This window comes from Marmota marmota, unplaced genomic scaffold (assembly GCF_001458135.2).
Source record: "Marmota marmota marmota unplaced genomic scaffold, marMar, whole genome shotgun sequence".
Classification (NCBI taxonomy): Eukaryota; Metazoa; Chordata; class Mammalia; order Rodentia; family Sciuridae; genus Marmota; species Marmota marmota.
Window position 1 is genome coordinate 4050727 of NW_025999943.1, and position 72089 is coordinate 4122815.

The following is a 72089-nucleotide window of genomic DNA, read 5'->3' on the forward strand; positions in this document are numbered from 1 at the left end:
TCTCACTGAGTTGCTTAGTGCCTCACTTTTGCTGAAGCTGGTTTGAACTTGTTATTCTCCTGCTTCAGCCTCCAGAGCCACTGGGACTACAGAGGCCCAGCCGAAATAAATTTTTAATGACTATCTAATTTTTATATTCACATTAAGGTTATAATTTGACTTATTTTGTAGTAAAATAAAGATAATAAATATCATGCATGTATTTTATAAATAAAATATTTTTTAAAATGTAAGTTTTTAAATGTATTTTAATTAGGTATATATGACAGCAGAATGCAATTTGATTAGTGTACACAATTGCAGCACAACTTTAGATTTCTATGGTCCTACACAATGTAGCATCGCACCATTCTTGCAGTCATAGGTGTACCTAGGGTAATGATGTCCATCTCATTCCATCATATTTCCTATCCCTATACCCCCTCTTCACTCCTCCCTCCACTTTGACCCCATCAAAGTTCCTGAATATTTTTCATGCCCCCCCCCATTGGCTTACTTCACTTAGCATTATTTTCTCCAACTCCATCCATTTACTTGAAAATGCCATAATTTTATTCTCTTTTAATGCTGAGTAATATTCCATTGTGTATATACACCACAGTTTCTTTATCCATTCATCTATTGAAGGGCATCTAGTTTGCTTCTTATCAAGAATATAGACAATGATAAGTGTTAGCAAGGATGTGGGGGAAAAGGCACACTCATGCATTGCTGGTGGGACTGCAAATTGGTGCAACCAATCTGGAAAGCATGATGGATATTCCTTAGAAAACTAGGAATAGAACCACCATTTGACCCAGCTATCCCATTCCTCAGTCTATGCCCAAAGGACTTAAAATCAGCATACTATAGTAACACAGCCACATCAATGTTTATCACAGCTCAATTCACAATAAAAATATCAGTTTTATCTAGCATTAACTAATCAATTTTTATTTTAGCATTGGAATTTTATAAATATTTTTAAGATGCTATGACTGCTAAAAAGCACTTTCAGTGTAAATGGTGTTAATGATTATTAGGTCATTTTTTTATTATAAAATTTTGTATCCCTTTCAGTGGTGCTGTTTCTGTTTAGCACAGCTATGTGTATATAGTTTTAGAGGTTACAAATCAAGCGCACATAAATTTTCCTATCCTCAATGCTAAATATCATCCATGTTGGTTTTCATGTCTTATGAAAGTAATATAAAAATAAAAATAAAATTCTTGGCTTTTAATATTTCAAATTTAAGAGGTTAAAAGTCTATTATATATATATATATATATATATATATATATAGAGAGAGAGAGAGAGAGAGAGAGAGATAGATAGATATACACACATACGTGTATGTGTGTATATCTATCTATCTATCTATCTATCTATCTATCTATCTATATGCCCAGCATCTCAGAAAGATTTTTCTTCTATCTCCCTAAGTTATGAGGAAAAAAGCCTCAGATCTTAAGGGGTCAATTTAGTCAGCTCAGACATTAAAACAGGTGTCTTGGGAGTCAGGCATGGTAGAGAAAGCCTGTAATCTCAACAACTGAGGAAGCTGAAGCAAGAGAATCACTTGTCCCAAAATTTGAGACCAGACTGTACAATTTTATGTGACCCTCACTCAAAAATTAAAAAAAAAAACAGTAGGGGTGGCTATAAGTGTACTTCAGTGGTAGAGCACCACTGGTTTTAGCCTCAGAAAGAGGTCTCTATCTTGAAACAGCTTCTTCATGTGGGCTGGAGGTAGAGTAAATAAAAAGCCAGAAGATTGGGATATATGATTAAAGGGGTTATAATAGACTAATTGCCTGAGCAATATATAAGAAAACAGGTGAGTTTCACTGAGAAGAAGCAGTATTTGTTCAGGCTAATGGAGAAACAACATGGTTATGTACAGTGTATAAGCTGATGGGAAGGAAGCAGACACTGTTTCTGTTCATCACAACAGTGTAAAGGAATAAGATGACCTTTACTATTCATAAAGAGAATATGGCACTGGAAGTCTGGAAATAGAGGGAGTGTTACTTTCAGAACAAGCAGGGTATGATGGAATAAGTAAAATGTTGAGACTTGTGGAATGCAAACATTTAAATCAATGTCAGCATAAAGGACCAGATAGAAAGTTGGACCAATCAGAAGATGCGAGTTTTTATGGATAGCAAATAAAGACCAGTGATCACATGACTTTCCCCCCACTTTCCTATAGTATCTCATAACACTCATATAGATGCATGTAACATGATAAATTAAAGAAGACAAAAAAAAACATTATTCTGAATTTTGTGTTTGACTTTCTTCTACAATCAGCTATTTGAAAGTATAGTTTGTAATTATAATTAAGGTTCTCCTACAAATCTAAATCAATTACAGAGAGAATGACCCCTTCTGACTTATGCATTCAACTGAGGAAGAGAGAGGCTAAAGTGGCTTACATTAGTTAGAAATCTAGGTATTAATATAAAAGGTGTTTCAACCTAGGTCTTCTTTTGACCCTAAATCTAGAGTATGGTTCACTAATGCAATGTGTTCTTTTCTTTTTCTTTTTTGGTGGTGCTGGGCATTGAACCCAGGGCCTTGTGCATGCAAGGCAAGCACTCTACCAATGTCAGCATATCCCCAACATTCAGTGCATTCCTTTAATGAGGAAGATAAACAATGACCAAGAATGCTCTAATAAAACATATTCAACATGTTTATGTCTCTAAAATGTGAAGATTTCAAGTACTCAAGGAAGTTTCTAACCGGATTTGCCTGAATCTGATTTCATTGACAATAATACATATGTAGTCATTTTTATACCTTCTCATTCATTAGAATTTGCCAGATCCAATGAACTGACACCTATTTTATGTACTATGAAAGCGAATTTCTTATTTCTATGGTAAGCATAGAAAATGAAATATAGCATTATGGAAAGGTTACCAGACTTATTGAATTTATGTCTATTCTGACTTATGTAGAATAATTAAGGCAATTTGCAAAGCAAGGTAGATGTAACTTCTTGTTACTTTTCCTACATTATTGAAGATCACTTTTTCCAATCACTATATGTTTAAGGAAGAATCAGAATCCTTAAAATATCACTTCTTTTTTGCTTGACTATATCAATATAAATGTTTTACTTAGATTATATTTATTAAAACGTGAAGAAAAAGGATTTATCATTGTGTAGGTTCACTTACTTATATTTAAGTAAATCTGGACTATAAAATTCAAATATTAAAAATAAAAAAGCAAAATAAAATGTTCAAATATCTATATATTCTTTAAATTTCAAATTCCTAAATTACATAACTTTATTCAAGAGCAGTGGATTTACCCAAAGGTCATTTCCAAATGGTAGGGAGAACAGAGCACTGGCTTATGGCTTCTCTTACATAGAGGACATATTACTCTTTTGCCAACCAGCATGGTTCAGCCATCTCTGAGGGATTCTTTGTAGAGATTTCATTAATTTAGATGAAAAAATACATTTTTATTTTACTACCTCTGATTGAAAATTCCATTTCTTTCAATTATGAATCTTGGTTTCAAACTACATTAGAAAGCCCTACAACATTTTTACAAATAGGTGTCACAGATAATTACATATCACATTACACTTGTTTCCTATTTTCCTAAAAGTCATTTGTGCTTATGCTCAGCGCTACCTTTGAAATTAGGGTTTTGTTAACCTAAGGCTATATCATGTTAATAAATGAAGAAACATAGAATCATAGAATTTTCCACATAGTAATTTTAATAACTGCTACTAGAATTGTTTTCTTTGTGACCCATGTGTTGTCAAAAGAACTTAGTCATTTACAAATATTATTCTGAAAATTACTCCATATGCTTCACTATGCTGCAGAAGGTTGATGGCAAATTAAAAGAAAAATCAGAAGTATTATTCAAAGTAAAATGTAGGGGGGGCAAGGGAAGGAAGAGAAAAGAGGAGAGGAAGAAAGGGCTATCAGTTCTTGTGGTCTCACCTTTCCTTTCCTTGCTTGTTACATGCAGAAAGAATATTCATGGATAACATAACACATCTGAACTCCTTAGACTTGTAAATAGGTGACAAGGAAATTCCCTTTCTCTGAAGCAAACTCAAAAGCTTCCCATAGAGCTGCCCCTCAAGAACCTGCCAGTTCTGTTACCAGACATTTTTCTGACATGGTAAGTGGTAACTGTAAATGTGAAATGTTATGTTCTTGTGTTCTATGTTCAAGAAGCAGATGCAAATATACTGATCAGCAGGTAGAAATATAATTCATGCATCCACTCCGTGTGCTGGCTGCTCTACTCTGAGAGTTGTTTGGGTTTATACTTTTCTTGTTTTCCTTCTTCCCTTCCTTCATCCATCCTTCTTCCTGTAATAGTTTTTCTTATTTTCTTTGTTAGTTTAGATTTTATGTTCTGATAAGATCCATGACTCATTATATATCTTTTAATTAATGATTAAATTTATGTGCCAAATTGACTGAGCTATGGGGTGTGTAAGATAATTGTTTGTCCATTATTCTTGATATGACAGTAAGGATATTTTGGGAAGAGATAGTACTTAAACTAGCAGATTGAATAAAGCAGATTTTCCAGGGTGGATTATTCTTCAGTTTACCTACTCTCCCATGCAGATCCTGAGATATGTCTGTTTCCATAATTGTGTGAGCCAGTTACATATATACATGTATGTATGTATTTTTATGGTCACTTCTCCAGTGTTCCTGTCCTCTTCCTATTATTTATAGCTTTAATGCTATCTCTTCCTCTTTTTCCCCTTCCTTCTATCATTCCTCTACCTCTCTTTCTCTCCCTTCTTTTTATTTCCTGAATAGCATGCTCAAATTACTCAACATAATCTGAGCTAGTATGTATCTATGGGGGAATACATTTCTAAATTTCATGCTTTATAAATTTCTCCAGTATTCTTTTTCTTCTTCTTTTTAAATTGAGGAGACTCATTCTGAATAAGTACATATCTTAAAAGCAGCGCTTATAAATATGTATTTTTTGAAACACATCTCTATAACAAATGTTATATTCATACTACTAAATGTGTAAAGTTCAATACCTCAATTGACTATATGGATTCTTCACACATATTATCTGAGCATGATGCTTATAATGAAACGCAGGATTTTTGTTATAATTACACATATGATGAAAATATTGTAGAAGTTAGATTTATTACCCTAAGAATCTGTATACAATTCACAGCAATTCTAGCATAATTATTTTTATCATACATATAATTTATTGATACCAATAAGACTTCTACATTTCTTATAATGAAAATAACTTTTATAAAAATTATGATTAAATTGTTGACATGTTTACTATACACATGATATCACTTTAAAAAAATCACTAAGTTCCTAATTTTCAAAAACAAGCTGTAATAGATGATTATTAAAGCATGAAGTTCTTCCACTATCATGCAGATATTTTTAAGTTTCACCTAAAATATTTTCAATTTTTCTCATATCTTGTGAAAAGTAAAACATACCCACAGATTTTTCTATGTTTTAATAAGAAGTACTTGACCTCTGCCAGATTTGTATTTGATTCTTTATTATACTGGGAATTATTTTTGCTTTTGCATAGAAATATTTAATACAACCAATTTTATTTTAATAAGGATTTTATTTTTCAAAACTGGCTATTTGGGGAACATATTAACTTTGAAATCACACACATTTATGGTGACTGGGTGTGAAATCAGCAAATCCTGTGGCATCTATAAGTAATATATATTGTTCCTCCATTATCAAAACCTGATTTTACCAATAGTTGAAACTTCTTTTATACTTTTGCTATAAACTAGCATTTTCTTCCACTTCCTTCTCATCTTTCCTTTTATTTATTATTTACCATATTCATTTGTGGTTATTTTCCCTGAGGGCTGAGTTAGCATACTACTTTCATATTGACATTCCCTCCTTTATTAAACAAAGAAAGAAAGGAAAAAAAGAACAAAAGAAAGAAATCAAGTGTTAGAATTGACCACTCTGTGAAGACAGAGTTTTTTTTAATTCTTTTTTTAGGTGCAGGTGGACACAATAACTTTATTTTATTTATATGTGGTGCTGAGGATCAAACCCAGAGCCTCATATGTGCTAGGTCAGCGCTACACCACTGAGCCACAACCCAAGCCCCAAGAGAGATTTTCTTAAAATCCATACATTGGAAATTATTTGAATACTATTCAAGTCCCCGTTCTTATATTTGACATGTAATTCTTAAAGTATCTTAACAAGTAATATTGACTTAAACAGTTTATACAAATAGGGCTGAGGCAGGGAGGGAGGAAAACACACAGTACAGAAATACAACCCTATCCAAAGTATACCTTTGTACCATGTAATCCATTGTGCTCCTATATCAAATCTACTGATTTCTCTGAACTAAATGAACTAAAATGAGAAACCATAGTTCACTATCAGTAGTGAAAATATGTATTTTTACCACTTTTTATAAACATTAAAACTAAAAAAAAAAGTATTATAAAGCATAGTATTAGATTTTATCCTTAATTTAACAACAGGTTACTGCACATGTGCTGATTATTATAATGATTTATTTTTTGGTTTTTACAACAGTATGTAAAACCATGTTATCAAGACTTCCATTTCATTTGACTTTTACATAAAAAATGTAAAAGAAACTATTTTTTTTTTTCAAAATTAAACTCTTGTCAATCGATGCATCAATTCTCAAAGGAAACTTTTGTCTTTTTCTTTCAAGGAATATCTGTGTTTATCTTTGTTTTTTTCTTTCTTTTGCTGTGATTTTTTAGCATACACATGATAAAATTCTATTGTGAATTTTACTTAGCAACTGATTTACAATGCATATTTATTTGACATTCTACAATCAGCAAGAAACTGATTCACATACAGGTAAGAAATACAATCTTGATTTGAACAAAAGACTTTTAATGAACTTTATAATGCTTCTCATGATTATTTTTGCTTCAATACACAGTAGGAACTTAAATATTGAATATTTGTATAATGAGGATTCTTGTAGCTAAACAGAATAAGAAGTTAGTAGGGCAAAGTAGGTACTAGACCAGATAGGTGGGGCAACAAAAAAAGTCAAGGAAATATGATAGGATAATGAATTTGTGGAGCAACAAAATTATACTCTTACATATTGTTTATGCATGAAGTAGCCGAATGAGATACTAGAGATATAAGCACAAACAATTCTAACTTTAAAAAGTAATATATTTTATCATATAGGAAATGAGAAACCACTGAAGAGGTTCCAATTTAAATGTGATTGGATTGTATGTAAAATAGGATTGTGCTTACAAAAGATGAAGGGATTTGATAGGAGATAATGGAAGGAAATGAGACAAGTTATCAAGTTATAGTAACCATTAAGGAGTGGTGGTGTGTCAATCAGGGAGCATCAGCACTTAAAATTAACTATTAGGATAGAACAAAAACATAACAAACATGTACTACATAACAAAGTACAACAAGGTTGACTTGTTAACTGTTTATATGTCAAAACTTATCAAAATGAATAATTAAAGGTTAATAGCAATTCTTTGACTTGGGAGATTGAAAGATGATAAGTTCAGGAAATGATAAATGAGTATGGGAAGAGGTAAGCAGGCATATATGGGATCTAGAATGCATGTGGAAAGTATAGAAAAGACTAGTGCAGAAAAATGAGCATATTAATCAGAGGCCCATTTGAGAACTGTGCTGGGGATTTGTATCTGCTAGTCCTGTTACATGTGAATTACTGCAGATGAAGTAAACAATTCTTGAAACATAAAAATGGATGTATAAAGGGAAACAGTGTATATCTACACAAAAATTAATAAAAATAAACTAAAAATAATGTTTTAGAGAAAGATAATGATGTTTCATTTTTAATATAAAGCTTTCAGCTTGAGATACTCTGAAAAGATAATGATAACAAAAAATTGTCTATAAAATATCATTGAGCTTAATCTGAAGATTGATTAGCATTTTAAAAATATAAGTGATAGTTGGAGCAGAGAAAAATAAAGATGTTTCTTAGGAAAATAAGTGAAAGTGAAGAAAAATAGGACTTTAGAGAGAAAAGTTGAAGGAATGACCAATAAAGAGTGTACCAGGGCTGGGGTTGCAGCTCAGTGGTAGAATGTTCGCCTAGCACATGTGAGGCACTGGGTTCCATCCCCAGAACCACATATTAATAAATAAAGGTATTGTGTCCACTTACAACTTAAAAAATGTGTGCATGTCTTAAAAAAAAAATCAAATGTATGAAATATGATATGTCAAGAGCATTGTAATGTTTTGAGCAACCAATAAAAAAAAATAAGTGTACCAAGTAAGTCTCTGATAATAATGGTGTACCTCTCTCAAATAAAGGTATAAGAAGCAGTAATAGGTCTAGTAAAACATGCTGAAAATAATTCAGAACAGCAAATAATTCTTTACAGACACTAGAATGAGCAATCAGTGATGTACCCTAAATTTTAATGTAGGAAAAAGATAGGAAGTTTCTAACAGAATAATAAATCATGAGATCTATAATGAATTTATTCTTAAACTATTATGTGACAGATGGAAGATTTCAGTTTGTACTATGTTAATAGTAGAGGGAAGGGGACATGGTGATTTCCATCTTACAGAAATTTATAGTCAGGAACAGAGATATGAGAAGGTTCCTTGTTCTTGGAAAATAACTGAGCATGTTTGGAAAATGTGCTATATAGCCAAAAACACGACACTAGATTCAGTATATTTGAGAAGGCTTAGGATGCAATATCTGCAGAATGGGTTAGGAAAATAGTGAAGGAACTTGACCAAAAGAGGAAATTTCTCTAGAAGGGTGTGCATTGTGTGTTTATACAATTTTTTTTTAACATAAAATATGGAAACCAATTACAGTTCCTATCCAATGACTTTAATTTTCTTGAAGAGAGTTGGGGATGGTTAGATATAAAAAAGTGCTGATATCAACAGAAAAGTGGAGAAGTATAAAGGTCATGGAAATACATACAAGAGAAAATAAAAAATAGCACCATTTGCTCTGCACAGATAATATATCATATATTCAAAGTCATCTAGCTATATTGGCATTTCTAATATTTATTAAATTATTGAACGTAGAACTGAAAAGCAATCTGTAAAACACAATATATTTTAGAATTTCTCAAGGATATTTTTCCCTCTCTGTAACCAAACATATGTGCCTAACTTTGTAAATAAGTTAATCCTGTAAAGGTTATATCTGTAGAAGGCTGCCGTGAATGGGAAATCAATTCTTAGCTTTGCTTTTCTTGCTTTCAGAGCAAGTGCCGGCACTGAAACCAGCAATGATGACCCCAAAATAGAAGTAAATCTAAGATAATAGGTCAAATTATATTTGCTGTGCTCTTAGGTCCCTATCTTTGCAAAAGGCTGCTTCAAATTTGCTATAAAAATAAATAAATAAAAAAAACTAGTGGAATTGTAGAGTACAGAAATCATCCTGAGGATGAAACTTTCTTCTGATATTTCAGGAAATATAACAAAAACAGAAAATTCCAAGAGCACTTTTTGATAATAGTGCTGCTTTCTGAGGGCTTGGCCTTTACGTGAATGGTGTTTTCTGTACAGAACAGAACAAATAACCGGAGGCCCTCATAACTGATTCCAGGAGTGAAAAGTGAAGGCATGAGAAGACAAAATCAATACTGATAAACACCAGAGCTAAAGGTAACTGAGGCCTCCCCATCCCAATACACAATTACGTGAAGAAGAAATGGGGTGGGACAGATCACTCAGTTTTCAAAATGGTGTAACATTCTACCTATTTTGATCAGGGAGGGAAGATATGCCTCCCCATAAATCATTATTCCTTTTAAATTTTTCTTTTTAAAGCCATGGGATATACCTCCCTGAAAATGTCTGTGTGATTTTGATTAAAATCATTGCCAAATGTGAGTAGCCTTCTGACTAATGCATTTGGCAACTGTTGACAGGAATGATAACAATCTCTGCAACCTTCTGTGGACAGTTAATAGCAAGATCATCACCTCAATCTTTGTGCTCTCTTCTGCAGGACAACATCCATGCCTGACACCTCTTATTTAGAAGAAATTGGCTCAAATCCAAGTTTTTTAATCTATCATTTCGAGAAGATAACAGGTAGCTCTCCTGGTAATTTTCAGTCTGGTCTACTCTGATTGGTACATGCCACCATGTGCACAGAAACATACTTGGTTCTCATTACCTTGAATGTACCTTAAAAATTCTATTTATGATCAGTAGTGTTCCTCTGGATATTAATTCAATCTTTTGTTTTTATTAAAAATATATTGAGGGTATCGGTAGCTATTTTTCTTATAATTAACAGCATTATTTTAATTTCCTCAACATAGAACTCACTATATGGAATGGGATTTGGTATCACTCTCGCTTCCAAACACACTTACTTTTCTGTAATTTAATAAAATATCTGATTCCTCTGATTATCATATTTTGTATGTATTGTATGTTTATCCACTTTTTATAAAGATTATATATTTACTTTTTGATAACTATCATCTGTCAGCAACTTGAGCTCCTGTATTACATTTTTTACTGCATTAAGACTCTTCTAATTAACATTATTTACACATCTGTGTGAAAGGCATATTTATCATAATAAACTTTTGTTGTTTTAAACTCCTAAATCTATGGTAGTTTGGTATAGCAAAAATAAAAATGGTACTAAATATGAGCAAGAATTAAATAAAAATATTGATCTTTCAATATGATGAGGGACTTTCTTATAACATGGATATTACCACCTAACTGGTTTGAATTTTTATAAAGATGCAATTTAGGTAACCTCCTATATTGATGAGATGTACTATTTATGATATTTCTACTTAAACTCCCAATGTTAGAAATGAGGTGTCACCATGTATGGGACAATGCAAGAATGTTCAGAGGTGAAATAAGTAGATTATGAGAATTTTAAGTAGGGTATGGCTGGTGGAAATGGGTCACTGTAGGCACGCTTTTGACATTTATATTCTGTCCCTAGTGATTAGAGTTCTTTCTCTACTTCCTGGTTGCCATATTCTGAATGGCTTTTCTCTGCTACAACCTTGCTCTCTGATGCTTTGACTTTTCAAAGACCCAGAGTTATGGAGTTGGCCAACCATGAACTGGAATTCTGAAATGGTTAGACAAAAATAAACATTTCCTCCTCTGGGTTTTTCTTGTCAGGTCTTTTTATCACAATGACACAAAGCAGATTAAAATAGACATTAGTACCAAGAGCATGGTTGTTGTTCTGACTAACCTGACAATGTGGTTTAGAAGACTTCGGAGTTGATTGTTGGAGGGATTTCAGAAAGTTAAAAGATGTAAGATTAATTAGTTTTAGAATGTTTGAAGTGGAAGTCAGTGGGTGATTCTGGGGGAAGCACAGACCATCACAATGCTGATAAGACTCTTGATAGTAAACATTGGGTTCATGAAATTCCAGAAGAGAAAAATGACTCTATTGGAAATTGGACTAGAGGCCGTTATAGCAAAGAACTTGTCTATGGTTTGCTCATGTCCTGAAACTTTCTTGAGGCTGGACTTATTGGTGATGGACTAATTAATGTGGCAGAAGATATTTCAAGGTAGCACAGCAGTTGTGGGTGACATGGATATTGCTGCAATTATAGCTACATTTACTGTGATAATCAAGAGCAGAAAGTAGAGCACAAAGATGTGGAAATCTTCCAGTTTGACCATTAAAGTGTGAAAAAAGCTGGGGCTAAAGATAATTGTAGTAGTGAAAGAGATGCTAAGCACTTTACTCAGAAACAATAGGAAAGATGGCTTGAAGACATCTCAGAAATCTGCAAAACCTCACCATCTCAGGATCAAGGGTATAAAAGTAAAATTTCTTTTGAGAAGAAATCATGTGAGAATCTTGTTCACATAGGGATTCCCTAGGAAGTTGTTTGCTTCACTTTGCTCAGTCACTCAACTTGCTGCTGCATCCAGGGTTCCAGGAGGCTTACCTACCACTAAAGATGGTGTCAGAGGTTGGTGTGAACCACAGGGTGCTGGTTATGCAGGAATGCAGGATGCTGGAGTCCTAAATTCATCAAGGCTTCCACAAAGATTTCAAAGAAAGGCCTGGGAGGCCAACCAAAGTGAACCAGAGTTGAAAGCCCTGCAGGCTGCCACTGAATTGGATGCATAAAGAAGTGAGAAGGCAGCCAAAGCTGTAGTGGAGACCCTAGAGATTATGAGATGCCAGTACATTAGAATGCTTTTCAAAAAAGCTGCAGAAATTTAGCAGAAACAAATCAAGAGAGAGGTCATGTGGGCAGCAACTAGCACAGATATAGGAATAATCTATACAGACCCTTTGGAGACAGCATTATGATGCCTTGTGCCCCAGAAGCTGGATGCGAAACTACAAAAAAATGTTTGCCCCACTTGATTTCAGTCTTGCTTTGGTCCCATACCTTTATCTGCTCCCCTATTTTTCCCTTGTGGAATGGAAATTTTTATTCTGAGTCCTTATATGTTTTGTGTATTGCTTTTGATCTTACAGGGGAAAACATTGAAGACTTTGCCTTGAGTCTCAGATGAGATTTTGGACTTGGACTTTGGGGCAATGCTGGAATTGTTGTCTCTGTGGGGACTCTGGGAAATGCAGTAAATGCATATTGTAAATGAGATGGGCATGCCATTGAGAGGAACAGGAGGTTTATGTTGTGATTTAGATGCGAGATGTCCCATACAAACTCATGTGTGAGACAATACAAGAATATTCAGAGATTAAATTATTAGATTATAACTGCTGTAACTACATTGGTATATTGATCCATCTGAATGGATTACCTGGGTGATTATTATAGGCAGGTAGGATGTAGCTGGGTTTAAAGCAGATCACTGAGGGAATATATTTGGGCTTCATAGTTTGTCTCTGGTGAGTGGAGCTCTCTCTGTTTTCTAGTTGTCATAACCTGAGTGGCTTTGCTTTGGCATATGCCCTTCCACCATCTTATGCCTCACCTCAAGTCTGAAGCTATGAAGTCGGACAGTTGTGGTCTAAACCTCTGAAATCTCAAGCTAAAATAAACATTTTCCTTTGTAAGTTATTCTTGTCAGGTCCTTTTGTCACAACAATACAAATCTGATGAAGACACCCAATTTGTACAATTGAAACTTCACTGTAATATCTAAATAATGATGCATTGCTTTTATAACCATGTTTCTGTAGAATGTCTTAATCCCTGCTGTAGATATTTACCTAGTTATACTTTGCATATATAGCAGACAGATATTTGTGAATTTTTAGTTTTCCTCATATATTTTTTAAAAAGTTTGCAAGTTTCTACATAAATATCCAGAAGTAGTTTTATTAAAAGATTAAATTTGAAAATAAATTGGAGAAAAACAATGTTTATACTATCATGTGATATTAATTAATATCATGAGATTTACTTTCATTTATCCACTTGTTCTACTTCTTCATTTAAGAATGATTTAAATATTCCAAATGGATGCCTTATACATTTTTAGATTAATTCTAAATTCCCTTTATTTTTGTTGATATAATATATAGTAACTTTTTTTACATAGACTCATGGAATGTGAAACAATGTAACTAATAAAGAATAATAAATTTATTGTACATATGAGTTTTAACTCACAGATGCTATGAAAGCAGTATACCACTGGGTAAAATCAATGATAAATAAATAGAAGGAAGCTCATTAGAGTAGAAGGAGAATGGGGAGAGTGAGGGAGGAAGGAAAGGGGAAGAACAGGGGATTAAAGTGGAGCAAATTATATCCCATGTTTGTATAATTATGTCAAAATGAACCTCAATATTATATATGACTATAAAACAGTAATAAAAATGTTTTATTTTCAATGGACATCTAGTATTTATATTTATGTAGTACACTGCAACATTTCAGTACATATATAATCTTTAATGATTAGATTGGAGTAATTAGCATATCTATCATCTCAGACATTTATCATTTCTTAATGTTAGAAACAAAATCATATATACTAGCTGTTTTGAAATATTCTTTTAATATTTTTTCACCATAGTTATCCTATTGTGCTGTAAAACATTAGAAGTTATTGCTTCTATCCAATTGCTCCCCTGTTACCAGTTCCTATTTTATTATCAGATTGATTGAGCTCTCCCCTCTACCCCTTTTCTCCCTCTTTTGTTTTCTACCAGCATGTACCACAAATCTTATTGCTATTAAACATATGTTCAGTTACCCTTGTAGTCTCTTCTGACATATCTATGTGACTGTGGCATTTAATGTTTCAACAGAGGCTGGATGGTCTAATACAGGTCATCTACATGTGTATTGCTGGCAGCTTGGCCCTGTGCTTCCAGCAAGCTGAGCTCAACTTGATTATAAGATACTATGATAGCAGAAAAGTTCCCAGTATCAAAATAAGGTAAGCTTGTTACACATTTTTTTTAATCTGTCCTCATCACATTTTCTCCATTAGTGAAATAAACCCAACTGGTAAAGTACAGAGTTAATGGAAGAGGGACTTACACAAGAACTTGAAATAAGAAAGGAATGATTCATTGAGGGCATTAGGTAACAATCTGCCACAGAGCCTAAAATAGTTTTGTGGAAATTATTAAGACCACCTTATAACTTATACCCTGTAGTATAGTTTGTAACAAAATTAATTTTTACAATTAGAAGTTGACATATTGAATTATTTTACAATCTATTGTGATCTTGATATGAGTTCTGTAATTACAAATTTGAGATTTTTTAATACATATAATGCCAAGGGGAATTTTCCTCTTGAATTTGCCTGCTGAAATACCCTTTAAATATGAGACATGAATGGCATCCTAGATAAATCAGTGTTATCATAGAAGAAAATGTTGAAACTAGATGATAATAAAATAGTACATTACTCCATGTTTCTAAAGACATTATTTTCAATAATACTAACGGTGTCTATTGTGTATTTCTTAATTTAAATGTGCTTACTTCCTAATTCAAAGGCTGCATAATGACACCAGGGGAAATTAGAATTTCACTAAGATTTTTTTTTAAATGTATTACATTTCTAAAATAATTTAGTAAAACAAAGAAACACTATACCTTGATGTAGACTGTGGTATGTGTCCAATTCTAATTAAATGGTTACATAACATTATGATATAAAAATTATGGTGCCCAACTTGTGAAGAGCAAAAAAATGTACTCTTCCTTATTCTACATTCATTTGTTGTTTTTGAACATGGCAAAATTAACACATTCAAATTATTACTGGAATAGAATCAGAAATTAGTGTTGTAAGTATTAATTTTTTAAATTTTATGTATGTCTTCTAATTTAATTTTAAATACTACTAGGAACAATATGCTAGTGTACATGAATTTAAAACAGAATTAACAGAATTATCTATTTTTTTTTTATCCAAGATAACATATAGTAATTACAACACTTAAATAAATGACATAAGAAGGCAGTCATTTTCATGATCATTACTGTCATTATGCAGAACCCAGAAAAAGAAAAGAGAGAAAACTGAGATGTGGGGTTGTGGCTGAGCAGCAGAGCGTTCGCCTACCCAATGTGAGACCCTGGGCTTGATCCTCAGCACCATATAAAAATGAATAAATAAAGGTACTATGTCCAACTATAACTAAAAGATAAATATTAAAAAAAGAGATGTTTCCTAAACAGAATTGTTTCTCTCAAATAACATTTTTTAATTGCCTACAAAGGTAGTTAACTCTTTAAATTATTAAAATAATTTTTTACAGATATTTTACTGTTTAAATGGACATTATTGAAATAAAAATATAGTGGCCCTTGAATTATATATTTTCATATAAATCTAAATTAATTCTAGTCTGTGTTTAAAAAAATTATAAAATTTTGAACAATAGGATCCAAAAACGAATGGAAAATCATTCTTTTTTTGTTGCGGGGGAGAGGGTTGTTACCAGGGATTGTACTCGGACACTCGACCACTAAGCCACATCCCCAGACCTATTTTTGTGTATTTTTGTTTAGAGACAGAGTCTCACTGAGTTGCTTAGTGACTTGAGGTTGATGAGGCTGGCTTCAAATTCGATATCTTCCTATCTCAGCCTCCTGAACTACTGGGGTTACAGGCCTGTGCCACCGTGACAGGCTGGAAAATAGTCTTATAGGGCATTTATTGTATTTGCAAAATTTATAAATAAAAAAAAAGATTGTTCCTAGTACATATGTTTATTTTTGCTTAGTTTTTCCATTCCATGGTCCTCCACAGATCCTCCTCTTTGCTGTTTATTTTAAAATCTTCTCACAGTTCATTACATACTTTTCTTTATTGTTGTCTACCCACAGATAGTGAGGAGTAGAAGAAAGTGAGTCAAAAGAAGGTAGGCAAAAACCGAAAGACTTTCCAGCAGCCAACATGCTGTAGACAGGCATGGTGCTCTGCAGGACAAGGCATGTCCTTGATTTTCTCAGGAAACACTGTCCACATATCTCATAAAACAAGCAGAAATCTTTGTGGTTGGTAAGAAAGCAGGGTACATATTGCAAAAGTCTATAGAAACAGAGAACATTTTCATGTGATAAAACAATCATCTGAGTAACAGGGAAAAGGCTATATAGTGTTAGACAAGGGGGATGGCAAGACAGAAAAATCAGCAGATTCCATGCAATGTTGGGTTCATGATTTTGTGTATGGGTGTGTACTTTACATTTTTTTTTTTAAATTTTGTTAGATTGGTGCTGGGGATTGAACCCAGGGGTGTTAAATCCCTAGCTTTTTCATGTTCTATTTATAGATTTTTGATATTTATATTTATAGAGTTTATTTATAGAGTTTTGATAAGTTCCTAGGTGTCTCACTAAGTTGGTGAAGCTGACCTAACACTTGGGATCCCCCTGCTTCTAAGTTCCCAAGTTGCTGGCATTAGAGGTGTGCACCACCATGTCTACCTTCTATTTGTAGATAGGAAGTTACTATGTGCACTTGGAGCTCAGCATTGAAAAGTAGACAAGTCATGCTAGGAATTATAAAGTCATGCCTACACAACAATCTTTGTTGTACTATGTTATTTGTATGGAAAAATTCAACAAGGAAAGGAATGTACATTATTCTTGTTTCCTTTGAAATTTGGAGGGGAATAAAGTCTACTAATGTATTTACTATCTCTTCAGTCATGACTTGGGAAATTAATGTGGCCTCTAAATGTAGAATTTCTAATATTTATTTATAAAATATCTTGGAATAGTGCTAGACAGCAAGGAAGTGTACAGAATCAAAAGGGAGAAATACTTTACATCAGTTTCAGTGTAAAAACCAGGAATATAATTCTGAATGGTTAATGTTATCCTAGGAAAAAGACTGTGAGGAGAATTAACCTCTACTCTACAAAAGAGGACATTTATTCTCATTATAATTTTCAAGGAGAACGTATTTAATCATGGCAATTAAAACTTCTCATCTCTACCCTCTGTTTTTTAATGATTTACCTCCTCCCTAACGATGTCTAAGATGTTGTAAGGATGATTCTACTTTTGAAAAGAAATGGCTAGGATGGCAGAAATAAAACAAAACCCATTGCCTTAGTAACAAGTAAATAATCTTCAATATCTGCAAGTGGCTGATAGCTGATCACACTTTTCTTTTGTCAGAGAAGTAGGTCCTTAGGAGTAGAAAAGCACTCAGAAACTAAATAGAAGAGGTATTTTTCTCCTGAAAGAGAAAGTTCTGTCTAAAAAAAAAAAAAAAAAAGGAATCTTGAACACACTAAAACACAGGTTTAAATTCCAACACTGTTGCTCGAACCCATAAAAACTGTCAGAACACTTGGTTTTATCAGCTGGTAGATCTCAGAAATGTAATTCAAAGAGTTCAAAAAATCATTGTTAAGGATGATTGCTTATATAACATCCCATTAAGATAATGGGATTTTGAAGGATATGGACAATAGGCCCCAGGGAGGGAACTTCCCTGTCTGCTCTCCTGCCCCGCCCTAAAAATCGACCCCCATGATGAGGCCCTGCTAAATCCCTATATAAACCAAACCCTTGTGGGAGCCCCCTGCCATTTCCCCCCCCAAAGACATGTTCCTCTGGTGCTTAATAAAGCATTCCTGTTCTACAAGGTCTTCTTCCATTTTCTTTTCTTTTTTGTATTCTCTTTCATGTGCTTTCAGATTTCTATTTGGTTTATTTAAATTCTATGATATAAAAAGTAGAAATAATACATTATCTGAAGTTACATTTTTAAACTTCATTCACTACTTTAATGGCTTATTATAGTATGATCATGTCAGTGTTATAAATGAGACCACTTTAAAAATGTAGGTGAATTTATAAAGTATGGAATTGAGCACAAACTTAAAAAATTCAATAGTAGGTTTGCATTAAGAATGATGTGATTTGTGGGTTAAAATTTAAGATGGACTGGTTCCGCACATTGTAGTTCTAGAGAATAGAAAAATATACTATTAAATAATTGTTTTTAATGATTTGATTTGTAAATATGTGGATAAATTCCAGCATAACTTCAGAAAAGAGTTGAGGAAAGAAATAGAACATCCATACAATAAATTGATCAATTCTCTGAAACCGTGAACCACAGTAAACTTTCACTCCTCTGAGTTATTTTTGTTAGCCATTTTCGTTATAGTCATGAAAATCTTACTAACAGAGAAAACAGAACTGAGAAGTGGGTCATTGCTATGACTAACCCTAGCATGTGGTTCAAAAACATTTGGAGCTGATTTAGAGCAGTGTGGAAAAATTTGGAGATGTAGGATCAAGAAGCTTTTGAATACTATAGAGGGTTAATGGGAGATTCTGGTGGGAGCTCCTAAGACCAGAATGCAGACAGTGGAGACTATATTCATGAGCTTCCAGAGGAGAATGAAGATTCCATTGGGAACTGCACTAGAGGACCTTCATGATATATTCTATCAAAGAGCTTGTGTACATTTTGCCCATTCCATGAAATTGTGTGAGGCTGAAATTTTAAAAGTGATGGAGTAATTAATCTGACAAAGGAAATTTCAAGAAAGCACAATGCTCAGGTAATGGCATGGGTTTTGCTGGCAGCTTTTAGCCAGGCTTACTTTGCTAATTCGGAGCAGAAACTAGAGCTGATCAAACTTAAAGTTTGTCTTTTAAAACTGGGTTCAAGCAAGTTGTAGCTGTTAATGAGAAGTTAGATCCTTTGTGTAGAGACAATAGGAAAGACAACTTTAGGGCATCTCAGGAATTGGCAAGACCACACCTTTTGAAATCTCAGGGGTATAGTGGGGAGAATTTCTTTGAAAAGAGATCACACAGAGTAACCTGGGAAATTGGTTCAGTCTGCTCTGAGACCCCTGTAGCAAGAATCCCAGGGGGCCCAGCTTCATTCTTGGCATCATTCACACAGTGCTGGTTTCGCAGGAATGAAGAATGCTGGAGTCATGGGGGCTTCCACTGAGATTTAAAAGGAAGAACTGAGAGGCCAGGCAAAGTGTAGAAGGATCAGAATCCTTACAGGCTATGGCTGAGAAGGGGCCTGTATGAAGCTGAGAAGGTGAAACCAAAGCTGAAATGGTAAGAAATGCCAGTGGTGTGCATTCTCCACCAAAAAAAAAAAAAAAACATCGCTGACTGCAAAGCTCAATTCAGGCTGAAAGAGAAGCCATATGTGTTATAATAGCAAGACCAAGGAAGCCTGGCTGTGAAGCCCTTTGGAGAGGACATTTCACCATCATGCATCCTAAATGCTGTACATTGAATTAAGGAACCTGTTTGCCCACCTGGGTTTCAGTTTTATTTTGTTTTCTTTCCTTCTTTCTATGTTCCATTCCTCCATTTTGGAATAGAATGTTCAGTCTCTGTCATTAAATACGGGGCACAGATGACTTGTTTTTAATTTTTATGTGGGTTCACAGACCTGAATTTACCTCAGAACTCAGATGAGACTTGGAACTTGGACTTTGGGGCAATACTGGAACAGTTATGACTGCAGGATTCTTGGAAATGAACTAAGTGTATTTTGCATTGTGAGGCAGATATGAGCTTTTGGGATCCAGGGGCAGAATACTATAGTTCACATATGACATGTCCCCTGTATCAATGCAGGAATGTTTAGAGGTAAAATGATTGGAATGTGGTAGCTGTGCTAATTAGTCCATCCTATTTTGGATGAACTAGCTGGGCAACTATAGGCAAGTAGAACATGTTTGGAGAAAGTGAGTCAAATGGGATGTACCCGGGAGGATTCCATTTTCTCTGTAGTACTTTCCCCTCTCTTTTTCATATCCATTCATTCTCATTCTCTCTCATTCCCTCCCCCACTTCCTGGTTGCCAGGAAGTGAGCAGCACTACCCTTCTGCCATGTTTCCTCACCTTGTACCCAGAGCAATGAAGCCAAATAAAACTTTCCTCCTTTGAGTTGTTCTTATCAGGCATTTTGGTCACAGCAATGAAAAGTTGGCTAGCACATACAGGTATTAATTAATTTTAATACTGTAATAAATTTATATTCTAATAGATATTTTCTCAGGTTCAAAATTGTTCTAATTAATAAGAACTTTATCAAGTTCTTCAACATCTTAATCCCTGGCTTTTATCAATAGTCTTTTTGCTTCAGTCTTCTGTTCAGTTTTCCTTATAACACCACATGTATTTTCTCACTTCCTCTCTGGGCTCCTGGTGGAGGCAGCAGGCATACTTCAACATACAGAACCATGGTGCCGAGTTCATGGACCTGTATGTGCTGCAGTAATGCACTTCCAGCAACCATATCACTGGTGCCAAAGACCATGCATCTATCCAGATGAATGTGGCAGAGGTAGAAAAGGTCACTAGCAGGTTTAATGGCCACTTTAAAACCTATGCTATTTGTGGGACTATTTGAAGGATGGGTGAGTCAGATCATTCCATTCCCCACTAAGCATCCTCTCAAAGAATTTTTGACTGGAGAAATTTGTGGATGTGGAATATTTGTCACAAATAAATAGCAAAAGCCAAAAAAGAAACCTATTTTCTCCCCCAAATACATTTTTGCTTTAATGCTCTTTACATGGTGGTAAAACTCTGAGGTGTTTTATAAGTTTTTTTTTTAGGCATTTTTCTGAATAAAAACTTTTGAGATATGCCATCTTCACATTCAACTTAGAAAAATTAATAAAGTTCAAACAAGAAATCACAGGAGAAACAGTATAAAAATTTTGGAGAGAAAATAAATTGATTGTTAATACTACAAATCTAAGGGAAAACAGAATTTGAAACTTTGTTAATGAGAAGGAATAGGTTTTGGGGAGCAAATTTATCTGAAAATCCATAAATCCTGGTAAGGTTTAGATTCAGTATAAACTATTTGGCATAAAAAATACAAGAGAATGCCCCCATGGAATCATGAAATTCATATTGTTGTATTTGAGAGACTTAGCTTTGATCCAAAAATATACACATATCTGAAAGAAAATAATCTTACCCATATTGTCTACAGCTTGTTCATAAGATCCAAAACTCAAATAATTCTCATGAATCAAGGAAGTGATTTTTTTAATTTTTAACAATTTGAAGATAATGCTCATAATGATAAATATTCTTATTCTAGGTGCATTACACATAGTTTCCTTCTGATCACCTATACAAACAAAAATATAACAAAGTGCCCAAATGTTGGAAAATTATGTATATGAATGCAAATATTACTTTTTTGTGAATTTTGTCTAAGTTTTATTTCTGTAATAATCTCTCACCAATTCTACTTCAGACTTTGATAATATTTACTGATCTCCTCCAGTTTTCTTTTTTGTAACAAAAACCTTTTGAAAAACTAGGCAAAACCACTTGGCTTTAAGTTTTCTAAAGCTAAGATCCCAAACAACTTTTAAAAATATATTTAGTATCAAGTAAAATGTAGGAAAATAAAAATCACACAATTCAGACACAGTCACACTTTACTTAATGACAGGAACACATTTTGAAAAGCATATGAAGTGGTTTCTCTTTGTGTGAACATTATTGAGTATGCTCATACAAACCTTGATGCCATAATTCAATCTTTCCACTTGGCCTCTTGAAATAATCAAGATACATGGTAAACTCAAGATGAATAAGGCTGCTGCTAGTCTTATATAACATTCTGTCTTACAGTGAAATTTAAAAAAAAATTTAGAGAAAGAGTACACTCTAAAATAACAATAAAACATACTACCTACATACACCTGTTACTTAATAGTTTGCTATCATTGTCAAGTATTATGTACTATACGTAATTGTCTATGCTGTATGTTTGCATTACTAGCTACATAAACATGAATGACTTTGTGCTAAGATGTTACAAGGCCATGGCATTGCTAAGCAGTTCTCAGTCCCATTATAATCCTATAGGACCGCCATTGTGTATTGCAGTCCATCATTGCCTGAATATCAGATGAGGCACGTGAGTACATATAGTTTCATCAACCCAGTATTATAAAGTAACTATTATAGGTCAAGGAAAAGCTTTTTCAACTAAATCAGAGGATGCCCATCACAGGTCCCTTCATCCTTTGATGAAAGGCATACTTTAATCTTTAAAGTATTTAATTTTTTTCATTTTTTAATGCCAGACAAATGTCCTGTTCTTGACATTAGAGAATAGTACTGTTTAGATTTTAAAATGTAATATAACCTTATATCCCTTTTTTTAATTTATAAGTTTTCCTTTTATTCTTCCTTTTTCTTAAAAATTTATTTTTGCAAAAACCTTACCATTTTGGGTGACGTATACAGTAATCTTTGAGCAAATCTACACATATTTTGTACTTAAGTTTTCCTGAAACTTTGTACCTGTAATAGAGATCAGATCAGACACTGGTTTGATCTCTTTGGCAGGAATAATATACACTTGTTGGCAAGTGCATATAGGACACATAAAGAAGTCTGTTCTCTTATTTTGACTTTAGCAGTCATTGATGCTCAATGATATAAACTATTCATGTACTGGAGTTTGCAAATATGATGATGTTTTAATTATCTCATTATTTTTTTAAAATGTATTTTAGGAAGAACATTTTCCTTATCTACTATAATAATCTAAAATCATTGTATAATTTTATTAGTATACTAAAAGGAAAAACACAATAAATGCTCAATTATTTTCCTTTCTTTAAGACATAATAAATTGTTTCCCATCATCCATTGAAAAATGACAAATTATTTTCTAATTATGACTTCATAAATATAACCATTACAAGACTTTTCATTGCAATAACTTATTAGCTTTTTGAAGCTCATCTCATTCCATCATATGCCAGTTGAAACATCTTCATATTTAATCCTGGCTTCATCACTCCACTAATCTTAGATAGTTTCATACTATCTGGAATTATAAAATTCTCAACACACATCATACATATTTTGTGCCTCAAATATACAATCAGCTTTTTTGTCCTAAGACTACAATTTCTATGAAAAAAAAAAGGTACTTCCTGTCATAAACTGGGGATAGGGATGTGGCTTGGTGATAGAGCACTTGCTTATCATGCGCTGTGTTTAAAACCCACTACAAAAAACAAAACAAAAACAAAAAACCCCACAACTTGGATATTAGGAATTATTAGTATGACTGAGTTGATGATTATTTCTTGAATTTTTCAGTTTACAAATGGTTTCTCTAGACAGATAACAGGCAACATGGAACATTCAGGGATAGATTTACATGTATATAAATATTTTATGTGTCTGTATATAAATGACATATTTTATGTAATTTATAACATATTTATCTTGCTAAAAATTAGGAAAAAACAAATATTTATGTAAATTATAATATTAATAGCTTCACAAATATAGTTATTAAAGATATGAGCATTTTTTTGTATATGCTCTTCTAATCACTGTATCCATTTTCCAAAAAAATAGTTGCAGCATAACTGTACTGGAAAAAAATGTACAGCAACTACATACTATACTGTCCCCTTCTTAGTACACTGTGTTTAGTTAGAAACCACATTTCACAGTTACTGCCAGGCCTTATATGGATGACTATTCTGATCATTTGGTTTTCTGAAGAGCATTCTCTAGTAATTATTTTTAGAAGTGACAAATAAGGAATTACTTGTTGAGTACTTTCATGCTAATACCATTTTATTTTTGCCTATCATATTTGATATTCAATTATGTTGTCTATAAAATACATATCTTATACTTTTTTTCTAAGCATATTAAATAGCCACTATGCCTATCTCTGGGATAAAGCAAAGCTGCAAAGCTAATTTATTTGCCTCATAAATGAGGCTTTGCTATTTACTTTGATGTTCAAGTCATTTTATTTCTGTGTTACATATTTTAGAATTTCAAAATCTAATTATGAAATTTTTTAAATTTAGCAAAATTCTTAAATTACATATTTAAGGATTTTTTCACTTTATTTCACTTTTGAAAGTGACATAATAGTGACTGCTATTATTTATGTATTTGATTTTATTTGACCCTGATGAATATTTGTTATTTTTTACTCAATTTTAATTTTATTTATATCTTTTTTTGTTTAGTGTTTATTTTTAATTATCTTTTATTTTCTATGTCTAAGGTCTTAGCTTTTGTAGAATTCTAGTCTTGTTTTCATTTCTAAAGTATTGTTTTCCTCTGCTTCTATTGATATTCTTATTTGTCACTTCATTTCCTTATTTTTTCTAATTGTTATTTGTCATTTCTCTTTTTCTTTTGTCTTTGTAGAATGATTTTATTGTAATATTGTTATCTTCCCTTTTCTCTCAAAATATATACAAATTAATAGACTTTTCCATTGCCCTCCCAATTATTTTTTAACTTTATATTCAATGAGATTTTACTTGGGTTCTCCTTTTTCTTTCTTTCTTTTTTTTTATTCCATATTATTTGACAACACCTTTACTGAGCTTTCAATAGGAGATTGAGTTCAGAGAAAACAAATTAATTTAACTTTTTCTTCTTTTTCAAAGAAGTAGCAATAGGTACTGATAGAGACTGATTAATAAAAATGTTAAACATTTCAAAAACTATAAAATGTTAGATGATTTTCAGAATCTACACATCATGAAAGCACAGATAGTTCTTGCTTTTCACTACTTTACATGCAGTATCTGAATGATTGCTTTTGATTGATTGACTTATTAACCAAAAACTGTTCTCAAGTATTTTTTTTTGAGGTTATTGTAAATGGGGTAGTTTTTCTTCTTTCTTTTTCAGAGGATTTGTTCATGATGTACAGAAATTCCTTTGATTTATGGGTGTTGATTTTATATCCTGCTACTTTGCTGAATTCATTTACTAATTCTAGAAGTTTTCTGGTAGAATTTTTTGAGTCTTCTAAGTATAGAATCCTTGGTCAGCAAATAGTGCTAATTTGAGTTCTTCTTTTCCTATCCATATCCTTTTAATTTATTTTGTCTGTCCAATTGCTCTATCAAGTGTTTCAAGAACTATGTTAAATAGAAGTGGTGAAAGAGGGTATCCCTGACTTGTTCAGGTTTTTAGAGAGAATGATTTCAATTTCTCTCCAGTTAGAATGATGTTGGCCTGTGGCTTAGGGGAGATAGCTCTTATGAGATTAAGTTATGTTTCTGTTATCCCTAGCTTTTCTAGTGTTTTGAACATGAAGTGGTGCTATATTTTGTCAAATGCTTTCTCTGCATCTATTGAAATGATCATATGATTTTTATCTTTAAGTTTATTGATGTGATGATTTACATTTATTAATTTTTGTATGTTGAACCAATCTTGCATCCCTGGGATGAACCCCATTTGATCATGATGCACACTATCTTTTTGGTGTGTTTTTGGATTTGATTCACTAGAATTTTATTGAGAATTATTGCATCTCTGTTCATCAGAGATATTGGTCTAAAGTTTTCTATCTTTGAAGTGTCTTTGCCTGGTTTTGGAATCAGGGTGATATTAGCCTCATAGAATGAGTTTGGAAGTGCTCCCTCTTTCTCTATTTCCTGAAATAAATTGAAGAGTATTGGTATTAGTTCTTCTTTAAAGGTCTTATAGAACTCAGCTGTGTATCCATCTGGTCCTGGGTTTTTCTTGGTTGGTAGATTTCTGATGGTGTCTTCTATTAATTAGGAGGAAAACATTTTATATTCTTTCTTGGTTACTGATCATATTATAACATTAATATCAAATCTAATAAGCAACTCCTAATGTAGACCCCAACTCTTGATATAATTTTGACAGCTGAGGAAAATATAGAAATGGCATTTCTTGGTTACAAATGATTTCTATAGACAGATAACATGCAACGTGAAACATGCAACATGTTTTCTTGTTACAAAGGAGTGGAAAATCTGAACATATCATGTCTGTCACTTTAGGTAATTACTACTTATAAAAATGAATTTAATAACAAACAAATATAAAACATATTTCAAGCAAATTGAGAGATTGAAAACACAGGGCTATCTAAGAGATAATTAAGTGACCTACATAGGTTGGTGATGAATAGAATTAGTTAGTTTTTGAAAAGGAGGATTTCTTTTGGAGTAAGACTTTTTATTACTTCTCCTTACATTCTTAAACTAAATCCTTTACTTAAACTTAAAAAAGACAAACATATTGATGTAAGGAACTGAGAAAACTAGTAAATATGCTAAATGACAGGATTGTAATGAAAACAAAACATTTATCATAGATCAGTGGTTGCAATCTCAAATGTAATAAGCAAAACGTTGACAGCTATATGGAGGAGAAAAGAGAGCTGTCACACAAGGATAAAAAGGAGTTTGAAAATTAAGTTTGGAATTTGAAGAAGTTGGTTTTGGAGAGAGCTAAGGCCAGAGTGCCAACAACATGACTAGGACTCTAGCAGCTATGAAGAAGGGTACTGAAGTTTCTATTCCTGTGAATGCCTGGGTGGTTCCTGGTAGATTATTTATCAAAGTTCAATCATAAACTAAACTTATATTCCATATGATGAAAATGTAAAATATCTGAGCTAATCTGTGTGCTCTAGGATTGCCCAGTGTGATCACAAACAGAGTAGGTGAAACTGAACCCTCCTAAAATTAATGACTGCAGCACGGCCTGCTGTCAGCCCCAAGGATCTCACAGTATGATCTCCCATCTACAGAGAAGAAGGGGATAAAAAAGCTTAAAATTCTGAGACACAAGGATGTTTATTTTTTAGAAAAAGAAATCCATAATAAGTAAGTATGTATGTTCAGATGAATCATTTCATTTATTACTAATTTCTTCTTTTTGTTATAGAAAGGCTGTATTCACTGTTAGCCATAGTAACCCTATAAGTTACCAATTGTAGAAGTTGTAGTTGTGATATATATATTTCTGCTTTATATAATCATAGAACCACTGATTTTTAAGATCACCTGGAATAGCCTGTATTTCTTAATTTTTCTTGAAAATAGGTGATTTAGGATGTGAGGAGTAGCATGATAAGATACAGAAATTTCAGATAAAGCAGAAATATATATGTCTGGCATATATATATATATATATAAAATATGTATATAATATATATGATATTTTAATGTCAATTTTATATCAATCTATTCCAATATAACATAGCACACATCTACACTAAAATTTGTTTATGTCAAATTTATATTTAAGTAAGAATCCAGAGTTTTTATGTGTTAAATTCAAAAACCTTAAATGTAAAGAGAAATTTAAAGTTTCAATGATGTTTTCATCAAAGAAATGTATCATACTTTGTCTTATAAAAATTCAAGTGTTTGAAATTTGTCTAACATATTTCCATTTTGCAAAATTTATTTGAGGCTGTCACACTGGAATCACGCAGCCAAAGACAAAAGGAGCCAGTGCACTGGATTTTATTCTGCAACAAGCTCTCTGAGAAACTCTAAAAATGGTATTACAGGTTAAACTCAGGTAATTACATCAGAGAAATTCAACTTTAAATTTGTTTAAGTCACTATGAAAGTTTGGTCTTCATTATATTCTGAAATCATATCCTAACTAATACAATATGTCCTAAATGGAAAGTCATGTTGATCATCATTAATTGGTCTTATACTATTTTCTTTCCCTCTTCTCCCTCTTTCTCCTACATTTGATAATTTTATGTAAATTTTGCTGTTTTTCACAATTGCTAATAGCCTAATTATGATTAATTGCTTTCCTTCTACATTAATTAACTAGCTATAATAAATTGAAGTCAATTTAAATTATGTCTTGCCCTAAAGACTCCCATCATAATTATGTAAGACAAAAGTGATAGAATATTTGATAAAGATATTTTAGGCTAGTGAAATATGTTTTTTATTGAGACACTTTATTCACACTATTATGCTCCTGATATTTTAAAACTATCTTTCAATTTTAGTTGTTTGGATACATATTAATAGCCAGTAGTCATAGAAAACAGGCATCCTGTGAGAAGATGAAACAAAACTGTGCATAGAAAATAATTTACTCCATATATGAATCATTAAAACATGATTTATCTAAGCCCACTAGTTAATTTTCACCTGTAGGTTAGATGTCAGACTAAGCACAGAGAGTCAAGTTATTCTAGATGTGCAGGAAGGCTGCTTCTCATGCAATACAGAAACTTGCCCATCTTCTCTATTTGGAATAGCTGTACTTCCACTTATTTCAATCTGACCTCATACCTTTCTATTTCTTTTTTTCTCTATTGCTCTCTTTCTTTCTTTTACTTGATAGGTTTTGTTAGTATCAAATAGTTCTCTAGTATCAGAATCTATGTACCCAAAATGTCTCCTTTTGTTCTTAGAAAAGTTAAAATTTAAATATTTTAATTTTAAAACCATTGGCTCATAGTAGAACTGAAATAATAGAAGAATAATGTTCAGTTCAAATCTAAAGGGACAATATAGAACATAACACAGATTTGAGAGCAATGTTTTTTAAAAAAACCTTCTTTTTTTTTTTTAACAAGAAATTATTTTCTCAATATAACATGCTTATTCCTAATACATAAACCCTCTAGTTTGGTGGAATGGAAGAGAAAGGATATTCATAACTTTGAAGGAAAAGTCAGAATGATTTAGCTGAGTATGGTTCCATTCTTTATCCATCATAGGAGGCCCTCCAGAATATTCTGTATTGAAATTGTTGTATCTTATTTATTCAGCATTTCTCAGTACATGCTGACATATCTGTGCTTAAGTATGCATGTTTTTTCCCCTCTTGCAATATTCCAGCAGGCCAGGTGTCTTAGTTAAGTAGGAGAGAAGGAATTACAGTCTTAGGTATCATTTCAAGAGTGTGATCTTCAGGGGACATAATGGATGACACCAGTCAGTAGACAACATCTACTGGTCTGTTCTTAGGTCTACAATGGCTCATTTTTAGTGAGAGAATTCTTACTTACCAATTAAGACCTAGATACTTAGCTGTTCATCAATAATGAAATATTTTGTTGTAGGTTTTATTAATAGGAATAGAAAAATAGCAATTTTACATGCTTCAACTAAAAATCATCAGTTCATATGCATAGTTCTATTTCTACTCCAAAGCTGCAGGGATTTTTCTGGTCTTCCTTCATGTAATATTTACTCATACATAAGGAAATTCTGGAACCCAACACCATAAATTCATCTTTATTTTCCATTTCCTTAATCATCTAATATATGCAAATAGTTTTAGAATTCCTAAAACCTTCTGAATAGTATTACAGTGCATATATGTCTGACAATGCCAATTTAAGAAAGATGATGCAGAAATTGTGAATGCAAAGAGGTTTTGTTATAAAATAAGTACAGAGTGTTTCTGGATGCTCTTTATTCATCATTCAGTACATTTTTCAGATTTCTACTAGAGCTTAAATTATTTATTTTCTTGCTTAAAATTATCATATCATCCTTAATAGCCATGCAATAATATCAAAATTCCACATTCTGGCATTTGAATATATTCATGAATTCTCTCAGTGATTACTTCTCTCCCATTTTATCCACCATTTAACTATGTCAGTTCTCCAGTATTTAATATAAATCCCTGCTCTTTCTCATTTTTCAGCTTTTACTTACAATATCTAAAATAAAATTGTATTCTTCATCTCCAGCATTAAATTCTATTTAAACTTCAAACACCAAAATGGTTCTTTCCAAAATATTTTCTTTCCAAAGTCTTCCTTTTTTAAAAACTCTTCCCAAATATTTTGGGATGTTTATACCTTCTACCAGATTTTAAAATAGTAATTAAAGATAATACTTATTGGCCAGGTGTGGTGGAGCACTCCTGTAATCCCAGTGGCTCAGGAGGACCAAATATTCAAGGCCAGCCTCAGCAACTTAGTAAGATGCGAATCAATTTAGCGAGACCCTGTCTCAAAATAAAAATAAAATAAAATAAAAAATAAATCAAAAAGGCTGGGGATGTAACCTAGTGGCAAAGCATCCCTAGTTTCAATACCTGGTACTAAAAACAAAGATAATCTTATTATGTGAATAGGTCCCTTAGGAATTGCTCCTCTCACACAGAACTTAGCTCATGTTTTTCTGGTGACACCTGATTTTGCACATTGAATATGTTTTAATCTCACAAGATTGAGACTGGTTTATTACTTGAAAATTAAATTTAAGTAACTATAAGCACCTTGTCAATTCAAATGAGATCAACATTATATTGCAACTCAGAAAAAATATTGGTCTTGTTGATAAATACTGCCATCTGAGCAATTACCAGTGAAACATGAGTAAGGCCTATAGAAAATTCCAAGAGATAATGTAGATCTTTGAAAATAAATTTAGTCTATAAACCTTGCTTGTGTGTGTATGCTTTTGTTTGAACAGACTTAGTAAAAATAAATACACATACTCACGTGAAATAAACAAACCCCAAACCCTTTGGTTTCTTTCTAAATTTTTGCATTCTTAATCTTCTTGATATACAAGTTACCTGGAACCTTTGTTGCCACTAGTTACTCTGAGAAATAAAGATATCACAGTATAATCATTTACCAAGTAAATAAGCACACTGGCTATTTACCAGACTTATCTAAAACATCTAATGCTTTCCTACATTTCAAAACCTTTCAATCCAGGAGGAGAAGCACAAATCTTATGGGGATTTTTTTTTTCTCTGCTAAGAGTTAATGATTTAAAAGGAAAAAAGGAAATAATATCATCTATTATGAAATTAATGATTCAAATTTTCACATTACCCATGTTAGGATATTTTCCCTTTTTTAGGCATATTTTTATATTGGAACCTGGCTCAAGGAACTAGAATGCTCTCTATTACTTGAATAAACTATTTTAAATTCTTCAATATTTCCATAAAAGCTTGTCCATTATTTGGTTTCTTATACTTAGTATACTCTCATTTCTCATAAACATAAATATCAACTTGTATATGTTTTTCATGATTTACCAAATGTTCAACTTAATATAGTCCATATTGAGACGAGAGTCACTATGTCAATAGAATTCTCATTTTTTTTTTAATTTTATTTTTTCTCATTAGTTATACATGATAGCAGAATGCATTTTGGCACATTGTACACAAATGGAACACAAATTTTCATTTCTCTGGCTGTACACAATGTAGAATCACATCATTAATGGAAGCTTACCATATATAGGCTAATAATTTTCATCTCATTCCATCATCTTTCCTACCTCCTTAATCCTTCCCCTCCTTTTCCTCCCCTCTGACCATCCAAAGTTTCTCCATTCTTCCCAAGCTCCCCTCCTATTATGGATCTGCATCCACATATCAGAGAAAACATTTGAACTTTGTTTTTATAGGAGTGGCTTAATTTGCTTAGCATGATATTCTCCAGCTCCATCCATTTACCAGTAAATGCCATAATTTCATTTTTCTTTAAGGCTGATTAATATTTCATTGTGTGTTTATACCACAGTTTCTTTGTCTCTTCATCTATTGAGGGGCATTTAGGTTGGTTTCAAAGTTTAGCTTTGTGAACTGAGCTGTTGTAAATATTGATGTGGCTCTGTCACTGTAGTATGCTGATTTTAAATCCTTTGGGTATAGACCGAGGAATGGAATATCTAAGGTCAAGTTTTCTAAGGAATCTCCATACTGCTTTCCAAAGTCTCACTTTAAATAGTACATGTGCTCAAAGGCATTTTTAGTTAAAATCAAATAGGCTAATGAACCTTACACTGAACCAGTATTCCAAGAGATACTGTTGTAATATTGGTGCTCCTTATATCTGCCTATTATTGTGAATCAGTGTTAAAATGCTCTGTTAAAGTTGAGAAAACTATGATTATAATTGTTTGTTTTATTTTATTTAAACAAATCCCCATTTCAACAGAACCAGGTGGTTATTGTTATCTTGCTTTGCTTTCAAATATTCTTTGATGACTGGTTCATTTATTGCTTTCTTATAAATAGCTCAATATATAGTCCCATTAATTCCAGTATTCTATTTTAGGTGAACATCTTTTGTCCTATCAACTAACATATTATTTTCTGGCCATTTAGTATTTGACTCATTTATATTGTCTAATCGATTAGTTATTATCCATTTAATCTATATAATTTATATTATTTGCATTCAGATGATATAACATGCAAACATGCAATCTTTCATACTTCCATAGATTTTACACAGAACTAAAATATTAGAGTTGACTATTAAATTTTTCATCCCAAATATCTTTGAGAAGAAATCTATTATGGGATTTTGCTTTGGATAAAAAAGAATTTACAAGTTTTTCTGTGGAATACTAAATTTTCCTTATGCTAATTTTTCCAAATATTATGGGCACAAATAATGATAAACACTTAAATTTTCTTTACTGCTGGTTTCTTAGATGAGGCTCTCATCAATCTTTCACTAAATAACAGTACCAAGCCCTCAGAGAGTTCTTAGAGAAGTTCCTTTACTGTAAACTATCTTTTGGTTCATTTAATTCTTATTTAAATACTTCTCATCATTTCCCATAATTACTACATTTTTAAAGCTAAGGATCCAAATTTGCTTTGTTTTAGATGACAATATTTACACACATATTATTGTAGATAAGTATCAAGACGTCATCTAATTGGATTTTTAATATTTATAAGATGTAGTGTTTATTATTAGGATAAAATTCATACAATACATACAAATTTATATCCTAATGATACATACAGAAAAAGAAAAAGAGTGGATATTTTGATATAGAATTTACTTGATTGAATCAATCAATGTGTACATTATAAGTCAAATTTCAGCAGATTTTGAGTGTTAAAATATTAGTATTGTAGATTTTACCTTATAAAGAGTTCAATATACTTTCTTCCTATGAAATTTATGTAGGATGCTGTTCATTTAGATGTGTAATCTTTGAATTTCATTATTATTTTCTGATTTTCTAGGTGAATGCACAGTAGCATTAAGTATAAGGTAAGCCATTCCCAGAGTCTGAAATAAGACCTTCCTGGGCACTCTATCCAATATTGTCCTAATCCATCCAGATTGTTATAAAAAAATAACAATTGGATAGTTTTAATAAATAAACTATAGAAATTTATTTCACACATTTCTGGAGGATAGGAAGTTGAAGATCAAAACACAAACAGATTTGTTTTCTGGTAAAGGACCACTATGGATGCATGGATAGAGTTTGCTCTCTGTGTACTTTTGTAGTGAAAGGTGAAAGACAGCTCTCTATTGTTGTTGTTGTTTTCCAAATGTCATAAATCTTGCTTATGAGAGCTCGACCCTCACAGCCCAATCAATTCCCAAAGGCTTCTCTTCCTAACATCATCACCTTTGAGGTTAGGATTTGAACATATGAATTTGGGGAAAATACAGACGTTAAGACCATAGTATATAACATATAAATTATAAGGATTTTCTGGTGTAGCTGATGGGACGAGGTCCTTTATTATCTTTATATGAACACTGGTTACTATTTTCAAATATTTTTGGATTTTCTAATCTCTTGTTGTGGTGGTGGTGGAGGTGGGTTTTGCTCAACATTGGTAGTTTTATCAAATATTGAAGTTGATCAGTATTCAGACTATCATTAGATATGTGTATTTGTGAAAACTTTTTCTTTTTAGTATCTGAATTATGGGCATAATATTCTCTCTGAACTTTCAGTCTGTCTCCTTAATTCACCTTTAGAAAAAAAAAGCAATGTATCAAAAAGAAAACACACATTTTTTTTGTAGCTTAAACAAATGGCTATCAAGATAGTGAAAGAAAATATTTAGCTATATGTTTAAGTCTGTTCATATTTATTTTGAAACTAAAAAACTTTAATCATGAATAATATTGAAAGTTTTTCAGAAGCAATAAAGATGGAAGTACTTGAATAACTATTCAGAGATAAAACTTCTATTGAATGTCTTTATTTATCAACATAATAAAAAATGAATATGTCAGCTTTTTAAAAGTTAAATAATTACAGCTATAAACATTTAAAGCTATTTCCAAACCTTATTTATATTTTTAGCTTGCTGTGTAAGCATTGTTTGTTTAATTGTTTTTTTTTGTTTTGTTTTGTTTTTATAACTAGAATACTTAATGCATGCAATAAAGGTACCAAGAATCGCATTGTATGAACAAAGGAAATAGGTTTATTTTATCTTCTCTAGCCAGCATAAATGTTTATAAATTCTATAGGTATTTAACTAACAATAAATTCTTCTCTAAAAAGGAAGTCTTTTGAAACATTTTAGAATAACTGATATAATTACCTCTTGCTTGAATTTTATTGTTTTACATTTTAAGCATATTCTATTATTATACAATGGAAGTGATCCTAGGAGATAATATATGTATGAGACAATATAAACATTTTTTTTGCTTGCATGCATGTGTATGAGTGATTTACAGATTTTTAACACACACACACACACACATATATATATATACACACACACACAATATTTTTAAAATAATAACTTTATTACCTATTGAAAATTACAATAACCTAAGAATTCCAATCTACCGTGGAATTCTGAATATTTTATGGACAACTTTATTATTGTACTGATACATTTTTCTCACAAGTTGATTTTATTTTTTAAAGTTAATTATTTAACTGTTATCTATGACAGCAGAATGCATTTTGATTCATTACACACAATTGCAACATAAATTTACATTTCTATGGTTGCACATGATATAGTGTCACACCATATATACAGTCATACATGTACCTAGGGTAATGATGTCCATCTCATTCTAACATCTTTCCTGCCCCCATGCTCCCTCCCATCCCTCCCTGCCCTTTGCCCCATCAAAGGTCCTCCATTATTCCCACAGCTCTCCACTCCCGGTTATGGATCAGCATCCATTTATCAGAGAGAGAATTTGGCCTTTGGGTTGGCTTACTTCGCTTAACATGATGTTCTCCAACTCTATCCATTTACCTGCAAATGCCATAATTTAATGCTGAGTAATATTCTACTGTGTATAAATACCACAGTTTCTTTATCTGTTCATCTATTGAAGGGCATCAAGGTTGTTTCCACAGTTTAGCTTTTGTGAATTGAGCTGCTATGAACATTAGTGTGGCTGTGTCACTATAGTATGCTGATTTTAAGTTCTTTTGGTATAGACCAAGGAGTGGAATAGCTGGGTCAAATGGTGGTTCCATTCCCAGTTTTCTAGGGAAGCTCCATACTGCTTTCCAGATTGGTTGCACCAGTTTGCAGTCCCACCAGCAATGTATGAGTGTGCCTTTTCCCCTACATCCTCGCCAACACTTACTGTTTTTCCTATTCTTGATAGCTGCCATACTGACTAGCATGATATGAAATCTTAAAGTAGTTTTGATTTGCATTTTTCTAATTACTAGAGATGTTGAAGATTTTTTTTTTCATGTATTTGTTGATCAAATGTGTTTCTTCTTTTGAGAAGTGTTTGTTCAGCCCCTTAGCCCGTTTATTGATTGGGTTGTTTGTTTGTTTGTTTGCTTTTTGGTGTTAAGTTTTTTGAGTTCTTTATAAATCCTGGAGGTTAATGCTCTATCTGAGGTACATGTAGTAAAGATTTTCTTCTATTCTCTAGGCTCTCTCTTCACTTGTTTCCTTTGCTGAGAAACTTTTTAGTTCGAATCCATCCCATTTATTGATTCTTGATTTTCCTTCTTGTGCTTAAGGAGCCTTCTTAAGAAAGTGAGATTCTAAGCCAATGTGATAAATATTTGGGCCTACTTTTTCTTCTATTATGCACAAGGTCTCTGTTCTTGCGCCTAAGTCTTTGATCCACTTTGAGTTGATTTTTGTGCAAGGTGGGAGATAAAAGTTTAATTTCATTTTGCTGCTTATGGATTTCCAGTTTTCCCAGTATTACCAAATGTTTAAGGTTTTTCTATATTTTCAATACATCCTAACATCTCCTTGCTACACTGCTGGACACTGTCTTACAATAATATTTACTCTATCGTGCTTTTTTGTTTATGTGTCTATCTCTTACATGTTCTTCCCAAAGGCAGGGTTTACACTTCTATTTAGGCTTGTATTCCTAGCAACTAATTCAGAGGCAGGCTTAGCGAATATGCTCAGTAAAATTATTTTTATTGTAGGGTTAGGATTAAATGACAGTTAGATATTTGCACTAAAACAGATAGGATCTAGTTGGGTAGATAAGTGCTAATCATTGAAGCAATTCAAAGCAATGTAGATTAAAAACTCTTCAATAATAGCATATATAATAAAGAGTTCAATATGTAGGATGGTTTTATTAAACTTAGTGTTAAAATTTGTAAATGAGATAATATTACATAATCATGTAAAACTGTAGTCCTCCTAGTAAGAAAAGCAAATGTTAAATTCATTAAAAATTGTTAAGTAATTCACTGGAAAGATGAAAACAAGTCAATTTAAAAATGGAGGCATGTGCTTTAGTTTTGATAGGTTAGTATACCATACAGCATTGTTCTCAATGTAATATTTCCCTTTTTAAAATAGGGATGGACTCCAATTGGCTAAAATATGGCATTCTCTTTTAAGTTCAACATGTGAGATTTAAATAAATTTGTTTATTTTAAAGTTTGAGTTTGTTGCGTCTGATTTTAAATTCTGTCTTTTGTAATGCACAGAGACATGAATATCGTTCTGAAGTAGCCTGGATTATGAGAGAGATTCATGTTTAGCCAATTCTGATGACCATAATCTGAGGTTGAATTTGTAAAATAGACTTAGTTTAATCCAGTTATATACATTTACAAATTTATTTCTATTTACTCTTATATTGGAAATGATAATTACTACCATGTTTAGAAATATAATTGGGTAAAGATTTACATGCATTTATTTACACAATGCAATATAGCAAGATTTTTAAACTTGTGGTTTCTGTTCAACATATGAAGGTTTTTGTATGCAAAGTTGGTATAGATAACAGTAGTCATTCTCTTAACCATTTGTATTTGTCCTCCCCTTGTGTTAAAGACTAATACTATCAATCATTCTAAGACATTAATATATTAATGTCTTAGAATATATATAATTGATGTCCAGGCTAATTTAATTTTCTGTGCATGCTCCAAAATCTGGCATTGTTTGGGGTAAACAGTATTCTCTATGTAATTTTAGTGGAATTTTTTCTTTCTTCTTGCTGATGAGCTCTGTTACTGCAAACTGTTGAACTTGTTCTTTAATTGAGAAAACAGTTCATTCTCTTTTGGAAATGTATGCTTGTTATAAGTCAGTTATCTCTGCTAAAATTAATCTTCCTTTCAAATGTAGCTTTACCCATATTGTCAATACATGCTTAGAATATAGCAATCCCCCTAATGAAAAGGCTAAATGTCATTTTAGTAGATTACAGAATGGCTTTCAAATTTATGTAGTCTGAAGATATTGAAATATATCCTTAAAAAGCTTTTAAAATATTCTTGTGAACATAGGTAAATACTATAAATGTGCTTATAACAGTTTAGATATTTTTATATAATTGTTGCATGAAAATTATTTGGTTAAAAATGTCATAATGTATATTGACTTTTTAAATTTCCATAACTAGCAAAAAGGATAAAAGTTTATAATTTGTTCTTCTAAAAACAAAGTCCCATCAAGGTAGGATAGAAAGAATAAATGTAGGTAGATAGGGAACGAAGGGGAAAAAGAGAGAGAAAGAGATAGAGTAGATAGCTGTAAATTAAGACTCCATATTTAGACTTACTCCCCAGATATAATTTTATGCTCTAAACCTGTAACTGTCAAATTTCTGAGAAGTCTACATACCTTAATGTTACTATAAATTCACTCACAATCTTAAAGTTACTATAAATTCATTCACTTATGTACAATGTACTAACATATCTATTTTTATAATAGGTTAAGAAAAAGGAGATATTTTAAGAAATCTATAATATACAGTATATTCCAAAATTTTTCAATTGATCAAATACTAAAGACTATGTTAAGCTAAAGAGCCAGAGAGTGGCACACACAAAGTTAACATAGTGTAATTGATTTGTTCATTATAATAAAAATATTGCACTAGAGAAACTTTACTACATTGTTGTTAAGTATAGACTAATGAAATTTAGTCTGTGTATGAAGATTCTGCGCTGCTGTCATTGGTTTTCTGTGACTCACCATCCTCAGTGCCACTCATGTAAAATGTGTTTACTATTAGTTCTGCAGTGCTCTAAACACACCATGGATGTGGGCTTTCGGAAATATACTGATAATGTGCCAGCACTGAGAATTTAAGACATTTAACTCTCAATGCACAAGAATACACATGCATATCTATATGCTACTTTTTAATATACTGCTATTCTGTTTTCCTTATGATGATTATGCAATGAAAGGTTATAAATTAAGTTTGGGAATGAAAAATAAAAAGTGTGACAATTATTTGGTTGTGTCATTTATGTTGTGAAATACAGTAAAGCTTTTCTTTGCTGAAATCTGATGTGTCCTTTAATTATTTTCTGTGATGGGTCAAAAGCCTGTAAATACGAAGAAGAGGTCTACTCTGCCTCTTGCAAGACCTCCTCAAACCCTCTTCAAAAAAATGTGAAGAAAAAATCATTCCATCTCTTGCCTTTCCTTTACTTGCATATATTTCCAGATTGCATAAACACATACCTGAAGAAGTAAGAGCTGCAAGGTAAGGTGCTCCCTGCTGACTGGGCCCCAGGTAGTCCATTAAAAGCAATGTTGTCATATGCAGTTCCTTTTGCATATGGACATATATGACCCAAAGACAGATTCAGAATAAAATATGTACTGAGAATATCTTCTCTAATTTGCTTCATGGTAACCTATATGCTGACAGGTCTAGATACAGATGGCAAGTAATATTTTTTAGAGAGTATACATAAAATTTAAGATTGTATTTCCTGTTTAATTTTTTTATATTATCCCCTTCTAATACTTAACTTTTCTATTTGTGCTGCTTATATGTGAATATACTTTTATGAATATCCATTTACAATAGCATGTGAATAGCAGTGTTTGTCAATGTCTCCTAACATCCCACAAAAATTAAGACTCTTTTCAAAGCAAAATTAACTAAGACTAGAAGTCAATTGATATCATGAATAAAGAAGTAACTGCTGAATTTGTAGAATCCAAAAGAGTATGACAATAGTCAAATAAACTATTTGTCTTTATAAAGGGAGGGCAAACCAATCAGCTTCTCAGTCATAAAGGGGACTAAATTTCTTTGTTGTGATCATCTCCTGCAAACTGCCCCCAGCCAGTAAGCCAAGGCCAGGTTGCGGAATTAAATGAGAAAAGCTTTCTGGGGACCCTGTTAAAAACTGTAAAGCATAACCTCTCTCTGAAGGTGACAGATACTGTTCAGTTCAAGTCCATTTTGTCATTTATAAATGCTCGGTCTTTTGCCAGATATTTTTTTGTTTTCCCAAAAACACATCTCCAAATTGAAATATCTACATAAAAACAGTAACAATTATTTCAAGCCCCACTTGCCCCACTGTGGTTTTTCCACTTATAATATCACTCAGAATAATTGTCACACAAACCTTTGATCAGAGCAGAAGAGAACAGAATGGGGATATACAGAGAGTGAGAGAGAATGGCTTAGAGATATTTGCTGAAAGTTCAAGAAGATAAATAATGTGGTAGCTGTATAAAGATGTGTCATTAAGATAGATTCTTGTGTCTTTTCCTTTTAATGTGATATATTTTTGTAACAAGCTCCCATAAAGTTGGGAATTTTTTAAGAAGCCTAAAATTGCTTTTTTCTCGGGTGTCCACTTTCCTGCTAACCTGTTCTTTAACCTGTTTTCTCCCTGCAATCTTTCATACTGAGAACAGACGTTGAAACTGCAATAAAACCCAGCCCCTGACACCAGGAGCTAGAAGATGCAACAAAACTCAGGAAACCAGAATCACAATGTATCTCTTGGCCTCACTCTCTAATCCATTGCCTGGCTACATCCACATATATGTATTTCTTTGTTTTTGTTCTACATGAATGACACCATTATAAATTATAACTCTTGTTACACTTTAGGTTTGGGGAAGGTAGATTAGCTGTCTTCCCAATTTGGCTAAAATGCAATTAAATTCATTGTTTCTTTGCATATATTTTTTTCTTTTATTCCTAACACATTTGGTGATCAAATCCAGTTAGACAGAACCCCAGATTCAGTCTGGCCTGAACCCTAACTTTGGGGTGCATTTTTAAAGTAAAGAGAAATAATCCAGTAAAGAGTAAAAGGAATAATCCAGCAAATCTTTAAAAACAGAGAGGGACACCAAACAATACTCTCTAAACCAGAATTACAACATACCTCCGTGGCTGGCTTATAACCTGCCTGAACTGAGGAGACATATTCATGCATATATTTGAGATGAAGCTAGCAGGGAAAAGCAATGTAAAGAGGTTATTTCATTTTATTTTCATTCTTATTGGTTCATAACAGCTATACATAACATTAGGATTCATTTTGAAATAACTATAAATATATGTAATATGATATACTTCATTTTAGTACCTCGTACTTACCTTTACCACCCACCCCTTCTTTTCTTCTACTCTATTGATCTTCTGCTATTTATTTATTTATTTATTTGTGTGTGTGTGTTTTAATTAGTGTCTTGTGGATATACATAATTGTGAAATTCACTGAAGTGTATTCATACATGCTAGTGTAAAATAAGAAAAAGAGAGAAAAAGGGGACATTTAAAAGAAAGATCAGGGAGTAGAAGAAAGGGACTAAGGTGGATGGAAGAAGGGTGGAACTAGGGAAAAAGAGTGGAATAAATCTGACCTAACTTTCCTATTTTATTTTATTATAAAAGTCCCTTTGTTACAGAAGTAAACCAGAATTGCTTTATGTTATACCTACTCTACCCACTAGGTTATCTTGCTTGTTATTCTTTTCATATAAGTAAATTTAATTATCACGAATATATTATGATGTATTTCTATTGTCACAAATTACATAAAGGGAGATGCAATATAGAAATATTAAGTAAGTTATGCCAGATAACAGTAAAGATAGAAGTTTAAACAAAAATACAAACAATCTCTTTACAGACTGAATTCCTGATATCTAATTCTCCATTAATAATATATGTCCTCAGTAAATTAACTCTCACTTCTCACATTTCTTATTCTGTACTTTCTGCTGTCTTTAGTTTCAACCAATTACTTTCTGTTTATTTAATCACAAAAATTATGTGAGAATAAACTAATATTATCAAACCTATACTATCTTCTTTGTCTATAATGTGTCTCCTACAATATAGATTTTTTGTCCACCTGTATCCAATCATTTAATTGGTGCATTACTCAGGGAGTTTCTTTATTCTTTCTTTCTTTCTTTCTTCCTTCCTTCCTTCCTTCCTTCCTTCCTTCCTTCCTTCCTTCCTTCCTTCCTTCCTTTCTTTCTTTCTTTCTTTCTTTCTTTCTTTCTTTCTTTCTTTCTTTTTTGTACCAAGGATTGAACTCAGGAGCATTCGAGCACTTTGCCATTTCCCCATGTTATCTTAACTTCTTAACTTTATTTTTTAATTTACACATGAATATTATACATATTTATGAAGTGCAAAGTGACAATTTGTTACATTTTTACAATGTGTAATGACAAAATCATGTAAATAGTAATTCCATTTCTTTAAACATTTGTCATTTATTTGTGTTAGAAGTCTCTGAATTCTATTCTTTTAATTATTAATAAAATATATAATAAACTATTGTAAACTATAGCCATATAACTGATCTGTATTACTCAAAAAATTTAATTGGCATTTTTTATTGTATATCTTGTGTTGCAGCAAATGATTATTTTTATTTTAAATAATGTAATTAATATTCTTATTCTCTATCTCATGCCATACAGAACATCCAATTTGCCATGGGCTAATAAATTAAGTCTCTGAAAATATTTTTTTGAGGATAAAATGACAAAGAAATTATGAAAAATCTTTTTTTTCACATTTACAATATGTTTCAGAGACAATATATTTTTTCTCTAAAAGAGAAATAACTTCTAAGGGAGCAGTCAACATTGGAACCTCCATTTAATGAGTAAGTTACTGTGATCTGGATTTTTCCTAAAACCCATCAGTTTTTCTCACTTGTCAAATGAGTAATTGATAGTAGATAGAGTAGGAATCAACTCACAAAAATCTCAGATGTTTTTAATATATTGGCACTGATTAAGGAAATTTCTCAAGAGATTCAATTTTACTTTTGAATATTCCAAACTAATGTGAAAATCAAATCCATAGTTAAACATGTGTGTGACAAATACAATATCAGATTCTGAAGAAGTAACTTTGTGCCATTTCAGAAATGAATATGATATTAACTAAATTTAAATTTGATCAAAATCCATGCTTTAATATAGCTCTGTATCTCCTCTGGTCTGAATGAAAGATTGCCATTATGTTTGGACCATCCAGTAATCATTAGCTTGACTGCTTCCACCAGTATTCCATGAGGTTTCTGCATTTCCTTTGTGTCTATTTACAGCAATAAGGAAATAACATCTGCATTCTCCTTTAAGAAATATTAAGGGAGGGTTCAGAGGGTTTATATGTACTTCAATAATACATGATCATCCACATGTGTTTTAATTTTTAAGAAAAACTTATTCAATACAAATATCTCGGTCTATTCCCTGAGGACCTTAAAAGAGCATACTATAGGGATACTGCCACATCAATGATCATGGCAGCACAATTCACAATAGCTAGACTTTGGAATCAACCCAGATGCCCTTCAATAGATGAATGGATTAAAAAACTGTGGCATTTATACACAATGGAGTATTACGCAGCACTAAAAAATGACAAAATCATGGATTTTGCAGGGAAATGGATGGCATTAGAGCAGATTATGCTAAGTGAAGCTAGCCAATCCTTAAAAAACAAATGCCAAATGTCTTCTTTGATATAAAGAGAGCAGCTAAGATCAGAACAGGGAAGAAGAGCATGAGGAAAAGATTAACATTAAACAGAGACGAGTGGGGGGAGAGAAAGGGAGAGAGAAGGGAAACTATGGAAATGGAAGGAGACCCTCATTGTTACACAAAATTACATATAAGAGTTTGTGAGGGGAAAGGGGAAAAAAAAACAAGGGAGAGAATTAAACAACAGCAGATGGGGTAGAGAGGGAAGATGAGAGGGAAGGGGAGGGGGATAGTAGGGGATAGTAAAGGTAACAGAATACAACAGTCATTAATATGGTATTATGTAAAAATGTGGATGTGTAACTGATGTGATTCTGCAACTTGTATTTGGGGTAAAAAATGGGAGTTCATAACCCACTTGAATCAAATGTATGGAAGATGATATGTCATGAGCTTTGTAATGTTTTGAACAACCAATTAAAAAAAAAAAAAGATTACTACCAAATAAAGTACAGTATTTTTCAAAGGCAAAAAAAAAAAAAGTTCAGAAACTACATTATAGACTTTAATTTGATATAATTTCTATAAAATGTTAATTTAATTTTTAAAAATAATATATTTGCATGGTAATTCTGAAAGCTTAATTTGCAATTTAAACATGACAAAATATTAAAGGTATTTAAAATTATTACTATGCTTATATTTAATCATAAATGTATCAACACTATTTAATAAATATGCATTTATTTTTATAGCCACATGAAGCTATTTTGTTATTCCTAGTAGACTTGGTGTAAACTATTGAATTGAAAAGAAAAAAAAAAACATAAATATATAATATCACAGGGTGAGGCACTGTTATTTGAACACAAAAAATATTTTAAGTAATCTTTGATCATATTAGAAGCCTTGTTGATTGCACTCAGGTTGTATGAAACTTGATCACTAAATATAAATCTGAGAATAATATTAACAGGTAAATAAATTTGTAATATCAGAAAGAATATTTAAGTCTATACTAGGTAATATTCTTGTTTAATTTTTGCTTAGTAAATTTAAGTGAGACATTGTTAGGCTGTCTATAAACTTGATTGCTTAGTACTGTATAATTTTTATGCAACCAAATAGTTTTAGACAAGTTCTTAAAACCAAGTTACTATGTCAATGTTGCTGCCCATTTTTTAAATGACTTCATGCCCATTGTTTTTCTTGCAATACTGCTAGGATATATGATTAAATGATAAAATTTGACTTTTTTTTTCAGTATTGGGAGTGGAAACCAGGGCTTGGCTCCTGCTAGTCAAATGCTCTATCACCAAGCTACAGCCCCAGTCCTAAATTTGATCTTCCTATCCCTATTGAGAGTATAGAGTTTATTTCAGTTTCAGTCTTTTATGCCATAATTCCTTATCTACTAAAAAGGTATTTTCCCCCCAAGATTAGTGTGACTTCCTATTAGATTACTCCATATGACCATGTACTTTTTTGCCCTTGTTAGGTAAAATAAGCTATAGGCAGGTAACAGTTTTATCTTCAAATGTCTTTAAATTGATTTTTCTGCAATTTGATAACATTTACCTATTATTTTTATCTTTCTTGTCAGGAGCCAGTATTTGATTTGTGGTTTTAAGAGCCAACTATTCAACAATCAGAACCAGAAATCCCTGTCCAAAGTAGGAGAGTGAAAACTCTTTTAGTGTGGTTCAAGATAACATTCCATTCTCTCAGTTTGAACATATCCATAAAATCTATGCCTTTGCATTTTTGAGACATATTAACTAATATTTATTCTCTTCATTATATTATTCTTGGAAATGTATATGTTAAATGATTGCCAGCCATATCTCTGAGTCTTAAAGCTTTTCTTCCCATTTCCCCCTCCTCTTTTTTAATTTTTCAGTTACATTTAAAGGTCCAATTTTGAATATATGCCTTCAGTAAACAATTCTGAAGTGTATTTTTATAAATATTAAACTGAAACAAGAAATTTTTAAATGAATAACTGAATCTTAATTATTGTTTTTATGTGCAGTATCAACTTCAGAGTGTGACAGAATTTGTCTTAAAGATTCTATTGACTTTGGATAATGATGGCCATCACATTCCACCATCCTTGCTAGCCCCCTGCCCCCTCCCTTTCCTTCCTACCCCTCTGTCCTATCTAGAGTTCCTCTATTCCTCCCATGCTCCCCCTCCCTACCCCACTATGAATCAGCCTTCTTATGTCAGAGAAAACATTCGACATTTGGTTTTTTGTGATTGGCTAACTTCACTTAGTTTTATCTTTTCCAACACCACCCACTTACCTGCAAATGCCATGATTTTATTCTCTTTTATTGCTGAGTAAAATTTTATTGTGTATATATATATCATACTTTTTTTATGCATTCATCTACTGAAGGGCATCTAGGTTGGTTCCACAGTTTAGCTATTGTAAATGGTGCTGCTATAAACATTGATGTAGCTGTGTCCCTGTAGTATGCTGGTTTTAAGTCCTTTGGGTATAGACCAAGGAGAGGGATATGTGGGTTCAATGATGGTTCCATTCCCAGATTTCCAATGAATCTCCATACTGCCTTGCATATTGGCTGCACCAATTTTCAGTCCCACCAGCAGTGTATGAGTGTAATCCCCCACCCCACATCCTCGACAACACTTATTGTTGTTTGTATTTTTGATAGCTGCCATTCTGACTGGAGTGAGATGGTATCTTAGAATAGTTTTGATTTGCATTTCTCTAATTGCTAGAAATGATGAGCATTTTTTCATATATTTCTTGATTGATTGTATATCCTCTTCTGAGAAGTGTCTGTTCAGGCCCTTGGCCCATTTATTGATTGAGTTATTTGGTTTTTTGGTGCTTAGCTTTCTGAGTTTTTTATATACCCTAGATATGAGTGCTCTATCTGATGTATGAAGGGTAAAAATTTGCTCTCATTCTGTAGGCTCTCTATTCACCTCACAGATTGTTTCTTTTGCTGAGAAGAAAAAGTACATGTATGAAGACACAAATTGGTGTCAACATACTTTATATACAACCAGAGATGTCAAAAATTGTGCTGTATATGTGTAATAAAAATTGTAATGCATTCTACTGACATTTTTTAAAAACATCAATAAAAAATAAAAAAAGAAATATGATTTATAAATTAATTTACAATACTGTCATTAGAAAACATAATTATATTCAATATTAATATTATTGAATAAACACCTGTAATACAAAAAAGAAGATTCTATTCACTTGTTTGATAATTTGAAATCATTCTTTGACATTTTATTCTAATTTCTATTCTTATATTCTCTTGAAGTTTTTGCATTTTGTACGGTTTACAAACATGACTAAACACTGAAAAGAAGCCTCAGATATTCACAGGTACCTTCAGCAGTTACCAGCCTTAGATCATTGGGGGAATTGTTATAATAATAAGAGGAAAGCCAAGAAATTGGGATATAAAACATTGTAATAAAATTTGAGCTTTATTCTAAAATCTGCTAAATCCATGTAGCGACTGAAAATTAGTACAGTATTTTTGAGAAATACATTTCTTATACATCATGGATTAGTCTAAACATTGGTTAGGGTGGTATGTGGATTGGCATATAATCCAGATGGTTAAAGTCAAACAAGAACCAGTGTCCTAATAGAAAAGTAGAGACAGATTCACACAGCTATACACATGTTCCTGAACTCCACACCAATACTTTTGTGAGAAGACACTTCTGTTGCATGTCAAACAATGTTTTACTTAGAAATCTTATTATGTATACCCATGACACATGCATCAATCATAAATAGCTGTTTAGTAAACTTAATATTGATTTATACATCAATGTAGGCTGAAGTTTTACTTTTTAAGTTCATTGTTTAAAATAGTCTTTCCAGTGATGCTAAAGAAAGGCACCTGGATAAATTTAAACACAAATGTCAGTATTCTCCAAATACTGATGTAAAATACCAACCATAGCAGGAAAACATTTTCCTTACACAATTTCATCTGAGAAAATAATATTGTAGCCAGAAACCACATGATTTTTCTTATTTTACCTTATTTGAATCACATAAAATGTTTATTTGCATTACAATTTCAAACATTCTTAATACACAGGTTAAAAATTCTATCTTGATAGGCAAAATTACTTCCCCTGGGGTGAAAAATAAATTGTTTCTATGTGTGGCTGTTTTGGTATTTCAATTTTAAGGCATGTGTGCATCATCACCACCTTTAATACAAGGGATGTTTTTAATATTAAATAATGATATCATTTAAAACAAAATAAAATGCTTAAGATGTAGTGGCACTTACGATAATGATTTATTGGTTACTAGTGTGACATGTAAATTTTGTTTGAAAGGGATCTCTTTATATGAAATAGGGGTTCTCCTTACCAGAAAAGCAGGCAGGTTTATTGTTAAAATGTATAGAAATGTGAGGTCTGAGGTAGGAGACATAGACATGACAGTGATGACTAATGAGAAAATATTTGTAATTCATATGCTATTTTCTTTACAATATTATTGAACAATATTAAAGTCAGCTTATATATATATGTGTATATGTATGTAATACTTAGTTCTATTACATATTTTATGAGTTTTAACAGATGTTGTCATGTCAAGAGTTACATCAACAATTTTTAATCAGTGCATAACAACTTGACATTTTCTAAAGCTCTAAGAATTTCTTTCTTTCTTTTTTTTTAAAGAGAGAGAGAGAATTTTTTTTAATATTTATTTTTTTTAGCTTTCGGCCGACACAACATCTTTGTTTGTATGTGGGGCTGAGGATCAAACCCGGGCCGCACGCATGCCAGGCAAGTGCGCTACCACTACCACTTGAGCCACATCCCCAGCCCCTAGAATTTCTATCCACATATGTAATATATTTTAATTCAAAACCTCAAGTCTCTATTTAGGTTGTTAAATATGAGGTTCTCACTTGATACACACATAGTTTTTAAAATATCTAAGTGGAATTCCTTCTGTTGACTCAACGCAAAATTACACATTGTGAATGCATTGTCAATTACAATGACATACACTTAATAATTAAATTTTAAAATATTTATATCCTGTGCTAGAGCCTATCTCTTTCCTTCTATGGAGGAGGATAGATGGATAATTTCCATTAAAGTTCTATAGTCACATGTTTATATGATGAAAATAACAACAAAAAAACATTAAAATAACTAACATAGAGGCTCTTTTGTGAATTTTAATTACAGTAATTTAATTAATCCCATGATGTTGATGATCATTCCCACTTTGAAGATGAAACACTTGAGGTACTCAGAGGTTATATAAAGTTTGTAATGAGTTGAATTATATGCATTAAAGTCTTAATTCTTAGTAACACAACATGTGAACTCATTTAGAAATAGAATTACTGCAGATATAATTAGTTAAGTGAGAATGAGATAACACTGGAGTCAGGTGGGCTTCTCATTCAGTGTGACTGATATCATTATTAAAAAGAGGGGAACATGGACATAGCCATTCACAGGGGATGGCCACGGGAGGACAGAGGCAGAGATTAGAGTGACAGATGCAAGCCAAGGGGTGCTGAAGATGCCTGACCATCACTGAAAGGAAGAAAGAGGCAAGGAAAGAATCTACCAAGAGAACTGAGAGGGTTTATTTCAGGATTCTACCCTTCAGGACAATGAGATAACACACTTCTTTTTTTTTTTTTTATTGGTTGTTCAAAACATTACAAAGCTCATGACATATCATCTTCCATACATTTGATTCAAGTGGGTTATGAACTCCCATTTTTTACCCCAAATCCAAGTTGCAGAATAGCTCAGTTGGTTGAGTGCTTGCCTTGCATGCACAAGGCCCTGGGTTCAATCCCCAGCACCAAAAGGAAAAAAAAAAAAAAAAGATTCAATACACACTTCTTTTTTACAGCCACTCTGCTTATGGTACTTTGTTATGGCAGTCCTAGGAAACTGATACAGGGTTCAATATCACAGAATTAGTAAATGTCAAGAATCATGAATGGTCTGGAATTTTATCCTACTTACAAGCTAATAAGTTAGTCTAAGAGAGTTTTTTGATTCTGTTAGAAGATACTAGAATACTGGGTCAGAGAAAGGACATTATTTACATGGCAGAGCAAGCTATATAAAATTTATAATACTTTTGTTCAGTTTCTCTTGTGCGTAAGTCCAATTTGGTAGTATATATAGGTCAAGATGGATGCTTGCACACACATAATTTCTATATCTGGAAACCAAGATATTATGGAAGTTAATGTCTACTATTTTCTATATAAAGAGACAAAATCCCTAATTTTTCAAGGCCATGAATCTGGAATCTGTATTAAAAGAAGACACTTTCTCTATTCACCAGCATTCTTCATTATAATAGCATTATGGAAAAGATAATTCTAAAGTTCAGTCTATGCTCCATAGTCTGTGAAGAATGTAAGAGATGCATAAGGAATTGTTTCCTCAAGTACATATCAGAGCTGAAGTTCTCACAATATCAGGTTCTGAATTATGTGCTTCCATTATTAGGATTCCTATATACTCATGGTCAATTATTGAGGCTTTGATCACATGGGATTTGTTCTCTTTACTTGATTGCATCATGCTTGTTGTTGGCCAGTAACTTTGTATGTGTCTCTTGTTTTCTAGTCATGGGATATGTTCCTCTATGGCCTTCACTTTTGCGGCATCTCCTTTTAAATAATATTTCAGAAACAGTTCCATGGTTGGCTGGCTTCAAGGCAGAACATAATGGCAGAAGAACATGGCAGAGGAAAGCTGTTCATTGCATGGTATCCAGGAAGCACAGAGACAGAGAGAAAAGGAGGGGGGAAGAGAGGAGAGGAATCAGAGACATGATACAGCCTCAAGGACACACCTCCAAGGACCTACTCCTTCAACTAGGTCCTACCTCTAAACTTTCCACCAACTCCAAATAGTTCTTTCAAATTATGAAGCCATCAATGGATTAATCTACTTTGAGATCAGAGTCTTCAATTTCTAATCACTTCCCAAAAACCCCACCTCTGAAAATTATTGGAGACCAAGCATTTGACACATGAAGATTTATGGGACATTCCAGATCCAAAACCAAACACAGATCAAGCCTCACCACAGGATCCTTTGCGGGGAAACATTGCAGATTCAAACTATAACACCTCTTCATTGAGTTATGATATTTTTATATACTGTCATGGCAACTTGACATTTTAACATGTAACCAATATATTATTTGAATGAGTATTTTATCAATTTAATGTTTTACATAAAACTGAAAATCCTTTAAAGAAAAATGTCTCCATTTTTTTTCTGTCTCCTATGCTTTATCCTCATGCCTAGACCTAAGAGTGACACTGTTGACAATTACTGTGTTTATAGTAATTAATAATTTGTAAGTTTACTCTTAAGATCAATATTAATATAGAAGTAATTATCAGCCTTAGTTAGTAGAAAAGTGTTAATTTGTACTGTATAGATGCTAACCTTGAATAACTCGAGGTGAAAGTGAAAAAAAAAAGGCAGATTAAGAAAAACAACATTCAGGCTGTTTTTAACACAAATATCATGCTTGCATTTTCACATATATTTTCAATTTCATCTTCCAAAACTACTCACCAATAAAACTTAAGTTTTTCAAATAAGAAAATTGGAGCTTACGGAGAATAAATATCTTGTAATAGCTAATAACTTCTTGTTGAGCCTTCAAAGAATCTGAAGCTCAGTTGATTAAGAAACAAAGTTTATTTGGACTGCTCATAGTTGAACCTCAGGAGATACAAATTTCAGAAGACTGAAATGTGTTCTGGAATCTTACCTGTTTCATACATGTTTTAAAGCAAATCTGCATTTCTGGAGGTTTTTTTTTTTTTTTTTTCAGTTCTTTGTCAAGAATTTAAATTGGTGCAAGGAGAGGAGAAATCTTTCCTGTATGAAAGGGATTTGCTATCTTAAAGAACAGGCATAAAGTAGGGAGGAGGGGAAGATAGGAATGAAGAAATTCTTGGAAAATGGAGTTAAGGGAGATATGACCATGGTCAGTATCTACAGGTTTTAAAATATTCTGCTTTAGTGAAAAGTACAGCTCTCAGCACATATGGACACATATAGCAACTTTTGATCTGGTAGGATATCATAATGTGCTGGGAAAAGGATGTCTAGATTGTACAATGTCAAAAGTTTATTTGGAAAAGATATCAGGCCTGAGGGAAACAGCATTCTGTGTCACTCCATGACCTGGGACTCAAGTAATGATAATACTGCTTCTCTGCAAGTGATATTCCTGCTCCTGCACAGGAATCATGGCCACTGTTCCCGTCCAGTGCTCCAGGCCTCAGGGTCAGAGAAGGTCTCCCAACTATTCTCCCATGCAGGACTACCAGGTGCCTAAGCTGTACCATCAGCATCAGCACCCTCGCAAAACTTTCAGCCACCAACCAAGCAGAAATCCTGGGCAACTCCCACGCAGGACACCTGGCAGCTACTCAATCACAGAATATCCAGCCGCCACTCCTGTGTAGACCCCCTTCAACCATTGTAGGGCTCTCCTGGTCACCTCCATCTTGGGACTCAGCAGCAACAGAGATAGTCCCCTATGCACTGTAGCCTGCCTATACCCAGGAATTACACATAGCCTCCAGAGACAGCCGCAGACACATGCTGCATGCAACAGACCAGGTCTCTGAACTAATTGTCCAACAACACCATTGCCCAGCTTCCCTCACCTGATCTGACACTCCATTGCTGAAAGCAAATGCCTCCATCTTGGGTCACCTTCATCACCATCTTTAGTAGGGACAACTCCCTGTTTGAAACCCCAGCTGGCCAGGTACCCAGTTCCTAACTCCCCCACTCTCCTCAGCAGCCACTTACACAGTGACACTTTCACAGTGACTGCCCCCCCCCCCAAAAAAAAAAAACTAAACAGCTCTAATCAGGGCAGGTGTGGAGTGCCCAAAGTACCACACATAAGATCCCTGAAGAGAAAAGTCCCTTATTAGGAAGGAGTAAGGGAGAGGGTGAGAGTCCTACAATTTAGAGGCTAACAGAGACCAGGAACTGAGAGGTCTTCAGGCAAGATAAGGAGATAAGAGAAGGCCTCATATCACAGAAGTAGGCCCAAAAAGAGATTCCTGAGGTGCAGTCTCCCTTTGTGAACTGGTGGGTGCCACACCCCACTTCCAGGTGATCTCTACACAGGAACAACCCTTCCTCCCTGGATATCTTCACCATCCTGAGGGTGGGGATACCAGATAACAACAGATGACTCCACCTAGTGGATAAGAAGGGAAGCAGAAAAGATACTGATCTCCAACCAAAACAACTGTTGTGTCTTCCTTTTAGATTTTCTTTTCTTTTTTTTTTCTTTTCTCTCCCTCTCTATTCTCCTGCCCTCACATCCCCAACATATGTGAAACCAAATACTTTGCATGAATTAGGATATTGAGATCTGAGACAATTGAGTAGTATATTGTAGTTGTGATGTATATTATTTTTTTCTTTCTTTTTTTTTTCATTTTTTTCTCCGATTCCTACTATTTTAATATTTTTTATTTTTTTTCATATATATGTATGTTTGTTTTATGTATGCTACTGTCTTCCCTCTTACTTGTCTATCCAAAATTACTTCCTCTCTATTCTCCTTCTTCTTTGGATTTCTTTTTCACACTTCCTAAGATATAATAACACTATATCCTCACCTCCTACCTCTTCAGCATATCTTTCTACACCTCAACCCCAGTCCTCTGTCTGCCATCGGAAACTGTAAACCCTTTTCAAACCTACTGATTATGGTATAGATAATAATTGAATTCAGAATTTCTGTTAAATATGACCAAACCGTAAACATCTTAATATCAACTATTTGTTTCTAAATCATTTTAAAATTATACAATTGAAATTTGGTTCTTTGAGTCAATTAATCTAAATTTCTCACTGCTTTAAATGAACAGAACAAAGGTGGAATATGAGATCTTTCTGACTCCAAATCTTATACTCTTTTAGGAATCATATTGGTGTCTCCATAGTAGATAAATAGACACTTGCATGATGAAACAGAGGTGGATGTTGTGAAAAGATTTTATACAGGGAAATCAACCAAAGCAAAATTTTATAAATTTTTAAAAACTTATGGAAATACATAATAGTAATTATGCATTTGTGTAATTACACAAATGTAATTGTAGATTGTCTTACACTGAATACCAGGTACCTACTGTCACTTTTCCATATTTGTCTTTCCAACTTAATTCTTGTACATATTTGAGAGTAACTGAATGATCATAGTTGCCTACTACTTAAGTTGACCAAAAACGATCAGGCTTCTGTCCTCACAGTCCTTACATTTCCAATTTTCCCAAGCTTAACCAAACTTGACTATGTGAAACAGTCCAGTTAACAACTTACTCAGAGAACTGGCCATCATGGAGAAATACATTTCCTGGGGAAAAGCCTTAAATCGTCCTTCTGCTAAGGTTACCTGTCTTTCCTGAACCCCAAGATCTTCCTGCTCGTACTGTGTTCCTCTCCTTATTAAAGGAATACCTTTATTTTATCTTTAAGGTGCTTACAGATTGTGAGGTCAGAGCATTCTCCCCACTTAAATTGTCTTTTAAAATATATTTTAAATGCTATTTTATCTTTAATTGATAAATAATTACATATATTTCTGGCGTATTCTGTGATGTTTTCATATATGTATACATTGTGGAAAGATTAAGTCTAACTAAATATTTATCAGTGTCTTACAATGCTGATGAACAAAATCTTCCTACCTAAGATGAGATTTGTTTTTATTTGACTACAATTTGGGTTCTCATAAATTTTAAGCTTTATTTCATGCATTGTGCTGTTTCCTTTTAGAGCTTACTGATATTGTGGATCTATAAGCCACAGGTCTTTTCTAATAATAGGATCAATATTTTTACATTTAAGTGTCTGTGTGTGTGTGTATTTATACATATATACATATATATGTATATATATAATGTATGAATGTTTATAGACAGCAATAAAGACAAAAATACAGTGATAGTGTTACAGATATAGGCTTCATTTTCAAAGTACCTAAAAAATAAAGTCACTATGCCTTATTTATTCAATTAATTTATTTTACCTTGCAAAGCATCAGTGACTTTACTAAGCTCTATAGCAGAGTGGGGAATAGAAAAAGTCTACTGGGAAACATTACTTAAAAACAACTTGACATTTCTCAAAGCTCTCAACACTCTTAGCATCAATTTAATTAAACATACTTGTACTTTCTTTAAGTGGATAATGTAATGCCATATAACAGAAATTTAAAGATGTAGTAACACAAATATTTTATGCCATTTGTGAACATACCTGATACAACTTTATAATAAACAGCAATTTCTAGGAGGAAATCAAATCCCAAATTAAAAAAAAGGAAGCAAAATGACCCATATTCATTGAATACCTTTTTTTTTTTCAAAATAAAATCATATCATATATTCAAATGCATATTTAAATTAGAAGTACAAATTTAAGACTGGAAAGATATGATTAAATTGCTACATTTTTCTATAAAATAATTTTGATAGATATATAATGTAATAAATTATAGAATTCATTGTTTTTATTATCTGAATTGCAAATTTATAGAGATAATCAACATGTCATAAAAGTCAGTTTTTACAGTTTATGATTTAATATGTTTTACATTGATATATTTATGTAACCATTGTTACTTTAAAATTTCATGATGCTTTCTTCACTCTGTACAGAAATTCTATACTTTTAGTTCTCACTCCCCATTGTTCTCTGCTTTGGCAGCCACAGGTCTACTTTTGTTACTATGTATTTGCTTATTCTTGATAATGCATGTAAATTTCAAAGAAATTTCACATAAAATCTTTTTAGTTTTTTGTAACATTTTTACTTCAGGTATTTTACAATTTATCTGATTTTAGCGATTGATTTTGAATATTTGTCTCATATTCTGCTTTCACTCCTTTATTAGTTGAAATAATATATTTTTAGTACATTTCTTAGGATTTTCTCTAAAAAAGTGTCATCTATAAATAGAGATGAATTAACTTCTTTCTTTTCAATCCAGATATCTTAATTCGTTTTACTTGTCTAATTCATATGCTAGAACCTCAAGTACAATGTTGAATAGAACTGCTCTCAGTAGCCATTTTCATCACCTTCCTAATTTTCTAGAGAAAACTATTTTATAAAATTAATTAAGAAGTTAGCTGTGAGTTTTTTATACAGGCTCCTTTTTTTATTAGTTGTTCAAAACATTACACAGATCTTGACATATCATATTTCATACATTTGATTCAAGTGGGTTATGAACTCCCATTTTTTCCCCATATACAGATTGCAGAATCACATCGGTTACACGTCCACGTTTTTACATACTGCCATACTAGTGTCTGTTGTATTCTGCTGTCTTTCCTATCCTCTACTATCCCCCCGTCCCCTCCCATCCCCTCCCATCTTCTATCTCTACCCCATCTACTGTACTTCATTTCTCTCCCTTGTTTTTTTTTTTTTCTTTTTCCCCCTTTCACCTCCTCTTATATGTAATTTTGTATAACGATGAGGGTCTCCTTCCATTTCCATGCAATTTCCCTTCTCTCTCCCTTTCCCTCCCACCTCTCCTCCCTGTTTAATGTTAATCTTCTTCTCATGCTCTTCCTCCCTGCTCTGTTCTTAGTTGCTCTCCTTATATCAAAGATGACATTTGGCATTTGTTTTTTAGGGATTGGCTAGCTTCACTTAGCATAATCTGCTCTAGTGCCATCCATTTCCCTGCAAATGCCATGATTTTGTCATTTTTTAGTGCTGAGTAGTACTCCATTGTGTATAAATGCCACATTTTTTTTATCCATTCATCTATTGGAGGGTATCTAGGTTGGTTCCACAGTCTAGCTATTGTGAATTGTGCTGCTATGAACATCGATGTAGCAGTATCCCTATAGTACGCTCTTTTAAGGTCTTTAGGGAATAGTCCGAGAAGAGGAATAGCTGGGTGGTTCCATTGGTTCCATTCCCAGCTTTCCCAGGAATCTCCATACTGCTTTCCAAATTGGCCGCACCAATTTGCAGTCCCACCAGCAATGTACAAGTGTACCCTTTTCCCCACATCCTCGCCAGCACTTATTGTTGTTTGACTTCATAATGGCTGCCAATCTTACTGGAGTGAGATGGTATCTTAGGGTGGTTTTGATTTGCATTTCTCTGACTGCTAGAGATGGTGAGCATTTTTTCATGTACTTGTTGATTGATTGTATGTCCTCCTCTGAGAAGTGTCTGTTCAGGTCCTTGGCCCATTTGTTGATTGGGTTATTTGTTATCTTATTGTCTAATTTTTTGAGTTCTTTGTATACTCTGGATATTAGGGCTCTATCTGAAGTGTGAGGAGTAAAAATTTGTTCCGAGGATGTAGGCTCCCTATTTACCTCTCTTATTGTTTCTCTTGCTGAGAAAAAACTTTTTAGTTTGAGTAAGTCCCATTTGTTGATTCTTGTTATTAACTTTTGTGCTATGGTGTCCTATTAAGGAATTTGGAGCCAGATCCCACAGTATGTAGATCGGAGCTAACTTTTTCTTCTATCAGACACAGAGTCTCTGATTTGATATCAAGCTCCTTGATCCATTTTGAGTTAACTTTTGTGCATGGCGAGAGAAAGGGATTCAGTTTCATTTTGTTGCATATGGATTTCCAGTTTTCCTAGAACCATTTGATGAAGATGCTATCCTTCCTCCATTGCATGCTTGTAGCCCCTTTATCAAATATAAGTTAGTTGTAATTTTGTGGATTGGTCTCTGTGTCCTCTATTCTGTACCATTGGTCCACCCGCCTGTTTTGGTACCAGAACCATGCTGTTTTTGTTACTATTGCTCTGTAGTATAGTTTGAAATCTGGTATCGCTATACCGCCTGATTAACACTTCCTGCTTAGAATTGCTTTTGCTATTCTGGGTCTTTTATTTTTCCATATGAATTTCATGATTGCTTTATCTATTTCTACAAGAAATGCCGTTGGGATTTTGATTGGCATTGCATTAAACCCGTGGGTTGTGGGTTATTGTTAAGTTCTTTATACAGGCTCCTTATCAGATTGATATGTTTTCTTTCAACTTCTACCTTGTTTTTGTTCTATTTTTCTTATCCTGTGGAATAAGTCTTTCTCTCTCTCTCTCTCTTTCTTTCTTTCTTTCTTTCTTTCTTTCTTTCTTTCTTTCTTTCTTTCTCCCCCACTTTGGCCAAGTTCTTTCCTGGGACTATTTTGATGATTATGAGGGGTTTTTTAAAATATAGTGATATATATGCAACATTATCGTAATTAATTTTCATAAATTAAATCACCCTGTTATTGAAATGAAAAATCCATCTTGATTACATTATATAATTATGTTAGTTATGAATTGATATGACTAAAATACCAGACAAGACAAGTTAGAGAAGGGAAAGTTTATTTTGGCTTCCAGTTTCAGAGATTAGTCATGGTAGAGTAATTACATTGTTCTTGACCCAAGAAGATCCTGGCTGAAGGCTTAGTGGAGGGAGGAAGCTCAGAACATGGTAGCCCCGGAAAAAAAGAGAGAAAAAGGAAAGGTACTACAAGGAAGATGCACCATCCCAGGACACTCCCCAGTGACCCACTTCCTCTAGTCATGCCCACCTGTCTAGAGTTATCCAGTTGGTTCATTCAAACTAGGATGCATGATAGATCATAACTCTCACAATCTAATTCTTTTAACTCTGAGTATTCCTGCATTAATACAGGTGCTTTGGGGAATAACTCATATCTAAACTGTAACAATAATCTTTTTCATGTGTTACTTGATTCAGTTTGTTATGGGTTTCTTTATGCATATTCATTAGGGAGAACATTCTGGAGATTTATTTCTTAAAATCTCTGTTTAGATTTGTGTTATAGTAACAGTAGTCTCATAATGAGAATTGTCAAGTATTCGTTACTCTTTCAATTTTTGAAAGATTTTGAGGAGAATGATGTCACTTTTTCTTAAAAAATTTTGGAAAAGTTCCCCAGTGCATTCATCTAGACCTAAGATTTTTTTTGTGGGTGGGTGGGGGGGTTTTAAAAATTATTTCAGTATTTTTTATTGTAATAGGTATATTTTGATATTCCATTTCTTCTTTAGTTATATTAATTAGATTGTGTCTAACAGGAAATTTGTTCATTTCACTTAGGATATTTTTTTGCCATACATTTGATAACATTGTTTTATGTATTGATATAGTTTTATAATATATATAAACCATTTTTTTCTCTAAAAAATAACTATGTATAACAGTGTTTATATATTATGTATAAAAAATTGTTATCTATTGTATGTCAACAAATTAGATAGTCTTAAAATATTTATAATATGCTATATAATGTATACATTTAATACATACGTGTACATATAATGTATACATATATGTTATCTATTATATATTATCTATTATGTATATTGGCATACAATTTGTAACAAGTTGTCATAAATAAAATAAAAAAAATATTTGAAAGATATATCTAACTAAATTAATTAACCTAACACATGAAAAAATAGAATAACTCTATATGCCTATTACAACAAAAATATTGAGATAATAGTAATTAATTGCCACACAAAATAATATTGGTAAACTTTCTGGTAATCTTCACACACTCATTCTTGATTTTAGTAAATTTAAATAAATCAATCTCTCTCTCTCTCTCCTCTCTCTCTCTCTCTCATTTCTTGCTCCTTTTTGAGAGATTGTTGTGCTGGACTTTGGTTGATAATTTTATTTTACTTTCAACATATTGCATATGTCATCCCACTGTACTCTTACCTTCCTGTTTTTTTTATAAAAAGCAGCCAATAATATCATTGATTATTCTACGTAAATAATCATTTGCTTCTTTATTTTTGTTTTCAAAACTCTCTGTCCTTAAGAATTCGATATTGAGCCAACATTTCATATGTGTCATACTTGTAGTTTGCTGAGTTACTTGGATTCTCAAATTATTCTTTTCTAAATCAAATTTTGGACATTTCCCACCATTATTTCTTCATTTTTTTTCTTTTCTGCCTTTCTCTTTTTCTCCTTATTTCTTGTGATTACTCTTATGAGCATTTTGGTATGATTGAGAGTTCACAGATCTTAGGCTCTGTTTATTCACTTACTTTTTTTTCATCTTTGTATTGGCTAATTTCAATTGACTTATCTTCAAGGTAGTTATTTCTTCCTATTAACACAAATATACTGATAAGCATCTCAAGTAAAATTTTTGCTTTCACTTATTATAATTTTCAACTCCAAAATTTTATTTAGCTCTCTATTTTTAACATGTTCTGCCTCTTTATCTATCTCTATTTGTTAAAGTGCTATTTTATATATTTATACACTCATAAATATATATGTATATATTTATATACACATAAATATATATGTATATATTTAGTTATTTAGACTCTTTTTTTAAACATATTGGTTCCTTTTTTAAAGCTGATTTAAGGATGTCTAGTAAGTTTAGCAATGGGGCTCATTCAGGGACAAATTCTATTGACTGATTCTTTTTTCCTGTTTATTAATGAGGAATTATTTTATTTTTACCTCTCTGTTTTTTTAAAGTACATACTTTAAATAATATGATAATTCTGGCAAACATATTCCTCTCTCTCCCAAGGATAAATTGTCATCTTTATTTGTTATTATTGTCATTGCTATTTGTCTGCATTTTGACTTTACTGAACTAATTACCTAAAGTTTGTATCCTTGTGGTATACAGCCAATGAAATTTTCTTAATTAACTTACTTGTCACTTGAAGATTGCATACAAATTTTTCTTATTTCTAGCACAAATAAGTTACCCAGTCTTCACCAAAATGCTCTATGTGTATAATTAAGCCTGGCTTCCACATTCTGGAAATTCAAAACTTAGCTTTTGTATCCCACATCTGCTTTTCTTGAAGAGGCTCATGAGCAACCAGACCTGGGAAACTATAGCATAGCTCACTAAGATATTTTCTGTTGGAAATTTTCAAAATACTTTTTGGAATCCTGTTCCCCAGCTTTGCTTTCTGTTTGTTTGTTTGTTTGGTGTTATTTTTTTTCTTTTTGTTTTGTTTTGTGTTTTGGCTAGCCTTTGCCCAGTTGTTCAATTATTGCTCCAAACACATATAGGTACAATATTAGTTAATTTCAGCTGATTTATTTCAACATACATCCTTTGAAAATGTTGTTGGGTGTGGGTTCTCAGTTCAAATGTGTGGGATACACAAGTCAAATTTTCTCAAATTATGGCCATATGTATTAATATGTCAATCAAGGAATAACATTTGGGACATACTGATATATTCCAGAAACCTAGTGTCTTTCAGTTCCTTAGTTTTCACTGCTTGTGTAAGTGTCAAGTTTTGGGTTTTCGAGGCTACAGTGAATCAGGAAGAGGGAGATTAAAATAATGTGAATTAAAACATGACACATCTCACCATTCTCTTTCAGATTCTGGCTTTTTCCCCCTTGAATTGATACCTCACAGATGATCACAAACATTTGGTTAATATCCAAAGTACTGAATAAGTTTATTTTGACAACGTTTGCACAGTTTTTGATTTGTGGAATAGTTGGTTCTCTGAGATTGTTACCTTGCTATTTTAGAAATTACTGTCTTTTCATTGAAAAATATTACTTTGAATAATATTGTTTTATTTAGTTTTTAAATTTAATTATTTCAGTGCCATTTTAATAAGTTTCATAGTAAAAAAAATCTTAATTCATTAATTATATTCATGTTAATTAACTGCAAATATTTTTAAAAGGACATTTCTAAAAATATTACAAAATGTTGTTTATTTTTTGTAGTGTATTGAGGTGTTAGTGAGTTCCCAATATCATCCACACCTCTGCTAGCAATTCCAAGTTCAGCATCCCCAACAGCATCCTCATATTCAGTAATTTACCACAAGGTTTCAAAGAACTCATTTAAAGGTTTTCACTCAGAGCTATGATTTTTTATAGTGAAATTTTCACATTAAAATCAGCCAGTGGAAGAGACATGGGAAAGGACAGTTCAAAATGTGGGGAGCTTCTTATTTTCCATTTCCAGTAAAGACCCATATAATAGGCATTTAACCCAGCAACCATGTATGAGAATACAAATAAAGACATTGCTAGTAAGTGGAACTCATCTGAGTATTGATGCCCAGAGTTTTACTGTGATGTGATCATGTAAACTTGTTTGAGCTCCTGCACAGATGACCACAGCCTGCAAACCTTTCAGAGGCAGAAGTGATATCACATGATACCCCAAAGTGATATCCCAAAGACCTTATCATAGAGAATTATTACTATACACTACCTGATGTTGTCCAAGACTCTAAGGTAAACAAAGATACTGCCATCAGGGAGGATACTGCTAGGGTTTAGAGAATGTCTCACAGGAGCAACTGAATGACTTGATCTCTGCTTATCTAAGGTTAACTTTTTTCTACACACTTATTTTTATGCCAGTTGAATAGAGCAGGAACTTAATATGTATCTGCATCTACACTAGTGTTTTCTTCCCTTTTATGCTTGTTTCTGCAAAGGGACAAAACTTACCATTAGTAAAATATGTAGCCACAAAGCACCATTTCTTCTTTAAAATTTATATATATTTTATGCTTTTTATCTGTACAATGGGACTTTATCAACCACATTTTAGGAGTTTAACATTAGATGAAACTGAATAAAGCGTATAAATTAACTCTGTTTTGATTCTTTTCTTTCCTTAAAACTGGCAAATACATTGCTATACAGAAAGAATACAAAAACATGGTTGATAAATAGTTTAAAATTTAGTTAATAGCATTGCATAAATATTTCTGTAATTTTTACTGTGCCATATTATTAACTAAATTTCACACACCATAAAATAGCAAGTTTATCACTATTGCATTTTTTTTCTGGATCCAAAACACAATGCAAGTTTCCATATTGAATTTATTTGTCGTATCTTACTATTTTATTACAGTGAATTTTGGTCAAGGATACAACCAATACGTGTTAGTTGTGTCCCCTAAATTATATTTTAAATCCTCATCTCTAGGTCTTGTAAATGTAACCTTTTTTAAAAAATAGGGTTTTGGCAGGTATGGTGGTGCATGCCTATAATCCCAGCTGCTTGGGAGGCTGAGGCAGGAGGGTTGAGAGTTCAAAAACAGCCTCAGCAAAAAGTGAGGCACTAAACAACTCATTGAGACCTTGTCTCTAAATAAAATATAAAATAGGGTTGAGGCTGTGGCTCAGTGGTAGAGTGCCCCAGAATTCAATTCCTAGTACCAAAAAAAGGGGGTCTTTGCAGATATGATCAAATTAGAATGAGGTCATGAAGGTAGAATTTTAACTCAGTCAGATTCATATATTTGTAAGTGGAGAAGAAAGCCAGGTAAAGACCTCAGAAGTTATACCATGTGACACTTCCAAGACAAGGAATGTCAAATATTGATAGTCACAGCCAGGCACAGTGACACACACCTGTAATCTCAGTGGCTCGAGAGGCTGAGGTAGGAGGATTGTGGGTTTAAAGCTAGCCTCAGCAAAAGCGAAATGCTAAGCAATTCAGTGAGATCCTTTCTCTAGAAATAATCTTCCTCCCATGCTCTCCTTCCCTACCCCACTTTGAGTCACCCGCCTCATATCAGAGAAAACATTTGGCATTTGTTTTTTCTGGGGATTGGCTAACTTCACTTAGCATAAACTTCTCTAATGCCATCCATTTACCTGCAAATGCCATGGTTTTGTTCTTTTTTATTGCTGAGTAATATTCCATTGTGTATAAATGCCACATTTTTTTTTTATCCATTCATCCACTAAAGGACATCTAGGTTGGCTCCTCAGTTTAGCTACTGAGAATTGTGCTGCTATAAACATTGATGTGGCTGTGTCCCTGTAGTATGCTGTTTTTAGGTCCTACAGTATAGTCTGAGAAGAGGAATAGCTGGGTCAAATGGTGGTTCCATTCCCAGATTTCCAAGGAATCTCCATACTGCTTTCCAAATTGGCTGCACCAATTTGCAGCCCCACCGGCAGTGTATGAGTGTACCTTTTCCCCTACATCCTCGCCAACACTTGTTGTTGTTTGTCTTCATAATAGCTGCCTTTATGACTAGAGTGAGATGGTATCTTAGAGTAGTTTTGATTTGCATTTCTCTAATTGCTAGAGATGATGAGCATTTTTTCATATATTTGCTGATTGATTATATATCCTCTTCTGAGAAGTGTCTGTTCAGGTCCTTGGCCCATTTATTGATTAGTTGATGATGATGATGATGATGATGACTATTATTATTATTATTTGGTACTTAACTTGTTGAGTTCTTTATATACCCTAGAGAGATTATTTCTAGATAGGGAAGAGGGGTGGGAGAGAAAGGGAGGGTTAAGGGGATTTGCAAGGATGGGGAAATGTGATGGTCATCATTATACAAAATATATGTATGAAGATTTGAATTTGGTGTCAACATACCTTATATACAAACAGATATATGAAAAACTGTGATATATATGTGTATTAAGAATTGTAATGCAAAAAAAGAATACATGTATAATGGCATAATTTTGGTGTGAACATACTTTATATAGAAAGTTAGGAAAAATTGTGCTGTAAATGGGTAGTAATGAGTGTAAGGCATTCCACTATTGTCATGTATTTAAAAAATAAATAAATAAATAAGGAAGTTGATAGAGTAATTCATGATATTCTACAATTATATTGTTGATTTTGCTACATTTGTAAAAGCAATAAAAGAACAATATACACTCTTAAAAAAAAGAGAGAGAGGTTCTGTCTCTAAATAAAATACAAAATAGGGCTGGGGATCTGGCTGAGTGTTCAGGTGCTACTGACTTCAATCCCCTCCCCCACCCCCAAAAAAGGTTGATTGTTACTGAAAGATGCTACCAAGAAGCAAGAATGTATTCCTGCCTATGAATTTCAGAATAAGTATTGCTCTTGTGGAGCCTTGATAATGTGGCCTCAAGAATAGTGAGGTAATAAAGTATTTTTGTGTTTTTTTTCTTTTAGCCTCAAAATTAATTATGATAGTTTTAGTAAGGCAACTGTAGGAAAGTTATACAATGACTGAAATTTGATTTTGCTTTTCTATATGCATCATATTAGAATTATTATCAGTTTTATTGATGTAAACATCACATTAAAGTACTGACAGATATCTTCACTGAAAAATTTCTGTTTCTCTTTGTATTTAATAAATGTTTTGTGAGTAAATATTTTGAAATTATGTATGTATGTATATATATATATGTGTGTGTGTGTGTGTGTGTGTGTATACACACATACAATGATTATCATGCTTTTTTAAGTTTACAATTATTGATGAATCCAACATACAACAATTATTATTTTGGTGGTTGGCTAATGTTGATTATATCTGTTTTATTGCTTTTATACTTAATTATTTGAATTCAATTATGAGGAAGAGCTGTGCTTTCCCAGGATTTGTTAACTCAGTTGCTTGCTTATACCCATATGGACTCATGAATATTTATTTAAATCCATTGGTTATAATCCATTACTATCTGTATTCATTAATATTTATTTTAATCAGCTTTGCATAGATGTGACCAAAGTATCTGATAAGAACAACATAGAGGAGGGAAAGTTTTTTTTGGCTCATGGTCTCAGAGGTTGAGTTATGGTTGGCCAACACCATAACTCTGGGCTTCAGGTGAGAAAGCATATCATGAAGAAAGGTCATGTCAGAGGGAAGTTGCTCAGTCTATAATAGTCAGGAAGCAGAAAGAGGTGTACTCACTGGGGACACAACATAAATCCCGAAAGACCCCTCAGTGACCTATTACCTCCAGCCATAATCTTCCTGTCTATTGTTACCACCTAGATAGTCCATTCAAATATATAACCCAATGATTAGTCTTCAAACTTCATAATATCATCATTTACCTCTAAACATTCTTGTGTTATCTCACATGCAAGCTTTTATAAGCACCTCTTACCCAAACTATAACAACATCATCATCATAATCATCATCACCATTATTATCAAAATTTCCCAGTTTTTACATGGAGAGCTCCTTCAAGATGATTTCTCTATTCCTCACATACACTCACTTCTATTATTTAGATATTTTCCTTATTTCCTACCACCACAAATTATTCCAGTTTCCCCTTCTACTTTTTCTATCTCCGTTTTGGAATAAAACATTCCTCTTTTCTTTATGAAATGAGGTATTTAAAGAAGAAGCATAGCAAGTATATATTTTAATAACTTTATTTTGAACTCCACCAAGTTCAAAGAAATATATATTCATAAGACATATATGACAAGAAATATATATTCATAAAGAAGTTATTGTATATGTGTATCTAATATTGTCTTACAGTATATGAGAAATTATATCTGATAAGTTTTTATCCTTATAAAATTCCTCATTGTGAAAAACTTCAGGTAGTACTGTCTCAATTTGCTAGACAGTGTAGTGATAGGCAATCAGAGTGATTTGTCTCACAGACCCAGTTATTGTTTTAAGCTCTGATAAATTTATACCATCACATCTGTCCACCTCTGTAGATAGGCTAACTCATATTGTCTAATGCCTGAGTCATTGGATATCCATCTTGCAACAATTCTATCAGTAGTATATGTGAATCTTCAGCCTTTAATATCTCAGGCAATCTATGAAGTGCCTTATATTAATAGGCTTATTTAATCATGATGACAATCGTGATTGTACAGGTAATATATCATAGGTTTCAAGAAAATGACAACTTGATAATTACAACATAGCTTGAAATGGTGAGGAAAGAATGAGCCAAAGTAAATGGACTCTAGAGACAGTGTTCTTGAGAATTGGCTTTAATAGTGTTAAAGGATGCTGTTGACTACAAGCAACAAGAAACATGAAAATGCATAAAAACATGAAGTGTGTGTGTGTGTGTGTGTTTGTGTGTATAAGCCAGTTTAAATTCTTAAAGAATATATTGTCCCACAAAATGAAATCTTATGCTAAGGAAGATTTCCAAACAGTGTATCAATGATGTTCTCAAGGACATTTGTGCTAACCAGTTTCAGCTTGGTTTTCTAATTTGCATTGAAGTAGTGACAGCATTGTCAGTCATAACATACAAAACCAATTAATAATAAAGAACCATCGATTATTTATTTCTATGGCAATTTAATTAAAAATAATCTATGACAACCTAAACTGGAAGCACTTTTTAGAAGTCTTCTTGTAGACACATCACAAGTTCATTTTTTAATTTGTTTTAGTTAATTATACATGACAATAGAATACATTTTGACACATCATACATAAATGGAGTATAACTTCTCATTCTTCTGGTTGTACAGGATGTAGACTCACACCAGTCGTGTAATCATCATTTTAACCTAAAAAATGGCAATATAAGTAATATTTTAGTGAATAAGTTAGCAGAATGATTTAATATATAATGCATTCAGGGGAGTTTTCCATGATAATTCTAGAATGTGGGGTGTGCTGAACTATTTCCGCATATTTAGAAATAATTAAACATATCCGGTGTTCTTTCTCAGTTGATGTTGTGAACGTCCAGTGAGCCAAGAGCCTTTAACAGCTCTGGTCAAATGTCTACAAAATTTAGAAACCTCAGCAACTATTTGTGGCAATCAGGAATTTGAATTAATGCTATCTTTACGTTTTTGACACTCTTAAGTAATATAAACTTTTTCTCAATCCCTGCCCTGTAATGTGGCTATTACAGAATCACTTAGTACTTCTTATCTGTCTTTATGTAGAGGATATACTGGTAATAGATTTCATGAAAGCAGTACTTTATATTCACTGGAGAGCAAAATAAACACTTTTTGGTTTTAAGCAAATTCCCCTTGGGTGAAAAATGACTTCCTACAAATAATGAGTTGATGATATCTCCCTAAAACTAATAAAATTATAAAGTTAGTTATCCACAGTAACTCTATATAAGGTAAATATATTTGTTTTACATGAATTTATAGATCACTTCAGAGGGACAAAGAACTATTTTCATTCTATAAACATAGTACTTAATTAAACTTGCATAGTTAACATTCTTTTTCTCTGCTGAACTCTAAGCCCATTACCGGTAGAAATAAATCTATATTTTCATTATCAGTGTGTTAATTCCCTACTATGATACTGACATATATTGAATCTCAATAAATATTTTGTCAAAATGATTGAACAAATTAATTTAGATGGTTCATTTTCATGAGAAATCATTGTATTTACTAAAACAAACAAATAGAAGCAAACTTGTTAAGGAAGATTTTCAAACAGTGTATCAATGATGTTCTCAAGGACATTTGTGCTAACCAGTGTCAGCTTTGTTTTCTAATTTGCATTGAAGTAGTGACAGCATTGTCAGTCATAATATACAAAACAGCAACAACAAAAAAAGCAAACTTTTCAAGTTAAAATTGTGTAGCATTTCATTTAGGCTAAAATGACTTTTAAATAGTCTCTATCCAATAATATATAGAAAAGATGGAAAGCAATCTAGAAAAAAAGGAAGAGTGTTTTGGAGTGTTTTAAAATAATAATTACTGGTCTAGGTATATATCTCAATCAGTAGAATGCTTTCCTCACATGCATAAGGTCTGAGTTCAATCCCCAGCACCACAAAATAAATAAATAAACAAACAAATAAATCATTTCTATGGATAAGAAAATGGAATGAGTAAGTATGAATTATTTTATCTTAAGCCCTATTGAATTTTAACCTCCAAAAATTGGTGAATGGATAAGGAAAATGTATATATATATATATATATAGTATGTTGATGTTTCATTCAGCCATAAAAAAAGAAAAATCTATCACTCGCAGGAAAATAGATGGAAATGGAAAACATCACAGTAAGTGAAATAAAGCAGACTCAGGAAGTCTACAATCGTATGTTTTCTCTGGTGTTTGAGAGCCAGAAAAAGAAAAAAAAATAAAATAAAAAAACAGAACCTCACAAAAATAGAAGTGATAAAGAGAGACTCATAAAGGAAGGAGATCAGGGGAGAGAGAAGTAAAAGGAAAGGGGAGGTACTGAATAATAAAACTGACCAAATTATGTGATTTGCATGTTCTAATATATCCTAGTGAAACCTATTGTTATGTGCAATTATAATACACCAACAAAAAATCACTTCATATAAAACAGTATTTCTTCTTCTGGAAGAAGGAAAAATATATATGTAAGACAGCTTTGCCTCCAAGATGTAAGTGAAGAATACCAGGACTAAGTTATGTAACAAACAAACAAAAGTAGAAAGACTTAAACAGAATAGAAAAATGTAATAAAACACAAAAGGGGAACATATATTTGAACAATATAACTTTTCATCACCGTTTCTTTCCTTTCCCTTCTTTCACTTCCCTTTTGTGTATCATTCTTTCTACTCTCCCTTCCTTGCTGTCTTTAGACATTCCTTCATTTTCCTTGTCTTACCTTTGCTGCTATAAACCTTTATAGAAAGCATAATGTATGTTTGACTGTTTCTTTTGTGGCAGAGATGACCAGGATGGATTAAACTCCCAGCTCCCTGAAGGTTAGATCCACCCGGCAACCATTATCCCAAATACTAATAGAATTACAGGTTGATCTTCCACCATGCAGATTTTAAACATGGGCAAAAATTCCTGTAACATTTTTTGGCTTTTAATGTTCAAAGGATGGATAGGTGATCAGAAAGACCAGTTGATTCCATGGAAATGCTTCAAGCAGTGGACCTATTTCATTTAATGACTCAAAAGTTAAATATCAATATGATGATAACGTAATTAGATCACTGAATTCCACACTAGAATTGAAAAGCCAATAGGGTGCAAAGGGATCAATTGGACTAGAAAATGCAGAAAGAGCTATAGTTTTCAGGGCAAATCATTGGTATCCTCTAGTAAGAAATTTTAAATATGGTGAGCGGTATTTGGCTTATGGTAAATAGTAAACTATAATCTTGGGATGAGGAAAATTGTATGGAACTTTCTAGATGAAAGTTATTTCTTAGTAGGATGTCAGTTGACTACTTAAAAAAAAAGATTTGTTTTGTTTTGTTTTGTTTTACTGAGTCAATGTGCTTCATTGCCTTAGCACAACTTCCAAGCTCCATCTCAAGTTCAAAAAATTCTATGAAATTTCTTTTGACATAAAAAGTAGAACTCTTAATATAACATGTAATATCTATTGTTATTTATCCAGCCCTTTCCAGTTAACAATATGACAGTGTAACTTGGTATCAGTTACACTGCTACTCCATGCTACTCCATGTCTGTACATATTTATTTCCTTCTTTCTAAAGTCTGTGTAAATCATCTTCTGTTGAAGCTTCATAATTTGTCAAACCCGTCTCTTCAAACATAAGACAACAACAATCAGGCTGCCAACACCAGATCATGTGACAATTGGAATGTTGATGCCATTCACTAAAATCAGAACAGGATATTTTTTTCCCTCTGCTACTTGAGAGTTAATGAGATTCCTCTTCTCTTTATTTAGTTTCTACTACTGTTAATCCTCAAACATATTCAGAATTTGTGATAACTTATATTTACTTGGACCACCTGAAACAGAAACCAACCCATCAGTATCCAATTAAAATCATATTTACCATAAGTTGCCAGTTATTAATGAAATGAGGTTCACCCAAGACATTTATTGATGAGTGTTCAAAATAACCCTTACTTTGTATTTTGAAAAAATAAAATACATTTATTTTACATCTACCTAAATATTCCTGAGAATTGATACATAATGGAAAATTGACACTATAATAGAAAATTCTCTTTTCCTAGAACTACCTTTGCCATTAGGAAGAGTAATTTACTTTTCTAATAACTTTACACAAAAAGTAGAACAAGATCAACAGTAATGAAAGTAAAACATAAACAAAGACAAAATAGAAGCATTGTAACAAGAATAAAATAGTCCTGTTTTCTTAGACTGTTCACTCAAATAATCTCAAAATCTCTGTTCCATGGACTGATAACACACCTCTATTTTTTGTTTGTTTTGTTCCTTTATACTCTCTTATCAGCCACTTTACTGCTCTTTTCTTCTTAGCTTAAATTCTAAATATTTCTGATTTTATCACTGGTTTAGGAGCATTCAAAACGTACAGTATTCTTCTATATTTAGAATTTATATCTGCAAACCCATAAACCATTTTAAAACTATTTATCTTCACTATCCATTCAGGATTTTGACAGTGTTTATAAGAAATGGTTTTCTCATAAATTCAGAGCCATTGACCATAAACTGAACAATGCTCAAAAATGCTGCAACATTTTCCTATTCCACTCATCTTTCAACAATAGTTTCTGAAATCAATTTCAGACGCTACAAAATTTGGCAACACAACTTTCTTTTTCATTCCTGGCAAGAGCAATTGTTTTCCATTACATAGTTAATAAAAATCCCTAGATTGACAAGCACTGGTATTTTATCTCCCAGATGACTTACAGCCAGTCTGTCATGTTTCCTTTCATTTATTTTGTACTAGAAATATACTCCGCTTTTTATGTATTCTCAACTCATTCACTCACAATTTTATAGACTTTGGATTATCTCTTTTCTTTTTACTGTTTTTTTTCAACAACTTTCCTATGCAGAATATTTTAGAAATATATACAAACCCTTCTCAGCTGCCATGTAGTTTCCCAACACCTTTACATATTCTGATAGTTTTTCTTTCATGATCTATCAAAAGAGGTATTATAATGACTGTCTATATTTCTACACCTATCATTCATACCTCACTGAACATATTAATAATGGCTTCTGAGCGTATTACATATGGAAATTGTCTCTATTTCTTTCTCTAATGTCTTTCTATGTCATAAAATTCCAAGCCACACATTTTTATTTTTAAATTTAAAATTTGATGATGTGAACTTTGGATTTAAAAATATCTGATCTCAAAATATTTTATTTTTTCTAATACCTAATATCAAGGTTTTTTATAATATTGAAATTTTGTCCCTTCTCTTTATTGCCAGAAAAAATAATTTATCAGAGAACATTAAAAAATATGTGCAAATTAGCAGAGATGATAATTTGAACATTGTGAGATTATGTCTTAAATAACAGTCTTATTTGGTGAAGGTAAAAAATAAAACCTCAAAACCTCCAAATTTTAAACCCTAAAAACAAACATATATCTAAACTTCTGTTACATTACAATGCCATCCATTTAATACGAGAGCCCAATTATAGTGTGATGAAAAATTCTAGGGTTATGCTAGTATAAACTATTCTAAGTGATAACAATATTTGGCTTTATTTTCTTTTTCCTTTTTCATTGACAAATAAAACCAATATATATTTATGGAGTTCAATGATTTGATCTATTCATACATTGCAGAAAGATTTAATCAATTATCATATCAATAACCTCATCAATTTATCATTTATTTGTGGTAAGAATAATAAAAATTAAGTCTTTTAGCAACTTTGAAACATATGTTTATTATGGTCATCATGCAATATGATAGATCACTGACATTTTTCATCCAGTTTAACTTAATTTTTGTATCCTTTAACTAGCTATATTCTTTCTTGTCATCCATTCTTCTTCAGGTCTTTGAGAACTAACTTCAACTCCTTGTTTTTATGAAATCATCATTTTTTAGGATTCTGCATATAAACGAAATCTTGCAATACTCTCCTTTCTGAGCCTGGTTATATCACTTGGCATTATGTCCTCTAATTCTATACATGTTGTTGCAAATGACAGAATGGCTTTCTTTTTAAGGCTCTGTAGTTTCCCTTGTCCATAGACACTTTAGTTTTCTTTCCTTAGTATATATTAAAGGTTTTCTTTCTTGGGTCATATCATCAGATATTGAATTAACTGTCATTCTTCAAGAAGTTCTTGAAGTTTAGAAGATCTCCCATGTCACATCACCTAAACTATCATGTGGATTTCTGTTTGATAATATCCATTCAATTTCA